Source organism: Otolemur garnettii, unplaced genomic scaffold (assembly GCF_000181295.1).
Source record: "Otolemur garnettii isolate 467f Iridium unplaced genomic scaffold, OtoGar3 scaffold00049, whole genome shotgun sequence".
Classification (NCBI taxonomy): Eukaryota; Metazoa; Chordata; class Mammalia; order Primates; family Galagidae; genus Otolemur; species Otolemur garnettii.
The window spans coordinates 7,479,161-7,551,249 of NW_003852444.1; the positions used below are offsets into that span (position 1 = coordinate 7,479,161).

At 36.9% G+C, this 72,089-nt stretch overlaps 1 protein-coding gene and 1 pseudogene across 4 annotated transcripts in view; one reads left to right on the plus strand and one right to left on the minus strand.

Moving 5' to 3' along the window:
* Positions 1 to 19,110: 19,110 nt before the first annotated feature.
* LOC100959439 lies at positions 19,111 to 24,043 on the plus strand (annotated as a pseudogene).
* A 43,550-nt stretch (positions 24,044 to 67,593) lies between these two features.
* The window catches only part of CHRM2 (cholinergic receptor muscarinic 2), a 123,424-nt gene continuing 118,928 nt past the window's right edge, over positions 67,594 to 72,089 (minus strand). For 3 of the 4 annotated variants that reach the window (XM_012806248.1, XM_012806249.1, XM_003791593.2), the window contains one exon: positions 67,594 to 69,782. In XM_012806248.1, coding sequence (XP_012661702.1) covers positions 68,335 to 69,735 — 1,401 coding nt within the window. In that variant the 5' untranslated portion in view covers positions 69,736 to 69,782 and the 3' untranslated portion in view covers positions 67,594 to 68,334. The remainder of the gene's footprint in view (positions 69,783 to 72,089) is intronic. The other variant, XM_012806250.1, reaches the window with a different exon arrangement.

Sequence of the window (72,089 nt, forward strand, 5' to 3'; positions counted from 1 at the left end):
TTAAATTTCAGTTTAATATGAGGGTACAAATGTCTAGGTTACATAGTTTTGTTTCTAAGGTAAAGTTAAAGCTGTGGTTGAGCCCTTCACCCAGAGGGCGTCCTGAATACTTCCCCACTGTGGTGTAGTTGTTTATATCTTGGCTTCATATCACTAATGAGTACATTGTATACTTTCTTTTCCAAACTTGTCATACTTTACTAAGAAGAGTATTTTTAATTCCATCCTGGTAAATACAAAAGACGTAAACTCTCCATCTTTATATGGCTGAATAGTATAGGGTTCATCTCCAGGTTCTCTGTTCTATTCCATAAACCTTTCTCTTTATTTTTGTGCCAGTACCACACGGTTCTGATTACTGTCAAATGGTAGTTTAACCTGAAGTCTGGTGATGTGATGCCTTCAGATGTGTTGTGTTTTTTTCTGGTATCATGTGAAAGTAATTTTTTAAAATTTCTTCAAAGTATGAAATTTGTACTTTGATGAAAAAATGAATTTCAATTTATACATAAAAACATAATGGTTTATGACCAGGTGAAGCTTATCTCGGTTATTTAGGTTTGATTAAATATACAAAAATCAGGCGTCAGAAATCCCCATATTAAATCTACGCCTAATATTGTACTAATTGGAGAAATGCCACTTTCTTTTTAAGATTGGGAACAAGACAAAATTTCAATTCTTACTTTTTTTCTGTTCCTTATTATAGTAGAGCAAAGTAAATTGTATCTAGCCAGTAAAATTAGGCAATAAAAGGAAATAAAAGGCATCTGCATTGGAAAGTTGAAAAGGTAAAACACCTCTATTCATTGGTGACATAATTTTTTATGGAGAAATCTGATAGAATATGAAAAAATATGTGCTATGAAGTTCAGCAAGGATGCAAGATATAAAATTAATATATGAAAATCAATAGTATTTATATATACTACTAACTAAATTTGAGGATTTAATTAAAAAACAACCTTCAAAATAATAGAAAATGTAATATACTTAGTGATCAAACAAAAAATATGAAAGATGTTTGCACAGAACACTACAATGCACTGCCAAGAAATTAGAAATGATTTATAAAAAGGAGAGGTAGCTCATGTTCATGAATGAGAAGACTTGGTTATTATTAACTTATAAATTATTTTTATATAGATATATAGATTCAACTCAACATTAAGCTAAATTCCAGAAGACTGTTCTTTTTGCTAGAAATTCAGGCAGAAACGAACAACTTAGAAGACCAGAAATATTTTTGTAAAAATTAAAAATTGAAATCCAATTAAAGGACGAATGTCTGCTTTCAAGACTTATTATAAAGCTATAGCCAACAGCATCATTTGTTATTGGTGCAAAAATAGAACAATAGAAACAGAAAACCAAATAGGCAGCCAAGAAATAAATCCACGCATCATGGACAACTGATTCACAACAAAGGTGTCAAGATAATCCGGTAAAAAAAGAATATTATTTCTACAAATATTATTAGGATAACTAGATATACTTTTTAAAAATAATTTCTATTCATACTTCTTACCATATGTCCATCCAAATTGAGTCGTCGATCTAATTGTAAAATTTGAAAACAACAAAATATATAAAGAAAGTATAAGACAAAAACCTTATTGGATTAGAAAACATTTTGCTAGATATAACTCTCAAAACACACCATATAAAAGAATAAAGGACAAATTCACAAAAATTAAACTCTATGTCTCTTCAAAGGACACTATCACGAGAATATAAATACATTCAAGACTGGGAGAAAATGTTTGCTATCATAGAATTGATAATGGGTTTATATTTAAGATATAGAAAGGCTTCTCAAAAGTCAAAACTAGACTTCCACTTTGGGGAAGATGGAATAAACATACTTTTTTCCTATTCCTTCCACTAGGCACAACTAAAACTCTAAAGACTATGTAAAAAACAAACATCACAAGACCCTAAAATCTGGAGAGAAATAGGCAGACCAGCTATGGAATTTGGAACCTGAGGAATGACTGTGAGTTCCCTGGGCTTTTCGTTCATATAATCCAGATTGATAGTAAAAAACAACCTCTCTCTGCTTCTTCACTACGTTTGGAGAGACCATGTGGGGACCCTGAAACTCTGCCAGTACCTGTACCCAGTAGTAGCAAGGCACCTCAACCTCCTCCTTCTCATCAGTGTTGTGTCAGAGCAGAGTAAATAGTTATGACCCACTTAGTGGCAACAAGGCCACATCCCCCAAGAGCTGTCAGCAGAGACCGCTGGAGAGGTGGGAATCTCCACCTATCTGGTGGTGATGAAGTATCTTTCCTTGCAGGAAGGATATCAGAAGAGGCCTAATAGACAGTCAATACTTGAGCTACTTCCCAGCAGTAGCAAGGGTAGCCCTATGGGATTAGTGGAGGCCAGGTGAGAAGAGTAATAAGGGACCCCAGGGATGGTATAGGCAGCTTGGTGTAAGTAGAAATCACGAGTGAAGCCCCAACTCCCACCCCATCCAGCAGTAACCAAGAGCCCCCTTCCCCCTAGGTGTCAAAAGAGTCTGCCTGGGGGGATAGAAGCCCAGTTTTCCTCTTAACCTCTGTTGACACCTAGGGTCAGGACAATTTTGAACTGAATGAGAATAGAACAACATTTAACTAAAACCCAGAGTCTTATAGCATCATACTTGCAAAGTCCAGATACAAATTGAGAATTACTTGTTATACCAGGAACCGGGGAAATTGCAAATGGAATGAGAAGAGATAATCAACAGATACCAACCCTGAAATGACAAAGATGTTAGATTTGCCTAACAACTTTTAAAGCAGCCATCACAAAAGCATTTCAACAAGCAATTGTGAACATACTTAAAACAAACGAAGAAAACAGAGAAAGTCTCAGAAAAAAACAACAAAAAAAGAAACACTAAATGGATATGTTACAACTAAAAATGTCTAAAATTAAAAACTGACCATGTTGGCAAGGAAGAAGTAAACTTGAAACTCCCACATTTTCGGTGTGAGACTATAAAATGATGAAATCACTTTGGAGAATGTTTTACCAGTTTCTAAAAAGTTAAACATACACCAGCCATATAACCCAGCCATTCCCTGCCTAGGTATTTACCAAGACCAATAAAAATTCATATCTATACAAAGATGTCTGTTCCTAGGAGCTTCCTTTGTGTTAGCCAGTATTAGAAATAACACAAATAAATATCCATCAACACGTGAACGAACAAACTGTGGTGTGTCCATACAGTGGAATACTGCTCAGCAACAAAAATAATGCCAAGTCAAGTGGGCAGAGGCTGGTTCCAGCAACTGGGGACTGCAGAGTTCTCCTTGTACCCACACAGGAACCAAAATAGTCGACCAAAGCCTCCCGGGTCTGCCACTGTGTGCTCAGATCCCATCGCAATGTTGGGGAGGGATGCATGGCTTCCAGGCCCCAGGTATAGCTTACAAGAGCCTCCTGTTGGTCTGTTTCCTCCTTATCCTGGGGTCGGGGGTGTAATGAGGGCTGCAGCCACTAAGCGAGTCCTGTGCTGAGGAGGGGAGGCACAGTGCACCTGAGAGCTGGGGATGGCCTTACCTCCAGCCCGGTGCACAGTGACTGCACACATCCCCCAGGACCCGATTGATCTGGAGCTGCAGAGCCCTCTCGGGTCGGCCACAGGGCTGGAGGGTGAGCGTGGCACCGCAGCATCTACCCTGTGAATCTTTTCTGCGCATGCTTTAATATTATCAAACGACATTACTTGGTACCTTTTTATTTTTTTCACACTAAGAGTGCTAAGATGTGTCTCTGCAGTAAGCCACGTTCCATCTGAGCACAGCTTTTCGTGGGGAGGCAGCTGATTCCCACAGACTTTTTTCCTTGGGAGCCGCAGGTTCATGGGCTGCTTTGAATCTGCCTTCCCCCGCCCCCCAAGTCCCCTGATGGTGTCTCCAGGATAAATTCTTCCATTGACAGTGGCTGGACCCTAAGCCTGTCCCTGCTGGCAGCCGGGGAACCTCCCCCGGAGTGTAGAGACTACTTGCCGCTGGCTCAGTGTGGACTTCCTTCCCTGAAGCCGTGGTGTGTTCCGACCAGCGGCACAAACCGGCCGGGGCAGGACCTGCTTCGGGATGGGGCTGGCAGTGGGGCTCGGGCATGGGAGGTCTCGCACGGCTCTGCTGTGGGTCACTGTGTCATGAGCACCTTTGGGACACCCTCTAGAATACAAAATTTAACCAAATAAACTTCAGTATTACATTATTAGGGGGGTTAGCAAAATGATTGAAGAGAAACAAATGAGCCTTCATGGAGCACGGTCTTAATATTTCTTGATCTCGGCTGAGGTCTGCCCCTTCCTTGGTGCCAGTGTTCTGGTTTCCATTTAAATATCTAAGGAAGGATTCTGAGCCCCATTTCTGGTAAACTATTCCGCGAAGCATAGGCGATTCCAGCAATCTGTTTGGCTCCCGTTTGGGGCTGCAAGTACTTACCTGCTTCCCCAGATGGAAGTTGCCTGACATTCCTGCATCCAGCCAGACTTTCTTCTCACATCCTCTTTCCCAAAATAAAAACAGTAGTCCACACACATCTGTTCTGGCGAGAAAATGGCAGCCAATAACTAACAGCCAATCAAGATACGCCCAAATTACATCTTCTCGGGGTTCTTTCCTGTTGTTACTACTCTTCCTAGTTTATAGAGGTTATTGTTTCCTGCTGGTACATTTGGATACAATGTTCTTTTTAATCACCACTTAGTTGTCCACCATATGGATGCAGCCTGGGTGGTCAGCCAGATAAATCTGTTTTACTTTCCAGACAACATTTCTGAGGCTGATCAATAATGTAGCTGCTTTCTAATGGTGCCAGCTTCTCCAGGGTCCGTCTGGGCTTTTAAGATACTACGTTCACTGTTGCTGGAAAGTTTTGGATAAGCAACCTTAGTGTTTGGTTCAGAGACTCTATAGGCTACATCTTGTCAATATTCACAATTATTTTTATCTATCCTCCCGTTTCCAACTAGACAGGTTTTTCTCCAAGCCTGGTGTATAGCTGCCATGGTCAAACATCATGTTACCACCCTCTTTTATTGGATCCATTCTGTTTTGCACACACGTTTCCATCTTTCTGGTTTTGTAAGTGTACCCTGTAGTGTCTTCCTGAGGGGAGAGTCATGGGAGGAGAATATTATAAATATCTACATGTCTAAAAATAACTTTATTCTGTCCACCCACTCTCTGTGACTAGTAGTTTGATTAGGAATAGAAATCTGGAGTGAAAGTAATTTTTCCTCTGATTGTTTAAGATATAGACCTACCACCCTTAAAAGATGTAGTCAACTGGAATTTTTTTAAAAAATATTTTTCATCATCTTTTTCAATCCATTTTTATTTTTTCCAAAACATTATCTGTAGGTAATAGTTTAAAATATGTATTTTTAAAAGACCCATAAGAAAAAAAGTATTCTCTTATTCTATTCCTTTTCTACCCAATTCTTACCCTCCACAGTGAACTACTTTCAATTCTCCTAGGTGTTTCTCTTGGTATTTGTAGAATCCTCTGCTGGGACTGTTGTAGGGTTTCTGAGAAGTCTCAGGATTCCTTGGTGTCCATAAGGATCGGAGAAAGGGTTCAGTGGGGGAGGATTATTGTAGCCATAGTGGCCATCAGACACCGCCAAGGGAGTAAATTTCAACACTTCTCAGCTTCTATTTAAAGAGCAAGCTTCTAGGTCTACATTAGTTGGTAGAGAAATGGAAGAGGAAGAATAAAGTAGACATGCCCATACCGATTGACTGCAATATGCTGGACAGTGACTTCTAGAAACAACAGAAAAGAACATCCTAGAAATACTCAAATTTACATGTGTAGATACCTGTCCTTAGTCAATACAACAGTAACAATAACAAACCTCCCTTCTTTACTTCTCCCATTATTACTTCCAAAGTTATCAATTGGTAAATTGGCATATACAATGTTCTTTTTAATCACCACTTAGTTCTCCACCATATGGATGCAGCCTGGGTGGTCAGGCAGATAAACCCGTTTTCCTTTCCAGACAATGCTTCTGAGGCTGATCAATAATGTAGACGTTTTCTAATGGTGCCAACATAGTTCCTCTGGACTTTACACCACTACCTACATGGTCTTACTCATTTTTATGACTAAATTAGGCTCAATAATTCCCTTTCTTGCCCGAGCATGTCATTATATCATTAGATACGTGTGCGCACACTAACTGATTTTCTTACAAGTATGTGCAAGCCAATTATACTTCTGGAATCCAAGCTATGCAAAGAATCAGATGTTTATGTTGTATGATGTTGCATAGACACTGGTTGCTATTACATTTCCCTGTGCATACTTTTCATTACTCTTGCTTTTTTGTGTGTATAATCTTTTCCTCATTTGTTTTCTGGTCATTTTTACCAAGGTATTGCTTTATCATATGACATTTATACACTTTTTTTTTTTTTTGCTTTTCCTGCTTACATATTATCTCTTAATGTCTTAAAGTGAAAAATGGGAATTTAGAAGTCTTTTTTCTATGTTCTCAATATAGTTAGCCAACCTTTTGGCAAAATGAGTATTTGCTGTTTATATTTAAATATCACATAGCTTTCAGCTTCTCTGGTTAACTATGGCAGTTTCAAGTCTTAGATCTTTTGATTTTACCTTCCCATCTTCCCAAAGAATATAAGTTTGTACAGGGAAGAAGAACCATAACTAGTGAGGTAGAGAAGGCATTTATTATAGGGGTGTGATCTCATGCAGTTGTGAGAGTTGCCAAGATGCCATTGGCTCTCTGCATCTTGTGGCCAGGCTAAATCACTGAAGGTCAGAAGGCTTTGCAGTTTGCAGAAATACTGAATGAGAAGCAGAAGGAAGTCAGGACCAACTAGAACTAAAAGGAAAACATATAACCTGTAAGAACAAACTGGATCTCATAAAGACAGCCTGAAACGTGGCTGTGACTTGAATCACCTTTTGCCTCAATGACCCATCACCTGCAGAATACTTGGCACCCTGTGGCACATGTAGCAGAAGTGACTGACCCAGGACTTAGAAAATTTGAAGGAAGAGACCTGGCAGAAATTGGGAGCTGTGGCCCAGCTGCTAAGAATAGCCGGCAGACCAGTGGCAACATATATCTCTTGGACTTGATGCCCTACAGTGACAAACTCTGGCCCAGGACTACAAAGGGAAGGAAATTCTGGAACACATCCTTCCAGCATAGCTTTCGTGACAGAATAAATCACAGACATTCTGACAAATCAAAAATAAAAATTACCATATTCAAGAAACAAAAATGCACTGTAGCAAGAAGAGTAAATTCAAATACCCTATTTATCCCGAGTTCTCAGAATCTATGTGGACTTCCACTTCCTGTACATCGGACTTCAGCCCATCCTGTTCCATGGCTCCATAGTGACATATGGCTCATGGAAACTACAATAAACAGCTCATGGAAGGAATTATCAGGAAAAATAAAAACTTTAGAAAAATAAAACCACAGATTTTAAAAATTCAATAGAATATTTATAAGTTTTACGTGTGAAACTCTCCAAGAGAATGGAACAAAAAGAGAAAGAGGAGAAAAGGAGGAAACAAGGCATTTACGGGATTAAGCGGAGATATCCAAACAACAGCATTTCTAGGAAGAGAAGAGAGAAAATTGGGCCAAAGAAACTGTGTTCTACAGAGACAAGGAGCCACCGACTACATTCGTAAGGTTTAATGACTCAGTTCCTCCGCAGAGACAGGGAGCTGTGAGTAGAAGAAATCTGAGAAACATGGAAATACAACATCACTCTCATTTACTGCAACCTCATAAAGTGTCAGAGAATCATAACTTTCCAGCTTCTCACTTGGTCCAGAGCATGGATTCCTCTGGTGTGGATACTTCCCCCTAAAAAGACAGATATCATAATAGCAAACAAAATCAATTCAAATGTGAGAGTCATGATTATGCTAAGTAAGAGAGGACTATAGCAATTAAATTCAGGAATTGAGGAAACTATAGGCAGTCAGGGTCCCCCGGGTAAGCCCATTAGAACCTTTATTCTGGATCTCAGTATCTTAGGAACCATTGCCTTCACTAACACGGACATCTCGTAGAATGTCTGCCACTTGCTACCTTTCATGTACTTCATAACAAAAACTCAATTTTGTTTCTAGAGCTCTTGAAGTATATTCCTTTTTAGGAAAATTTCAGATTAATAAGAGGGTACAAATGATTAAGTTTTGGTTTGCCTTTGTTAGGTAAAGTTTAAGTGGTACTTGAGACCTTCAGCCAAGGGGTGTGCTGAAGTATGTTCTTTGTAGGTGGTATTTTTTCAGGCTAAATTCGGAACAGTCTTCTTCCATGGGGCTCCATCACCATGCCCAGTGAACCAGGCCTCTCCTATTCTCAGAGCACATGATTCTCACTTCAGGAATTGAACTTCTTCAGTTGTTAATTAGGCAGTTAGTTGAACATGAGCAGGGCAGGTGGGTGATACATCTAGGCTACTTTGGCAATTTTGGAATATCTTAAGTCAGGAGGGCCTGAATTGTCAGGCTAAGTTGTCACACTAAGTTAACATGTGAATGGGGCTGATTGAGACCTTACAAGTGGATTCCCTTGAAATAAAAACTAGTCAATACCCCAAATACTTTCTAACATGGGCAGACAACTCAGGGTAAAGTGCCCAGTCTGAGAATGTCTACTGGTCTGTCCCCGTGTGGCGAAATCAGCAGTGCAGTCAGCTGAGACCATCAACTAGTAGCTTAGGCTGGAGTAGCTGAGATGTCTGTCTGAGATGAGACTTTCTCGCTCCTCTCTCTCTCCTGCTTGCACCATTATCTGGCTCCTTCAAATGTTCCTTACCCTATTTTTCTATTTACCTTTTACTCAACCTTCCTGGGGGCTGTAATCTCCTCTCTCATGGTTAACCTGGACTGCTGACTGCTGATTGCGGTGCACCCTGGCACTATACGCTGTCATGTAATAGAAAGACTCCAGGACAAAGGACAGGTGCTGCATAGTTTTCAGGCTGCCTCCAGGCACCTGAGCGTGCGCCCTTACAGGCTCCCAGGTGTTATGCACTGAGTTGGGTGTAAGTTTCATGATTTCCCCAGTGCCAGCTCCTTCGCTGACAGTTCTTCCAGGTTGGCATCCACTAGATGCCCAACATTCATTCATTACTAGAGTTTTATGTGAAGTCTTGATACTGAGAGTTATAAGTCAGAATCTAGGTTATATAATTCATAACTTCCATGTCTGAATTCATATAGTGTGCCATAGATGTTAATGGCTGCCAAATGCTAGACCTTGGTCAGCTAAAACAAATATATCCAGGGTTTTAAGGGAAATGAGAAAAATAATGATATTTCATTTTCCATAAATTAAATTCATCAGATTTAAATTTCTGAAATCACATCTTTAACAATGTTGTTATAAATTTTTCATTGATTGTATAAAATGATAGAATTGGTAGTTGTTTTTTTTATTTGAAATTATCTTCTGTGGCCAAATAAAAATTTGACTGCCAAAAGAGAAAAATTAATGAGTCACCCTCTACTATGTATTTTTCTGCAATTATTGAATTGAAAATCCCGGTGATGGTTGATCCAACTTGCCATGCCAGGAAAAGTCATCTCCCCTGGTATAGTACATGGCAAAGCTAATTGTATTTCTTTCTAATACCACATTAATTCATCTTAAATATAAATCAAAATTGGAAATTCAATTGATTGGGAAAGGGTTTTGATGGGATTTCTAATTTTTTAGCTTAAAAACCTATTAAAGTTTCTATCTTACTTCACAGACTGTATTTTGTCTCATGAGTTACATGTGTGGAAGGCAAGGAGAGCCACATAGAAACCCAGCTGTTAACATCTGACTCGGCCTCTTTACCAGCCTTAATTCATGACTATCTTCCCCAGATTCATGAAACAGCAAGAGTGTGGGGTTTCATGTTCTTAAATATGCTAATGTCTGTCTAACTCCAGAGTCTTTACAGGGTCATTTAATTCTTACAAACCATATATTTTTTTTCCAAAATTGTATGTACACATTATGCAGCTCACCTGTTTTGTGGTAGGCAATACCAAAAGTTCTTCTTAGATGAAAAAATGAATTTGTGTCATATGTCAATAGATAAGTGAAACAACAGATTACAGAAAAATATAAAATAGGAAGAAACAAAGTTATAGTGTTATTTTCCTTTATAAATAAGGACACAAGGTATTATTGATTCGACCAAGATAGCTATTGCCATTTTTAGGTTCTTGGAAGGTATCTCAGCAGATGAACTTTTTCTTCCATATTTCGGATTCTGCCTGGAACCCTTATAGCTTGCTGGAATTTGTTTTAAGAATTCCAGTTTTCCAGCAGTGATTTTCCAAGCCTACAGTTTCTACTCACACACATTATAAATACTTTTAATGCCAAGCTCTAGCCCTAAGCTGGATGACAATTTTACATCTCTAATTCTGCGTCAGATGGAGGCATTTCACACGCCTGTGTGGCAGCAGTGGGTGTCCAAGCTGTTTAGCTTGCTGATCCTTCAGCATTTATCGTCTTATGGAAATTTTGAAAAGCATAAAAATGCTAAAAAAGCCAACCTTTAGGCCTAGCCTGGTGATTTCTAACCCCAGATCTGACAATCATTCATGGGAGAGATTGCAGTATGAATTGCTAGAGGCTTTAAAAAGATTCAATATTTGATGAGTCTTTAAACCTTTTTCCTGGTTTCATGATGAGAAAGACAAGAGGGCATGTTTCTGGGAGAAATTTCACAGCACCCCTAAAGTGCCAACACTTTAATTAGGACAATATTTCAAGAGCCGATGGATAAGACTACTAAATAAAGCCAGAGGATAAGCTGGTGGAGGTGAGAAAGTCCTTGAAGGCACTTTAAGCTCTCTGGAGAATAAAGAAATGTGTGATATATATCACAGAAGAGAACATAATTAAATATAATTTATGCCTCCACATCTCAGTATAATCAAACATCATCTTATTTTTCTCACTAATGGACTTATGTTTTGCTTCCAGTGATGGGTTGACAATGCCTTACATCTCTTTACAGTGCACTGTGGAGCTCCTTTCTTTCTCACCTGATGCTTTTCCTACTGTATCTTATGCTGAATTTAGATGTTGTCTCTAGACATGGCGGGAATGGACCGTCTGCCATATCTGAGAGATGTCGTCTCCAGGCATGGCAGGAATGGACAGTCTGCCATATCTGGGAGATGTCGTCTCCAGGCATGGCAGGAATGGACAGTTTGCCATATCTGGGAGATGTTGTCTCTAGACATGGCGGGAATGGACAGTCTGCCATATCTGAGAGATGTCGTCTCCAGGCATGGCAGGAATGGACTGTTTACCGTATCTGGGATAGCCTTCCTCTTTTCTTTCAGCTGCTTCAGCAGGCTACATTTTTCATATTCTTTGGGTCTTGGCCGAAATCTCCTCCACGAAGTGTTTTTATGATTCAAGAATGGTAGAAATGCCATCCTACATCTGAGTGCTGTAACCCCCGTGTTTCTTCATTTCCTGTCACTTGGTTCAATGTTCCCTTCTATTGATTTCTGAGCTTGTATCAGGAAGCTAAAAGCCTGTATATTGTGGTGATTATAGGTTTGGGCTCCACAGTCAAATATACCTGTGTTGGTAGCTATGTAGCTAACTAGCGCTGTGACCCTGGGAAGGTGATTTAATCTCTCTGTGCATTATTATTTTTTTAATCTCTTAAATGGAAATGATAACAGTGACTGCTGTGATGTTAACATGATGTAATGTACATAAAGAACTTAGTGTGATATTTGATTGAGTAAACTGCCCAAAGTGTTTTTGCTACTTTGAATATTATCATTATTTTCCATATTAACAAGGAATTGTATTTTCTATCTAGTGCCATGGTAAAAGCTGAAAATAGTTAGTAATTAAACATTTTTTTTTTTGCTTTTTTGACTGTTCAGTAGGCAAGAAAGTAATTGTATTTATTTTCTTTAAGAAAGTAATTTTAAATTAAAAACAGTCTCCAAAACTTGAAGTGAGAAAACAATCAGAGCTCTTCCCTTCTCCTAGTAAATGGGAAAGTAAAATAGCACCTTCAGTGATGGAAGATGGAAGCTAAACAGATGCATTTTGTTCTAACTCAGCCTTACAAAGACCATCCTCACCAAAAAAATTTGTAACAGAAGACTCTTGCAGCAGAGATTTGTTTTTAGGTCATTACAGTGGCAATATCTGTATTTTGTTTGAATTACTTGTGCATTTTAAAATATCACACATACCCCGTTCAAATATGCAGATTACATTTAAAATATTCATTATTTTAGATTTTTCATTTTCTGCTTTTGTTGCATGAATAAATCATCTCTCCTTACTATGAGAATCTGCTTGTATATGAGAGGCAGGGTCTACAGAGGTTCTGACAGTCACTCCCTTAGAAGCTGTTTATAAATCAGAGATTGCTCTCCCACTTTGGGTCCTCCTGTGGAAGTGTCATACCTGTTTGGGAGGAAAAGTGTTTCTCAGCAACAGAAACATAAAAAGAAAATAACATTTCTGATGGTCTGTCTGTGTTGGTATTTTAGATCCCCTCTTGGTTATCACCTGAAGTCTCAAGCTCCCCTTTTGGTTTTCAAAGTCATAATGATAGGGAAGATTATTGTACCTTGCGTTTACATACTTCTTTGTGATCTGCAAAATGTTTTAATAGCAACCAATTCATTTACCCCTGGTGTTGCCCAGTGAAGCTGAGGGAGATGCAAACTTTGTATGAGCTGCTGACTCTTTGGGAATGACTTTGAATGTATCACAATGTGGTCCAATTAAGCTCTGAAAATGTTGGTAAATTGTTGAGAGGCATATGATGTTCACTGTAACAGAGAGAATTCTACTTTGGAAGACTCACCGAAAAACCTTCCTACTACCACAGTCTGGAGGGTGACTGTGTTTCTCTTGAGCAGTTTAATCATACGGATATTGTATGCTACCCAACTGGTCTGGTGCTCTTTTATATATTTCCTGATAGCATGATTAAATCCAATTTTGTCCAAAAACAATAGGGAGGGCATATGATTACGTTAGCCTCATTCTTGACCACCTTACATGAAGTATGTTTCTGTGCTTTATTTTTCTTCATCTACCTCAACTTTATGGTATCATGCCATATTTATGTGTCACTGTAAACTACTTTGAATTCTTTTTAAGTAAAGCAAGGCATACATTATTAAAGTGTTTTCACATATAATATTCTATTTGTTCTTGTATGAATCCTTTGAAAAAAGCATATCACTAACCCAATTTTAACTATCCATCCATACTTCTCATTATTTTTCCCCAGAACAGTTAGATATTTTCTGTAAAGTTTGAGGCTGACAAAGAGCTATGATTGAGATTCTGGGCTCTGCAACCCTGGATCCTGCTTTGTATAATAGATCCCAAATGTGGGCTTATGCAAGCAGGCAGCCTGGAATCTGTGCCAGGACTGTGTCTCTCCAGCACTGATTAATTTCTGTGCCTAAAAGCCATGTGCTCATTGTGGATGATAAGCTTGTTGCACAAACACGAGCTCACCACACTGAGTAAGTCTGGCATTCGTTCCACGGAAACCCCAGTGAAAAGGATATTTGCCAAAGGGAAAGGAAAAATTCCTGCCAATTTAGGCATGAATGAAATGTTTTGAGGCATCTGTAGATTTTTACAGGCTAACATGAAAAATAAAAAACATACGTTTATAAAGCTGATTTGCAACTTACTCAACCAGACTTGTCACGCCGAGGAATCCCAGATTCTAGACTTTGGAAGTTGCCTAGACATATCCTTAACAGCAGATGCCCCTAAATGCAAGTAACTGTAAAATCACTAAAAATCAAAACATGCCATTGTACTAATTCTGCTCAAGATACTTACATACAAAAGAAATAATGGCACTATTTTGTGGTGTACAAAAAAGTGTTTTCTGTGTATGTAATTACAGAAGCCTGAGAATTGCCAAATCAGTCCTTTCTTTCCCCTCCATTAAAAAAAAAAAAATAAACAAAAAATAGCAAAGCAAGAAACTGCAAGAACAAAGTCTGTGAAGGAGCAGGAACGACCACATGAACAAAGCCACTGTAGATCACACGACCTCAGTAATCATTCCGTTTTAGTGTTCCTTTTTGTTTGGGCATAGGAAAAGACCCAGCATTTTTATTTATCAAAAAGAGTTATTTTCATGTTTGTGGAAGAGAAGGTCTCAAGTGACGCCATGTGTAGGTGGTGCACTGGGAAACGGAGTCTAGAGTGGGTAAGAAACCTGGGGATCTTTGACTGGATTCAGCCACCTGGTGCAGGCGTCTCCCTGCTGCGTCTCTGACAGATGGTCCCTGAGCCTGTGCTGGGAAACCCCAGCCCTGGGAAACTTAGCACACGCCCACTACCACTGTCACTGTGCGGGTGGGGTGTGTTCTTCCCTACACGCACTACCACTACCTTCCTTTTTTGTATTCTTGCTCTTTGGAGCATCAGAGGGTAGGCATTCCTTTCTACTATATTACCATTCTTCACATACATGAGACAGCGTTCATGCTTGTCCTACTATGATCCCATGTTAAACTGCAGTGTTTTCCTCATCCATTCCGTATGTGGCATTGCCTTCAGAACCTTCTCTAGACTGGTCACTCTCCTCTGGATAGAATCATGTCCGTGTTTGCCCTAAAATGTAATTCCCCAGGCAGGGATTGCTCCGTTCAGGCTGTAGTGGGACTATAACTCTCTGTTATGAAGTTATACCATGGTCTGGATGAGAGCCCATTCATTTTGAACAACTACAGCACGATCACTTCCTTTTGTGAGAGTTAAGTTACATAAACTCTCTAAAATTTCTAAATTTTTCCATTTAACATGATTTTATCCCAAAGTAGTTAGTTTTTAATAAGTGTTTGATGAAAGAATCACATGCTAAATCTGAATCCAGAATTGTATGTAGACCAACCCTTGCCCTCAATTGCTTGATTTTTGTACTACAGATACATTATCCAAGCTTTCTTGTAGATAGATTTTATTTGGATCATCTTTGCATGACCCAAATAACTGAGTCATGGGGGAATCTTGAACTATACATTACTTTCATGAGGCAGCAATACCTCCACCCCTAATTATATACATTACATGTGCATCCAGGATACTGAGCAGGGATGCTAATATAAAGAATTTTATTTTCATCTTTCTTGTGTTTTTAAAACTTTCCCTAAGAAATCCCTTTGATGCAATCCTTTACAACTACATTTGCAGCTTCTGTAGTCTTTCTTGCTATTTTCAGTTGAAAACACCTTCCTACTTAAATGCCATAACCCCCCCCCTCCCCCAGCTAGTGTCAGCAAGGCCTTATCCTGAGGGCTTTCATGTGAGCAGGATGGTCTTCTCCTACAATCCTTGGGTGGGTTTAGTCTGTCTCCTCCTGTATCAGGACTTAACATCCCGTAGTATGGAGGGCTGTTATTGGGAAGAGTTGAGGAGGGGTGATGCCATGTACATAATTTCCCATAGTTACCAGCCCTCTGCCTAATATGGATCGCCATTCCATCTCAGGAAGCAGGTGTGTCTACACGCTGAATCCTTCATAGAACATTATGCAGTTCCTTCATGCTGTGTGAAAGATCTCTGTCTGGATCAAACTACTTTACCATTTCTTCCTCATAGATCCCAACACTGGCAGAATGTCCCAGACCCTCCTAGCAATTGGCTTGCCCTTAGCTGACAGTCAGTCTTCCCAGCTGTGTTCATGGCATGGCAAATTACTGCTCACTTAAACCATAGAAACCTCATATATCCTTAAAGAACAAGCTAGCAGGCTGCCTCCTAATGCCTCATCTCTCTGCACAATGTGTCTCTTCAGAGATCTTCTAGTCCTGCTTCTAAGGCCATTGAGTGTTGCCTGATAATAGGTCTACGCAGAGAATTAGACACTACATCACCTTAAAGACATACTGAATCTTATAGTCTTGTAGCTTGAAGTCTCAAAGAGTAATATTTTTGAAATCTCTTTTCCTTGGCATTGGAAAGGGGAAAGACTCCTCTGTTTCCCACTAAGAATTGTATCTTCCCACATTTATTGCACATTTCATAAAGACTATGATCTGATGGCTCTCTTCTTTGCATTCACCCTCTTGGCCACATGTAGAGTGAAAGAAGTTGATTGGTGGAAGAAAAGTTCTAATTATTAATTGTGTGTGTGTGTGTGTGTGTGTGTGTGTGTGATGTCTCCACTAATGATGGGAGTTTCTCTTGGGCTTGTAAGGTAGGTGTCTCTTAATTTTCATCTGTTAGTTTTTCTTGAAAATTCCATGTAAATATCAACATGGAAATGAAAATCAACCCAAATTTTCCAGGTTTCCTATTTTAATTTAGATTTCTCATAAGAATACCTTTGCACCGTAGAAAGATACATGTATATATAGATAAGGAAGTTAAATTTAACAAATATTTAACCTGAAATAATCAGTGTATTTTCTTGCTTAGAACAAGATGTTGTTTGGTGAGGTCAGTTACAGAGTTGATTAAGTGTGACTTTACTTGGGGACACAAATTCACACAAATACCAAATAATGTAAAGTATCATCAAATTCATAAAAATCATTCATTTCTTTCTCTTGTTAAAGCATATTTTCTCCAAGAAATGTCTACATTCCGTAAGAAATGAGGATTCTTTACTTTTTAATATCACTGAATATATGGCCTCTTTCTAAGTAACTTGGTATATTCCTCCTCATCCAGCTTCAGTGAGTGAAGAGGAAGGTGGTCCATCTCATTCTGTTCTAAACTGGCAAGCATTTAAAAAGCCAAAAAGTGATGGTTTTAATAAGTTGGATAATAAAGAGTCATTCCTGCTTTTGCTAGCAAGGCCTGGGATGTCATGGATAATCAACTGGGCAATATCTTCCGCCATCATTCTCAGAAATGTGTAATTTGATGGAACTTCTTTTGTAATTCAACTTCCATCATCAAAGTTGACGTGAAGATACTACCATATGACTTATTTGCATTAGAAGCAGAAGAAACTTATATTTATTGATGAAAGTCCAGCCTCTAGAGCCATGAGCATCTCATTTATAACTGAGTTATGAGCAGTCATTTTCACCTTTTTGGCTTCCAGGCTTGATTTCCTGAGAGGAACTGACAGGCCCTGCTCTGCCCTCCCACATTATTCATTTAAGCTATCCTGAAAACTAGGCTGATGATTGAATGAAGTCGATCATTAGAGACTAGAAGCAGGTGTAGGCAGTTTGAAAACTGACTACAGGATTCTTGGTCTTTCTTAGCTCTCCAAAACCAAAGGTTCTCCAAAGTAAAAGAAACACCCACCCCCATATGCCTTATTTTCCCAAATGGAAAAAAAGTATTGGTTCTCTAAAGGGCTTCAAGAGTCTTTATAAAAATATATGAAATACAAGAGTTGTATATTTTCTATAATCCCTTGCTCCATACTTCCAATTAAGATCTTGCCCTGGATGTTTGACTTTTTAATCACTGGCCCAAAGGAAAAGAATGAAATTTAGTGTTTGTGATAGTGAAACTCTCCCTTCTTCTTTTGACACTTTTTACTCTTATTTGCTGTGTTTGTATATAGTATCCATGACTTGATGTCCACTAAAGGGAAATGAATACTCTTTTGGAACTATTTACGAAATTCCTCAACTGCAGAATCTTATCTACTGTGAAAGTAATACTGACATTCATCAAAAAATGTTGAGTAAAGTAAATTTTGTTTTAATGACTCAGCCACCAAAATCTGTAACATTTATAGGCTCAGAGCCACCCTCAGCACTTCATCTCCCAAGAATTCTTTCATTATTAGGAACATACAAACTACACAATGGAGTTCTTCTTCAACTTTCTTCTTCAGATTTCCTGAAAATAATATATTTGCAAAACTCACAATGATGATCATAAAAGTTTTCATCAAGAAAACAAAAAGGAAAGAAAAACTATACTTTAAGTGGGAAAATTCTTACACAAAGATGTGATAAGTGCTTGAGATGATAAATACCCTAATTACCCAGATTTGATTATTATAGCCTACCTGTATCAAACATCATGTGTATCCTAGAAATATATATAAATATTCTGTACCCATACTAATTAAAAATTAAAAACTTAAAAAAAAAAATCTGTTACCTTCCCTCTTACTTGTTTGCATAAAACTGCATATTTCTTAAAGACAGGTAACATTATGTGATGGAGGCTCAGTAATCACTACAAGAAAAAAATTAACATAAAATCTGCTAGACGCAAAGGAAGCTTTGACTTCATCCTTTGGTTGATTTGAAAATAGATTAAAATTACAGTTTTCTGTGGAAATACTAATCAATTACTTTTAAGCCATTTTGCATGCATAATAGTAACTTCTCAATTAGTATGTTTGATACCAGCTACTGCCTTTCAACAAATATTCAAAATGATTATGTACTGGCATTGTCCTAGATAGAAAAGCCTTTGAAGGCAAAGCATTTTTCTACCCCTTCCCGTTGCTATATCCAATACTTCTTATACCAGATGGGATAATAATGGGAAAGTAACCATAATGCCCCATGGATTTGTCTTCTTTTTCACTTGAGAGAGAAGGCATAATTGTATTATCTGGCAGTTCCTGGGGAGTTTATTGAAATCTATAGATTCTGGGATAGTACTAGATTTTAACATCTTCTGTTTATGAACTGGATATTACCATTTTTTTTGAACTCCAGAGCAGAAAGAAGGTAAGACAATAAGGTATGCAAAATGAATATTTTGCCTTGGCACAGAGACAGGCTTTTGTACCCTCAGAACTAATGCAGGAAACCTTTTTGATTTTCAGTCATCAGAGGCCCAGGAGTATGTGATATCTTTGTCATTTTAGTTTCTGCATGATACCTGTGTCCTCAAGTCTTTGTGTGCGAGCCCCTTCCTCCTTCCCAGCCCCTTCCCAGCCCAGGAAAGAAAGCCCTGCAATGAGAAGCCCCCTGGATTGCCACAGGCTCCCAGCACGCGGATCCAATTAGCAGTCAGTCACTTTGGAAGAATAGCCTGGATGTTAGAGAAATGCAGCAGCTTGAGGTCATATGAAATAGGAAACAGATCAGGCCCTTTTCCAGGATCACTACACTGGAAAGTCACCTGGCAGAGACTCCGTAATGGAGACAGTGCCAGAAAATCAGAGGGTTCTGGAGCAATGCTTTATGCTGTGTCCTTTCATCCCCTTTATCCCAACTGGAACTCCACTGTTTTCCCTGAGTCAAATGTATGTCTGTGGGGGAAGAGTGGGAGAAAGGCATTGTATTAGTCAGCTGGAGCTGCCATAACAAAATACCGCAGAGTGGGTGGCCTTGCATCAGAAATTTATTTTCTCACAGTTCTAAAGTCTGGAGATCTGAGATGGGGGTGCAGCATGGTCGGGTTCCAGGGAGGACTTCTTCCTGGCTTGTAGACAGCTGCCTCTTTGCTATGTCCTCACATGGCCTCTGGTGTGTGATGTGTGGGGTGAGGGTGGGGAGGGAGAGACACAGGGATATGGGTAGAGGTACAGAGAGAGAGAGAGAGAAATATTTCTCTTCTTACATGACCACCAGTTCTTATCAACTAGGGCTTCTCACTTTGAACTTCATTTAACCTTAATTATCTACTGAAGACCCAGTCTCTAAATGCAGCCACATTAGGGGTTAGGGCTATAATACATGATGAATTGTAGGGGGACAAAATCCATAGCAGACATAAGGATTATATAATATTAAAGTAGCAGAAAAATAGTAGGCATCCAGTGGAGAATAAGAATAAGAAAATAAAATGAATGAAATAAGACCTACAACAACAGCAGTAAGTGTAGTAAACATAAATGGATTAGCTCAGTAATCAATAGACTGAGAATGTCAAAATTAAAAAAAAAAAGCAAAAAATTTAAACAAAGAATTTTATGATACATGCCAATACTTATAAACACACACACAATATTAGTGATAGAAGGACAAAAGCACATATACCACACAAGTCTAAGCCAGATGAAACCTGAGTAGCAACATTAATTTCTAAAATAATAAAGATCTAAATCAACAAATAACTTGGGTGACAAAAAAGAATGTGATACAAGGATCAATTATAAATTACTGTACTTGTTAATAATACATATTCACTTATCTACCTAACAATATAGGTTAAAAATCTATGATGCAATAATTGAATCAACTATAAATTGAATTTTCATAAAAGTTTGAGAAAGGTTGCTAAATCTATGAAATTTCTCTTCTAACTCCCACTGATATTATAATGTTTTTTTTTCAATATTGTTTTTTAATATTTGAAATCAAGCCATTCTATCATTCCTGAAGTATGCATTATCTGCTGACTGGGACATGTTACAATTGTGATTTTTGCTGGATTCTTTCTGTTGATATTTATATAATGTATGCATATGTTTGCAAATGAGATTTTCTGATGATAACGTTTTTATACCACTTTTATAAAGTTTTAATTAAAAACATGGTACTCTCACAAAATGAATTAATAATAATCATCATGCTTTTCTAGGGCCTATTTTATTAGAACCATCAATTTACCAATGGCCATCTGGGGTTTAGCTGTGAAGCTCTTTATTTGTGATGCTTTCCTAGATAGGCATCTGAATCTCATTTATAAAAAGATATTTTTTTCTTGATACATTTTGAGATAGCTTTAGAAATACATATTGCGCTAAGAAATCATTCTTTTCCTGTAGCTTTCAAATTAGTTGCCAACAAATTGCATATGGTCTTCTTTTACACTTTTAAAATTCCTTCTCTGTTTCATATTGGTCTCCATCTTCATACCACATCTTGAATCTTTTTGCACTTTCTGTCTTTCACACACACTCTCTCCCTCCACCTTCCTCTTCCTCTTCCTCTCCTTTTCTTTCCTCCTTTCTTTTTTGTTGACATATTCTAGGTCTGTGATGGTGATTTAGAAAGACAACTGCCTGTTCTCCTCCCACTATTTATCTATCTGGGCATCACAGTACACAGAAGCATCTGAGACTACACAATTGATCATATTGCTTTCAAAGCTTGTGAACTTTGGCACACACTCCATGTTACTGACATATTTAGTCTGTCTAACCTACTCATTTTAATTTCATCTTATTAATTTTTCAAGAATGAGCATAAAGTATCTTTTGCAAGGAAAATGGTGCACAGATTCCATTATATTATTGAATGGTCACAATTGGCTTTTTATTTCTATTTTTTACTTTCCTGGTGTTTTCTTTTTCTTCTTCTTTTTTTGGTCTATTTTTTTATTTTGGAGTATTACAAGGGTACATAACCGTGTGGTCACATAATGTGCATCTGTACATTTTAAGCTGATATTGTAAATATGCCCTTCACCCAGAATATGGGCATTAGGCATGAACTTGCCCTAGCCCTTCTCCACGCTCCCCTTATTTGATTTACATTGACTTTTACTTCCATATGGGCACAAAAATGCTAATCACTAGTTCCAATTTAGTACTGACTACATGTGGTGTTTGATTTTCCATTCTTGAAATACTTCACTTACAAGAATGTCCATTTTTATTCAGTGGATTCCTTATCCCATCATTATTGGTTGTTAGGGTGCTATATTCAGTAGTTGATAGGCTGTATCCCCCTTCTCACTATCTCATTTCCCCAGGCAGGAGTGTGGGAGGAATACACATCTATGTGCATCTGTTTTGGATGTTCCATGTGTATAACAACCTGACAGTGCAGAGAATTCTTGCTCACCTTGAAAAGTTTATAGACTATCTAATTTTCCTAACTTCTAGTGGTATTATCCTTAGATCTTTCTGGTATTTCTCATCTGGTCCTATTTGTCCAGTTTCCAATATGCATGATAAGCAAAGGGGAATACACAAACATATGGACTATTATTAATAAGATAGGAGACACAGTCACATATATGAAAGTTTTAGATTTAGTTGTACATAAAAATATTATACACAGCACTAGCTTGTAGCACATAAAAAAACTGAAAGAAAATACTTTCCCAGGAAAATATTTACCAAAATTGATTCAAGTAATAGAAGGCTTAAATATATCAATTTCATTAATAGATTGAAATTTTAGTATAATCTCTATGGAAAACTGTATGGTAATTACTCAAAGAACTAAAAGTAGATCTATCATTCCATTCAACAATCTAATTACTGGGGTTTACCCAAAGGAGAAGTTATCTTATAAAGAAGAAAACTGCAACCATGTTTATCACAACATAATTTACAATCACAAAGATATACAAAATGTGCACTATCTGGTGACTGGACAAAGAGTTTATTGGTGCCATGGAATATTACTCAGCCATGAAAAAGAATGAAATATGTCTTTTGTGGCAACTTGGATGGACCTGGGGCCCATTATTTTAAACTAACTAACTTAGGAACAAAGAGTTACACGTACTCATTTATAATTTGGAGATAACAATGGGCATGCATGGTTAAATATAGTGACTTGATGGACAGTGGACACTAAGAAGGGAGAGGCTGGGAAGGGGTTCAAGATGAAAAACTACCTATTGGGTACAATGTTCACTACTCAGCTGACTGGTACATTAAAAGTGTAGGCTTCTCTGCTTCTCAGCAATGTAAGATATCTATTTCTACATTTGTACATTCCCAGATATATTTAAATAAAAATAAATATCCATACAAAATAAACTTATTGCCAGAATTATCTTCCAGAAAGTGGAAATTATTTACATAGAATCATGATGCCACAAAGCTCAGTGCTTATGTGCAATAAAGATCTTTGAAATGCAATATCTTGGGGTTTAGAAACCTGATGTCCCTCTGAATGCATTAACCACAAAAACACTTAAACAAAGAGGTAACCAAAGTTAAGGATCTGTTAGTCCCCAAGTGTAAGTAAAAAAGCAAGAAAATAAGTCAGATGGTCTTTTTTTTTGGAGATTTTTAAAAAAATAGATATGTGTTTATGGTTTGGGAATATTAAGAAATTGTTACTTAAGGACCCAGAAATGCGACCAGGATTTCAAACCTGGAGACCTCATCTTTGCCAAGAATAAAGGTTATCCTCACTGGCCAGCTTGAGAGTAGACAAAGTTCCTGATGGAGCTGTAAAGCCTCCCACAAACAAACTACCCATTGTCTTTTTTGAGACTCAAGAGATTGCTTTTTTAGGACCAAAGGATGTATTTTCTTACTCAGAAAACTATGGCAAACCAAATAAATGAAGAGGTTTTAATGAAGGTTTATGGGTGATAGATAAAAATAGGAAAGTGAAATTTTCAAGTCAACAGGTATCAACTAAAGAATCAAACAGATACGGTTAGATGTACACATTCTACATTGTATATCAAGTCAGCACATTGTACCCCATAAATGCATTAATGTACACAGTTGTGATTTACTAAAGAATAAAAAAAAGAATCAAACACATCATCTGATGTTGAAGAAACAGAAACTAGTGTTTCAAAGGAAGATACTATGAAAAAAAAGTCAGCAATGAGCATGTGACTAAAGCAATTGATACAGCCACCCAAAGCTACCAGAAGAGACAAAAAGGCAGAAAACAAGTGGAAATCGAGGCAGTGGGAGTACTGACAATAGGAATAACATCTGTGAATCTAAACGTGAGCTAAAAAAGAGGAGGACCTGCAGCTACAAAAGTGAAGATTCCAAAACCAAGAGGCAGACCCAAAACGGTGAAGCAGCCCTGTCCTTGAGAGGGACCTGGTTACTGAAGAAGACAAAAGTACGAAAAACAGGCCAGAGGAAAAACAACTGGAAAAGCAGTTGAAAAAGGATGAAGAGGGTCGGGAGAAAGAAGATAAGCCAAGAAAACAGCCAGACCCACCCACCCCAGGAAAAAAAGGTGGGAAGAAGATGGTGGAATCAAAAAGGAAACATTTAATTAAAACAGCACTTCCAGCAACCTCTGATTCTGAAGAAGATGAAGATGGTGAAAAGCAGGGAAAGGGCAGGAGAAACTTTCAGACCACTCACAGAAGGAGCAGGCTGAAAGGCCAACCTGGGAAAGAAGCAGGAGATTCAAAATGCAAGCAACAGAAACTGAGCATCAAACAACATGGAATCTGCAGAAATAAACACCACGGAATACTACACAGCCATTAAGAAGGATGGAGACTTTACGTCCTTCATGTTCACATGGAGGGAGCTGGAGAATGTTCTTCTGAGCAAAGTATCACAAGAATGGAGGAAAAAGTATCCAATGTACACACCCCTATTATGAAACTAATTTATACCTTTTATATGAAAGCTATAACCTAATAACAGCCTAGGAATATGGGGAGAGGGGAGGGAGGGGGAGGGGGAATGAGGAGGGAGGGGGATTGGAGGGATCACTTCTGAGGTTTATCTTACAAGGGTACAAGTGAATCTTTCTAAGAGTAGAATGTGAACTTTTTAGAATAGTAACTAAGCAAATGACATGAAGGCTATGTTAACCAGTTTGATGGAAGTATTTCAGATTGTGTGTGACAACCCCCCACACTGTACCCCAGAAGTACATTAATGTACATAGTTACCATTCAATAAAAAAAAAAAAAAAGATTCCATTCGAGGCTCCCAGCATTCATCCAGTTACTGACAAGGGAATACAAGTGCAACAAACAAGAGATGAAGATTTTGAGACAGACTCAGGCTGAATTACCCTTTTCCCACATCCACCCCCTTGATGGAAGAATGTTCCAGATTCTAAATAGAACAGTGTTTCTCAGCCTTCCTAATGCCGCGATCCTTTAATACAGTTCCTCATGGTGTGGTGACCACCAACCATAAAATTATTTTCATTGTTTACTTACAGTTGGGGGTCAGCACACCATGAGGAACTGTATTAAAGGGTTGTGGCATTAGGAAGGTTGAGAACCACTGAAATAGAACACTTCATTATTAATGGCATTATTGCTCTGCTATGATTGTTAATAAAATTTCCTATAAGCTGCACACTACATATTAAGGTTGGCCATTGTTCCTGGTTTTTTAACCAAACTTCAAATGAAGCTTGTGTCTGAAAGTTATAACAAGCTCAGAAGATGTTGATGGTTGTAACATTATTTCATGTAGAAAATATAAAAATACATTTTGTTTTGAAACTCAGCGTTAAATTGGAATAGAAACTATACTCCTGAGAATGGGGTAGTTGTGCCCTTTCCTTGACATTCCTTTGTTGTTTCTTTAGAATCTTAATTTTCTTTTTTTTTTAATCCAGAAAGAGTCAATAGTAGACTTATTAAGAAAAAAATGAAACTATAACCAAAATTTTAAGACAAAGATTAAAAAAAGAAATCGTTACTATTATCTCTTAAAGCTTTTTCAGTATTTAAAAAATATATCCAAGTGATATTAAATTTAATTGTTTCAATAAATATTAAAGGATAAAGTTTAAGATGATTTTGCATATTCCCCAAAGCAGTGGTTTTACTTGGACATATTACACTATTTTGTTTCAAAATGTTGTTCAGAAAGATAACATAACAGAGGATATGGAGTCGTAGAGCTATAATTTTCCATGTGAAGCTAATGTGCAAAGCAGGATAACTATGTCCTGGCCGCCAATTTGTCTAAGTTCAGTGAGACAGAATATCCATGTATATAACCAATTACACGAACTAAGTTTATTACTTACAGACAGGCAGTAAGTGACTACAGAAACCTAGAATGAATTGCAGTCCCCCAAGGATCAGGAAAGCTGCCCAGTGTGGATGGAGTCCCACTGCTCATGCTCTACTTGATTCTCTGTTCAGGGTTCAGTATTTTATACTGGGTTTTATACGTTGAGGTCACATGACATGCTGGGTAAAGCACTGAAGTAGGTCCTATTGCTAGAAGGGGCTGGAATATAGCCTGGGCTGTCCCAGCCAGCCCTGACTTATCTCAGGGTGTTACATTCCCAGTACATCCTAAGTTTTTCTTGAGAATTACAAACAAGAAGGGGGGGGCAGAGAACCGTATTGGTCCATGTTTACCTGAAGAACTGCTCTGCAGTGAAGTTAAATGGTCGAGAAGGTAAGATATCTTTCAGTTTTCTTTAGTTTTAAATTTCAAAACATGTAAGACGTACAAGTGTTTTTTGCAATTTGGATAAAGTGTACCATGCTGAAGTCAGGGCTTTCAGTGTATCTGCTACCAGAGTTGTGTATATTGTACTTGAAAGGTAGATTTTTATCTTTCACCTCCTTCCCCTCTTAGTTTTCAATTTCCATTACTGCTCTTTATGACAATTTATGTCCTTCATTTATTGACTTTTAAGAGGAAGATAGTCTTATCTTAATGGCTACTTTTGCAAGCTAAACTCTTAGCCAATTGTGAAATGCTGGACATTATCACAACCAGCATACGAAATCATGTCTATCTGGGAGTCCCTGCAGAATTACCTCAGTCTGGAGCCACCTGCGACCTCAGTACCAGTCTAAACCAGATCCACACTCTGATATGGGCAGATCAAATGTAATCCAAGTTTTCCCTGGGAGCAGCCAACTAATGTGCTTGGGGGTGTGTGTGTATCTTTCTTTCTCTGTGTTGTTGGCCTCCTTCATTTTTCTCATGAATCTATGTCTGAGGTATTAATACAGAAAATATAATGGAAAACAAATACCATCTATAATAGTATAAAGTTTACAAAAAGACCCCAAATTAACTCTTCAAAATTGTAAGATTTATTGATAATTCATCCATCAAAACCAGCAGGGGTTACAAAAGATGATTTGTTTGCACATAATAAAATAAATGACCCAACAGGGAAACTCATCATTCTAAAGGTAACATGGAGACTCAGATTTTATGGATTTTCAATTATAATGTACATAGGCTTTGGGGGAGGACATATTTTTCAAAATGATTCCAAATATCATGATGAAATTTAAATGAACAAAAAAAAATCAAGAAAAATTTGAACAGAAGAATGGAGAGGGTCACGCCCTACTTACTGTTAACTTGTATTGCTATCTATCGCTGTAATAAATACACTCACATAGTACAGGCAGGTTAATAGATCAAATACAGAGGAAAAATCAATATGTATTATTTCAGGTCCTTAGAAACACTTTTTATCTGGAAACAGATTTTAAACTCAAGGAAAGTTTTTGGATCATTTGTTAATAATTGTATCTTCTCCATTTTTCCCCTACTTAGTCTGAAAGTCATTTTAGTCATTTGTTACAACACCTGGATTCTTTATTTAACTTGTTTATCTTTTCACTCTTATTTTCCTACTCAATCATTTTTCCTGCTCTACTCTCTAGGTGATCAACTGAATTTTATTTGCCCCACTTTTTACTGGCTGGTACCGTCTGCTATTATACATTTGTTTGTAAGAGTTACTATCTGACATTTTCAATAATCTTTAATGATTGTAAGAGCATTATCTTCTTACTTCAGAGTTTCACAATCTTCGCCTACCTTTCTTCTTTATTTAATGATAGCTTCCTTCCTGAATGTTTCTCCTCTTAGATCTGGCACTAACCACCTTCAGCAAATCACCAAATTTAGCATCATCAATTATTCTTAATGGTAGGACATATAAATTCTAAACCAAAAGACAACAAATATATCTATAGAGTATATCTATATTCAGAGAGCACAATAAATATGAGAATAAGTTAAATGACATCTTTGTGAAACAGTCAAATCTAGAATACAGGGTGCCCTATGGATGAGGCGATTGGTCTAGACTTCTTGAAAAAACTAAACGTCATGAAAAATAAAAGGCAGAGAAACTTCTCTCTGTTAAAAGGCCCAAAAAGACAAAAAAAAAAAAAAATAACATGCAATTCATAACATCTGATTGCATAAGGTAATAAAAATCAACCACAAAATTAAAAATCACTTGCAAGACAAATATGGATGGTAAATGATATTATAGGATTAGTAATTTTATTAGATGCAAAAATGACATTACATAGGAAAAGCCCTTATTCTTAGGACATAAAGGCTGAATTACTTAGGAGTGAAAGGTCATGATTCAGCATCTAAGGGATAGAGAGAGCACACGAGTGTGCTGAAATGTCCCCTGCCCTATTTATTCACCTTTAGAGTGGAAATTCCAAAATAAAAGTTAAGGAAAAGTGTTCTTTTTCTTCATAGTTTATTTCTGCTAAGTTGCCACCTTTTGATGTCTTTGTTTAGAGGATTTCCTCAGCAAGTCATTCTTGGTTGTCAGTTCACACATAAACAAGTGAGAGCCAATGAAAATGCTGATTGTAAACTTTGACTGTGGGTGGAGCTTGTTTACTGTTGTGTAACTGTTGTCTGATCTGTCCGGGATGGTTTACGTTTTTGTGAAGAACCCTCCAGTAAATATCGTCATGTATCTCCTGGTTAGATGCTCTAGGGAATACCTGGAGAATGTAAGTGTGGTAGGAAAAGAACTTCAGGGATTCCACCCTTCGTTGTCATAAACCCACACTGCATTCTGAGTTCTCACCTGGACATGCGCCCCAACGGCATCTATTCTTCCGGTCCTCCTGTGCAGAAACCTTCTGAATTATCCTCTTCAGAGCATGAGACTCACGTAAGGAAGAGACTGTTAAGTAGTTGAACAAGGGAGACATAAATCTATGAGGTTTAACAGACTTTGACACAAGCCTCTTACTATTGTTCCCATCACGTCCCTGCGGTGGCACCTGACACTGTCAACCCAGTCCCGCTGACTATTTCCGGCTCCCCATCTCTGCCTGGGATTCAGCTTTCTTGTAGGTGCTAATGGGTTACCACGTATCCAGCTGCCTTCAGTGTCCAAAAGTTTGGTGCATTTGCCTCTTTTCCAGCCATTTTTGCTATTGTAAATTGCTTCACTTCTTACCAACTTTCTAAGAATATGTAAGGATAAAGAAACACATTGAAGATATGTCGATAAAAAAACCCAGTGCATCTTTTTATTTTTAAAAACCAGTATTCAACAATTCTAGTTTTATAACGTCAGCTTACATATGCACAAAGAGTGTACTGAAAGGACACAGTTGACATACCGATAAATAGGTAGGGTGAATTTTTATACTCTTGTTTGTCTCTATTGCTAAATTTTAAGGCAACAAATACTAATTTTACGAAATGAAAAACATGTGTGAAAACTACGTAAAAAAATAGCCAGTAGCCCACACATTTGGGATGGTTTCTTTGTATGACCAGAATAGCAGAATTAAAAAAATTACTGACAATGTGAAATGGAATTTGTATAATTTCAAATAATGCTCCTGATTTTAACTTGCTGTTTTTCAGAGCAATTCCCTTCCTGTTAGGGGATGAATGGTAGACTACCTGGAGAACCGAATATCCTTCAGAACTCTTCACAGAATGGCTTGTGCTTTTCCTTCTCCATGACAATAATTTCAAGACCTGGTCTTGCTAGGAAGGTGGACTTGCTGTCCTCCCCTGAATGCGTGATAGCTTTTTCTCCTGTGCTAACCACAGTTTCCAAACTATGGCTTCTAAGTTGATGAGACAAAAGCATCAGCCTCCAGCTGTCAATCACAACTAAAACTAATTTTAAATAAGTATCCATCCATAACAAATTTAGGAACACACTCGGAAAGAGGAAAGGAATCATCAGATCTTTGCTTAAATGCTGAGATTAAATAATAAAAAATGCTTTTTAAAATCTATTTTGTTCTCTTTTTTGGTAGTTATTATTATTTATTTATTTAAACTTCAGATTAATATGCGGGTATAATTAGGTTACAATGTTTGCATTTAATGGGTAAGGTCCTTGTTGTAGCTGTGTCCTCACCCAGGAGATGTGCCACATACCCTTACATTGTGCCAGTCAGGTGAGAGCAGTACCCCCCTCGCTAATCCCCCCACAACTTGGTTTGAATTGAGTTTTTCTCTTGCAGGGGTATGTATTAGTTCATCTACTGCCTTCATACTAGTATTTAAATACACTGGATACTTAAACAAGCTGCGTTTAGAGAGCTCCATACCACCCAATTCTGCTCTCTGATTATGTTCCAAAAAGAAGTCAGTCCTAGAGGGCCATGAAGGTCACGTTCACTTACCTCTTTCCTCCTCTTTTTCTGAATAAGCTGAGCAGAAGCAGGCAAGGCAGGGCACATGGTTTCAAAATTTTACTGTCATATTTTATTATTTCAAATCTATTCCAAAATTGGAGAATTATATGAGATTTTGTGAATTTCCAGAAGGAATATATTTGGAGATACTAGGAAATTAAGCCTTTGGATAGCCAAGAAAGAGACTGTATAGACCTTGCTTCTTACTCTATTGCCCTTCACAGTAATTCCAGATGTCTCTCTGTATCTCCACTTTTAGATAATCTGATCTTGGACAGGTGAGGAAATCTCTGATTCACAGTTTTGGAGCTCAGCATCAATTTCCATTTTTTCCGTTGATGCCATCTACTTTCCTGCTGAAGTCTTTCAGTGAGCAGCTGACCTCTTCTTGCACCAATTTTTTTTAGGTTGCTAATGTTTTAGTTTCCCTTCTCTTACATAGTTCCCAATGCAGGCTACCCATTTCCTGTATTCTAGAACTCTTACAGACTTGCGCCCGTTTCATCTACCTGCTATTCTCTTTTATCTGCCTTCTATCAACATAATCCCAGGGTTGCTTTGTACAGAATAACAGCCAAAAGTGATTCTTCATGCTAACTAGTTCCCTTTTTTTACTTAAAATAATTTTAATTGACGAATAAAAAAGGTGTTTGTTTATGTTGTACAATATGATGATTTATGCAGGGGTACTCCAGGCCACATGCTGATTTTGTGAGAACATTTTTTGCTTATGGGTGGTGTAGGATGTCATGAAAAGTACCTTTTTATTGCTAATTAGTTATTATTAATGTTTGTGTATTTAATGTGTGGCTCAAGACAGTTTTTATTCTTCCAATGTACATCAGAGAAAAGAAAATGTTGCACACCCCCAGATACATGTACATTGTGTAATGGCTCAATCAGTCTAATCATTCTATATATTATCCCACATATTCCATGTTTTTTGATTGAGAACATTTAAAATCTACTTTCTTAGCAATTTTCAAGCATATATGTTTACTAATTATAATCATCATGATGTGCAGATCTCGTGAACTTATTCCTCTTGTAAATTAAATTTGTGTCCTTGATTAACATTCCCCCAGTCCCTCTATGGCCTTCCCTCTGGTAATCGCCATCCTACTCTCTGCTTCTGTGCTTGGCTTATTTTATGTACTTCAATGCCCTTGACGTTTATCCATGTTGTCTTAAGTGACAGGATTTCCCTTTCCTTTTAAGGTTAAGGAGTATATGATGGTGTGTGTGTGTGAGTGTGTTTGTTTACACCATAGTTTTGTTATTCACTCATCTGTTGATGGTCACTGAGGTTGCTTCCATATTTGTGCTATTGTGAATAACGCTGAGATGAACATGGGAGTGCAGATACCTCTTCAACATACTAATTTCACTTCCTTAGGATCAATCCCCAGAAGTGAGATTGCTGGATCCTATGATTGTTACTTTTTTAATTTTTTGAAAAACTTTCCTATGGTTTTCTGTATTTTTCTACCAATTTACTTTCTTACTACCAGCATATAAGGGTTTCCTTTTCTCTGCATCATCATCAATGCTTGTTGTCTTTGACTTTTGGATAATACATGTAGCCTAGATGCGGTGGTTTCTCATTGTGGTTTTGATCTGCATCTCCTTGATGATCAGTGACATTGAGGAGCTTTTCATGCACCTGTTGAGCATCTATATGTCTTCTTTTAAGGAATGCCTATTCAGGTTCTTTTTTAAGTTGACTTATTTGGTGTTTTGAGATTTTTTAGTTGCTTTTATGTATTTTGGACATTAATACGTACCACATATATATTTGAAAATATATCCTCTTCTTCTCTATGTTGTCCCTTCACTTCAGCAATTCTTTCCTATGCTTTGCAGAAGCTTTTTAGTTTGATACAATTGCATTTCCCTATTTCTGCTTTTGTTGGCTATGCATTTGGGTCCATATCCAAAAAAATCAGTCCTCATACAAAAATCATAGACCTTTCACTCTGTTTTTTTCCCCCCATGGTTTTATAGTTTCAGGTCAAGCATTTGAATCTTCAAGTGGTGTAAGATGGAGGATCTAATTTATTTTTCTGTGTGTGGAGTTCTCCAAAAATCATTCAATGAAGACGCTGTCCTTTACTGTGTGCTCTTGATATCTTTGCCAAAAATCAATTGATGTTAAATTAGTGGATTTATTTTGGAGATCTCTCTTGGTCCATTAGCTGATATGTCTGTCCTTAGGCCAGCACCATGCTGCTTTATTATAACTTTTAGTAGATCTTAAAATCAGGTAGTATGATATCCCCAATTTTATTCTTTAGTCTCAAGATTGCTTTGGCTATTTGCAGTCTACTTTGATTCTCTACATATACTGTCTTAGATTTTTTTTCTATTTCTTTGAAAAAAAGCATTCGAATTTTGGTGCTAAATGTATTGAACCTGTAGATCTTGGCCAACTACTTTCTAACCACATCCAGAGTCTTAGTTCTCTTTGTGCCTTCCAGGTAAATTCCTGTGTATAAACTCAGAAGGCAGAAAGAAATCATCTTTCTTTAGCACAAATAATATAGAGCAATTCTTCAAATCCCTTAAATTTTTCTTGATTATAGAGACAAGAGTTTTGAATCACTCTTCAACTGTGGTTTTAATAACAGTGTTTAATCTCTTTCAAATTTGAAGCAATATGAAAGCAACTAGTTGGACATGTTGAAGTACTCTGTGAAGAACTTTGAGACTTCCAACTCAATCAAGTTTCCTAATTCGCTTTTCTCTGCAGCTTGTCCTTAAGCATGTCCTGATGGCCATGGTTTGCCTGGAACAAACCAAGTTCACATCAATATTCCCAATATTCTGTTAGTTCAACCATACACCATACCCACTTCTGTTGCTTTGCCCAACTACCTTCATTATCAAAGCCGTCTTCGTTTGGATAATAAATACAACCACTCTTGTCATAGAACCTTATTCCTCATGTAAATGTCCAAGACAATGATCACTGAATTGTGATTCGAATGTATTACTATTCTTGCTATGCGAAAAGAATAGGAAATATTCATTATTAAAACAAATAAGTAGGTAGGATTAACTTGTATAATCTGATCTGGAGGATTTGGGTCAATCAATCATTTTAATTAAGAGGTTGTTACGGATGTATTACTCAAAGATTAATGCCTCTTTCAAAATGCACTTGAAATTCTTCTAATGTTCAAAGTAACTTTTCTGAGTTCCAAATTATGCTATAACTATATAGCATAACTATGGCCATAGTAGTAGTAAAGGGCTTAGACCCACAAGTATCTTGAAATGTATATCATGCTAAATTTTATCTGTTTTGAAACTCTATATGTAGATTCTTCTACAGTTTTCTCTCCGTGAATCCTATAGGTGTGCCTATAATTGCACAGGGATCTGTCATTAACATCTTTGTTGCTTTTGTTGTATGTATGTTAATTTTGCCAAAAAAAGAAATATATCACAGACTATTTTATGTATATTGATTTTCACATGCAAAAAATCTTACATAAATTAGTCCAAACCATGTAATAAAAGTAAAATTCACTTTTAATTGCCAAATAATATTTCTTATATAGTATACTAAAGTATATTCAATCATTCTTCTCTTGAATGGCATTTACTTTGTATCTAATTCTCAAATACCATGAAAAATGCTACTTCAATTATCCTTAAATACATATATTGAAAATAATTACTTTAATGAAATAGATTCACAGGAATAAAGTTGCTAGGTCAAAATTCTCATGTTACATTTTAACAGATGTTTTCAGATAGTTTTCCAAATAGGAAGTAGCACTTCATATTTCTTTAAAGCAATGAATTAAATGACATATTATCACACATGCTTCTTTTTATATGTGCTAAAGCTCCTTATGTATATGTTTTGTTGGTATGGCGAGTGTAAAATAATACATTGCTCATATTTCTTTTTACAGTTTAATTTTATTTGTATATAATAAAACTTTTTGTTTTAAGAGTACAATTTGATGAGACTGGTAAATTGACATAACCATGACATGACCAGATAATAAAGTCTGAGACTGACTATATTTTTTGCTGGGTCTAGTGCAGTGTGATTGTGGGGTTTTTCAATTTAAATATTATTAAGGATTTCAGTGCTGATTATACTGATTTGATCACCATGCAATGTATACCTGTGTTGAAATATCAGATTGTATCCCAGAAACTTGCACAGTATAATGTGTCAATTTATATAATTAGAAACAGCCACAGCAGAGCTGAGCATGTGGTCGTGCGTGATGGAGCACATCAGACATCTGTGGACCCGGCCCTTCTTTCATCAACTCCTGAAACCTGCCTCATTCCTTTTTTAGTTGATCCCTGGTGTTGGGCAACTACTGCTCTAAACACTGTCCTTCTGGTTTTACCTTTTGTAGAATTTCATCAAACTGCATTCACATGGTATATAATCTTTCATGTCTGGCTTTAAGTTTCAGTGGTTTTCACTACCATATACCCATTTTCTGTTATTCATTTCATTTATAATGTTTATTATTTCTTTGCTTTTACTTTCTCTACTAACCTATATTTAGGTTTCTTTTTTTTTTTATAGCTTCTTAAGATAAATGCTTACATCTTTGGTTTTTGTATTTCTTGACTTTTAGCATAAGCATTTATAGCTCTAAAAGTCTCTAAATGCACTAGATTTACCTGTATTTCATGACTTTTGGTCATATAATTATCTTCATTCAGTTCAAAATATTTTCCAATTTCCCTTGTGACTTATTTTTTTTTTGAAAAAAAATTCCTAGGCTTGCCAGGAGCAGTGGCTCACATCTGCAATCCTAACACTGTGAGAGGTTGAGGTGAGAGGATTGCTTGAGCTCAGGAGTTTGAAACTTGTATGAGCAAGAGTGAGATTCTGACCTCACAATGTATAGAAAACCCAGCTGGGCATCTTGGTGCAAGCCTGTAATCCCAGAGACTCTGGAGGCTGAGGCAGCAGGATGGTCACAGCTGGAGTCTGAGGTTGCAGTGAGTTATGATGACCACTGCACTCTGCTCAGGGCACAGGGCGAGACTTTCTCTTGAAACAAAACAAAAAAATTTCTTGGCTATTTAGAAAATCCGCTCCCCCCCCTTTTTTTTTTTTTACAAAAACTATATGTTTTTATATTTCTCAGATTTCTTTGGTCATTGGTTTCTAACTTAATTCTGGTAGTTTCCAGAACATAGTCTATATTAATTTAATCACTTTTAATTTGGGGTAGCATCTTCTCTGGCATAGCATGTGGTCTACACTATTTTATGTGTACTTGAAAAGAAATATGTTTTCTTATTGCATGTTTGATATCAATTAGGATGATTTGATTGATTGTGTTGTTTCACACATCTATATACTTAGCACTTTTCTGGCTAATGAACCTATTTCCTATGAGGGAGGAAATACTGAAATCTCCAATTATACCTACTCATTCCTATTTTTCATTTTTCAATTCTGTTAGTTTTTCATTCATGTATTTTTAAGTTATTGTTTGACATAGACACATATGTATATGAATAATTGTTATATCATCCTGTTACATAAACTCCTGTATCATTATGGAATGTCGTTCTTTGTCACCAGCAATGTGCCTTTTCTCAACCTTTATTTTTCTAAGCACATATTAATGTAGTCCCTGCAGCTCTCTTCTGCTTACTGTTCTTATGTATTATCTTCCCCAGTCTGTTACTTTTAACCTATACGGTCAATCTCAAGTATGTCTCTTGGAGACAGCATCTAGTTTTGTTTTGTTTTTCTTCTTGAATAATTCCTCTTTTGACTAGAATGTTTACTCCCTTTTGGTTAATATTAGTAGTAGTAGTATTGTGGCTCTATTTTTATTTTTGTCTGCAATTTTACTATTTATGTTTGGTTTGATGTCTTTCTTCTTGTTCCTCCCATGCTTCCTTATTACTTTGCTTTGTGTTAAACAAATATGTATTTTAAACCCTTTATTGATGTTTAAGCTACACACATGATATCTTTGGGTTTTTTTTTTTTTTAATGATTCCTCTAATGATTACAATGTTTCTTTAACCTTTCATAATTTGCCTGACGCCATTCTTACTTCTGGTAATATATAGAAAATATATAGTGACAGAGTTCCATTTCCCTTCCTTTGTCACTCTGTTGTCTTACTGCCATATATATTATAGTAAAAGACACTATTAACCCAACATTGCATGGTTTAAAGCTTTGCTTTAAAAGTCAGGTCTTTTAGATAAATTAATAAAGTCATATTCAACCTGCATAATATTTTTTGTCCTTACCGACACGCTCCCCGGTTCTGATGTGCTTCATTTCTTTCTGTGCATCAGAGTTACCCTTTACCGCAATTTCCCCTCGGTATTCCATTAACATTTCTTACAGCCCTCAGTCTCAGGACACAGCTTTGCTAGTAATTGAGCCTCAATTAGGTGTTCGTTCGTATAGAAGTGTCATGAGCTACAAATACAGGACATTAGATGTCGGAGCTACAAAGTCACAGAGAACAAGGGGAGGAAAGATGTCATTTCATAATGTGCCGTAGACAGATTTCACAAAGTTCAGACAAAAAACCCTCATAAAAACAAAACTATATCTATAGAGTTCATATAATGTTTATCTACAGGAACTTGGCTTTCAACAAAAGAAAACAGCCAAATAATTTAGGAAAAATGTACTAATAATGAGAGAATGAATGGAAATATCTTAAAAATGGGGTATTGTTATTCTCAAATACAGGCAAATAGTGCAATAGAGAAAAAACAAGAAAAGCTTTATTTTTGCCTGTAATTTTGAAGAATACTTTAACTGGGTGTAGAATTTTGAGTCTACGTGTATTTCTCTCTTTGAATATGTTATCCCAGTGCCTTCTGGCCTCTGTTGTATCTACTAAGCATTGTTTCATTAAAGGTGATTTTACTTAATTACTGTTTCCTCCTGGTCTTTAAAAAATATATTTTATATTTTGTGAAGCAGCTGTCCTGTGTAGTGTGCAGAGTGTTTTTTTTTTTTTTTTTCTGCAGTTTTTGGCTGGGTCTGGGTTTGAACCCACCACCTCTGGCATATGGGGCCGGCACCCTACTCCTTTGAGCCACAGGTGCCGCCCCTGCATCTGTGTTTGCCTCACTCGTGGTGGGTTTTTTCTCTGGTGTTATTCTGCTAATTACTGTTTTTCAAATTATGTAGAAAGTTTTGAACTGTCATTTCTACAAAATTTTCCCTTATTTTCTTTTGGAATGTCAATTACCTATGTTGGAATACTTACTACTGAGCAAAAAAAGTCTGAGGATATAGTTCCTTTTTCCTAAATGTTTCCCTCTCTTCTCAGAACGGAATCATTACTATTGCTTTACCTTTAACTTCACTGACTTCCTCTCCCAACATCTCAACGCTGCTGATCAGTCCGTTTGGTGTAGTTTTCATTTTGGTTGTTACACTTTCAACGTCTGGAATCTCTATTTGGTTTCTATTATTAATTCCTTTGTATAGGTATTCCTGTTTGATCTCTCATTCTTGTCTTATTTTCCCTAGATTATTTGGCAGCTTTTCTTTTTTTCTGAGTATGAGCCACAACTCTATGTGTTGTGGTTGAAAGTATATTTATTGTATATAAAATATTGTGCTGACTCCAGGTATAGTTCTGTGTGTTGTGGTTGCAAGTATATTTATTATATATAAAATATTGTACTGACTCCAGGTATAGTTTTGGTTTTCTGAGGGCTGTGTGTATGTGTGCGTGCTGTAGCAATGGGCTAACGTGACAGACCCTGATCTGTGAAATTTTAGGGAACCGTATCTCCTCTACTTGTTTTCTGTGACTTTGAGGCTCAGACAGCTGAAGCTAGTCAAGTTTCATCTTTCGCTGCCTGCATAAGGAATAGATTCAAAGACACGCAATGTTTGTAAAGTTCCCCGGCTTTTCAGTCTTATTTCTTTCAGGCTCCATGGGATACGTTGCACGTGCACATAATTTATCAGTCAGCCACAAAAAAGGAGCATCTGTTATCTCAGCTTCCCAAATATCCCCCTTACAGTCACAGCTCCAGGGATCTATCTCGGCTGTGAATTTCATCTGGCAACTTTAGCTCAAGTTAGGGGATAAAGGGAATTCTCCCAAGCAAGGAGGTTATAAAATCACACTCTCTCACCTGAAACACAGCAGTTATTCATTTTTTTTTTTCAGAGTAAACGCTTCTTCTATTGTTACCTGTATTTAAATCGTTCCCCAGTGTCCTTCAATGGTTGATTTAACAATTTTGTTTGTTGTGTGCTTTTTCTCTGCAGGAAAAAAAAATCACATAATTTAATCAAGCTGCTAAAAGTTGTCACTCCTTAATTTCTATTTCCTCAACTACTATGAGTTCCGCCCTCTTTGTACGATGTTGGCCACTTCCTCTGCCTTTCTGTAAATTGTCTTTCCCTTTTTTTCTATGGGGCTTTTTAAAAAAGAAAATTTCCTGGAAATATTTGAAAACATTTTTTTTTCTTTTCCTTTTTTTAATTAAATCATAGCTGTGTACATTAATGCAATTATGGGGTACAATGTGCTGGGTTTATATACTATTTGAACTGTTTTCATCAAAGTGGTCAACATAGCCTTCACAGCATTTTCTTAGTTATTGTGTTAAGACATTTATATTCTACATTTAGTAAATTTCACATATATCCTTGTAAGATGCACCGTAGATGTGGTCCCACAAATTACTCTCCCTCCGCCCATCCTCCCTTCTCCCCTCCTTCTGCCCTTTCCCCTTCTTCTTGGGCTATAATTGGGTTATAGCTTTCATAAGAGAGCTATAAATTGGTTTCATAGTAAGACTGAGTACACTGGGTACTTTTTTTTTCATTCTTGAGATACTTTGCTAAGAAGAATATGTTCCAGCTCCATCCATGTAAACATGTAAGAGGTAAAGTCTCCATCTTTTTTTAAGGTTGCCTAATATTCCATGGTGTACATACACCACAATTTAGCAATCCATCCATGGGTTGATGGGCACTTGGGCTTCTTCCATGACTTAGCAACTATGAATTGGGCTGCAATAAACATTATGGTGCAACTATCTTTGTTATACATTGATTTTTAGTCTTCTAGATATATATCTAGTAGAGGAATTGTAGGATCGCGTGGCAGGTCTATTTTTAGATCTCTAAGTGTTCTCCAAAAGGAACATATTAGTTTGCATTTCCACCAGCAATGTAGAAGTGTTCCCTTGTCTCCACATCCATGCCAAAATCTCTGGTTTGGGGATTTTGTGATGTGGACTAATCTTGCTGGATATTTCAAAGTAGTTTTGATTTGCATTTCTCTGATGATTAAGGATGATGAGCATTTTTTCATATATCTGTAGGCCATGTGCCTATCTTCTTCAGAGAAGTTTCTCTTCAAGTCCCTTGCCCATCCTGAGATGGGATCATTTGTTCTTTTACTGCTAATATATTTGAGTTCTCTGTGGATTCTGGTTATTAAACCTTTGTTGGAGATATAACCTGAAAATATCTTCTCCCATTCTGAGAGTTGTCTGCTTGCCTTACTTACTGTGTTCTTGGCTGTGCAGAAGGTTTTTTAGTTTGATCAGGTCCCAGTAGTGTATTTTTCATGTTGCTTCAGTTGCCCGGGGGGGTCCTCCTCATAAAATATTTGCCGAGGCCAATTTCTTCAAGAGTTTTCCCTGCACTTTCTTCTAGTATTTTTATAGTTTCATGTCTTCAGTTTAAATCTTTAATCCAGTGAGAGTCTATCTTAGTTAATGATGAGAAGTGTGGGTCCAGTTTCAGTCTTCTACAGGTTGCCAGCCAGTTCGCCCAGCACCATTTGTTAAATAGGGAATCTTTTCCCCACTGAGTGTTTTCAATTGGCTTGTCAAAGATCAGATAGCAGTAAGTAGCTGGGTTCATCTCTTGGTTTTCTATTCTGTTCCATACATCCACCTCTCTGTTTTTGTGCCAGTACCATGTTTTGATCACTATGGATTTATAGTATAGTCTGAGGTCTGGTAGTGTGATTCCTCCTGCTTTGTTTTTATTTCTGGGTTAATACTTTGAATTTAACAATTTGTTATTTAACAGTTTTGTATCCAGACATTGGATATTTTTATATTTTATATTAACTTTGTTTTTGTATTGTTTCACCAAAGGGCAAAACCTAAGAAAACATTCACTTGCCTCTATGCCATTGTGCTCTTTTCCTTAGGGTTTCTGGATTTCCAGGATTGCTTAAGAAAGTTCTTCCAACATGGTGATGGTGCTATTAGTGTTCTGAATTTTTTCTAAAAGTTTTATTTAAAAACTTTTAATTTCCCAATGTATTTATTTGGAATTTATTTATTTAAATTTGCATAATATAGTGGTCTGATTAATTTTTTAAATGATTTACCTATTATGTTAGCACCATTTATATAAAATTAACGTTTTACCTACTGAATTGGACTACTACACCTAACACATATTAATCTCTTCTATACATTAAGATGTAAATATAGATCCACTGCTCTGTTGTGCTAAGATATTGTCTATTCCTGTTTTAAATAACTGGTATAGTAAAGTGCCTCCTTACTATTCTTCCTTTTATTGTTTCGATAGTTTCTGTCCTATTTGACAAACAATAAGTTTAGAAACATTTTAACTTATTAGGATCTAATGGATACTACATTACGTACATTTAAAGAAAATTAACATTTTTGGATTTTAAGATTCTTATCCAATAACTAATTATGCATTATCACATAATCCAATTTTAGTTTATGCTTTATATTCATATCTTGGCATGTTGATTCTTTTCTTAATTTGGTTCTTTATCGTGTGTATTCATTTTACTCCTATATGTAGTAAAATATGCAGATTTTTCTGAAGAGGAATAAAATTGATGTTTATCATGGACATTTTAAGTGCTTTGTGTTTTTGTAGAGCAAAGCTGTTGATTTTTTGTGTATTTATCTTACAACTAGACTTTTTAACAGATCATTTAATTCTAATAGACTTTTTATCAGAGATTTTTGATTGCCTAGGATTTCAATCTTATCACTCAGGAGGATTCTTATCAGACAAAGTCTTTTTTGACATTTATTCTCCATTATTCATTTTCTTATATGTTATATTTTATTTGTTAAAACATCAAAAATGGTATTGGATGATGATGATGCCAGTAAGCTTTCACATCTAGTCATTAAGCATATTTGAGATGTGCTTCAAATAAATACTTTTAAAAGTATTACAGCATTGTTTTCTTTGCATCAGATACATAGACTTTATCATATTTAAGTATTTTTCTCCCATTCATTCATTAGATTGTTTATTCAGAATGGCTGTTGAAACTCATTAAATGTCTTTAAAGCATTTAATAATGTAATAATATTTATTTTTCTGTGAAAGTATATTGATATTTTGGATTATGGTGACGGGTTTTTGATGATAAGTCTTTTTTTACAATGCTTGAATAACCTTACTGGGTCATACTCATCACTCTTTTGATGAACAATGGAAGTCTATTTGCTCAAGGCTTTATTTAAGCTTCCTGCATTATCATACATAAGTGAAGAAGACCTAAATAAATGAAGTCATTTCATCTGTACAGACTAAAATACCCTATTTTTAAATTTTAATGTTTTCTTTTTTCTTTTGGATTAATACGAGAGTACATACGATTAGGTTACACTGTTTGCATTTGTAAGGTAACATTTGAGTTGTAGTTGAGCTCTTCACTAGGAGGTGTGCCATGTACCTCTAGGTTGTCTCTGTTAGGTGGGAATTTGTCCCCCTTCCTCTTCCACCTTCCCCTTCTTGAATTTAATTGTGTTTTTTCTCTTGTGTGGACCTACAGTTATTAATCTACTAGTTTCAACTTAGTATTGAGTACCTGAGATGCTTGCTTTTCCATTCTTGAGATATTTTAATAAGGATAATGTTCTCCAAATCCATCCAACTAAATTCAAAAGATGCAATTTCTCCCTTATGGCTGAACAGTATTCCATGGTACACATGTATCACAGAATATTAATTCATTCATGGGTTTACGGGCACTAAGGTTGCTCCACCATCTTTGTGATTGCAAATTGAGCTGCTATAAACATTCTAGTACAAATATCCTATGATAAAGTGATTTTTAACCCACAACACAAGGTCCACAACACAAGGTCCCAAAGCTGCAGATGCTGGTGTGGGTGCAGAGAGAGGGAAATGCACATGCACTGTTGGTGGGATTGCAAACTAATGTAGCCTTTTTTGAAAGAAGTATGGAGAATTCTCAAAGAGCTAAAAGTAGACCTTCCATTTAATCCCACAATCCCTTTAGTGAGTATTTATGTAGAAGAAAATTATTTTTTATTTTTAAATTTTACATGTTGAGTTATCCTAGCTGCAAAATTGGTATCTATGCTCATGGGGTGCGTGTGATGTATTGATATAGGCATATAATGTATAGTCATCAAAACAGGGCAATTGGGGTATCCATCACCTCCAGCATTTATTAATTCTTTGTCTTAGGAATTTTCCCAATTCCACTTTTTAAGTTATTTTAAAATGTATAATAAATTGTTGCACAGGTACCCTAAGGAGCTACTGAATACAAGATCTCATCTATTCTATCTAACTGTATTTTGTACCCATTAACCATCCCCCGTTTATCCTCTCCCTGCTTCTACCCTTTCTAGCCTCTGGTAACCATAATTCTACTATCTCTATGAGTTCAATTTTTTGTTTTGTGTTATCACATATGAATGAGGACATAGGGAATTTGTCTTTCCATGCCTGGATTATTTCATGTAATGTGATATCCTCCAGTTCTATCAATGTTGCTGCTGACAGGGTTTTATTCTTTTGTATGGGTGAATAAGTATATTGTATATGTACCACATATCTTTGGAATAGTGTAAGGATTCTGCTTCCTTTGGGTAGATACTCATTACTGAGTATGAGTAATGAGTATCAGTAATGAGACTGATGAATCAAATAGTAGTTCTATTTTTAGTTCTTTCAGAAATCCCCATACCCTTTTCCACAGAGGTTGAATTAATTTACATTTCCACCAATGATGGATAAGTAAACCCTTTTTTCCATTTCCTTGCCAACATCTGTTATTATTGTTTTTTTTTTTTAAATGAAATTAACAGCTATTCTTACTGGTGAACGATGATATCTCATTGTGGCCTTAATTTGCATTTCTCTGATAATTAGTGAGTGGGGCATTTTTTCATATCTTTGTTAACCATTTATATGTCTTTGTTTGAAAAATATCTATTTGTGCTTTTTGCCCAGTTTTCAATGAGATTTTCTACATAGACATCTTATTATCCATGAAGACAGTTATATTTCCATCTTTTTCAGTGTGACTTCCTTCTTTCTTCCTCTGTGCAGAGTCTGGCACCTCTTACAGGGCTTATAGAAATGATGAGAACAAACTAATTGGGTTGATTCACACCTTAGCGGGAAAAGCATTTAAGACTTCCAGTATTAACTATGATGTTTACCAAGAGATTTTGTACATGCCTTTATAAGTTTGATAAATTTTCCTTCTAGTCCAATATTGCTGGGAATTGTTACTGTGAATAGTGTTAAGTTTTATCTAATATTGTTTTCTGAATGTATTGGGTGCCACGCTCACCAAACCAGGTCTAGGAAGGTCCTTGGGAGCACTGGCTGGCCCATCAGCCCTAACGCTTGTTCCCTGACATCCCATAAATTCTGTGAGTCATTCTGTATTTTTATAATAAATTATCTGCTTTAGAAGATAATTTCTAAATTATTTCTTCTATGAGTATTATTTCTTCTCTGAGTATTATGAAATCTAATCTCACAGACATAGTAACCTATATTTCATGAAAAATCTCAGCTATTTTGTGCTAATTTCCAATATTATCTTCTGAAGTTTTAGCCTCCAGTTATTTTTCTGTTTTTTTATTTGTTTGTTTTTAAGTGCACATTTATATTTGGATTTTTCAGATATTTTTACTCTCCTCTATGCACAATTGTTATCTTTTTCCTTTTGATGCATTAGGTTCTTTTTTGTATGAATTTAGGAATTCCTGTTAATGGCAATATTAAAAAGAAATTTTCTTTTCACCTAAGTTCTAAGCAAACTGAGGAATGAAGAAGAAGAAAAAGGGGAAGTAGATGGCAGCCAACACATTACCTACATTAATGATAGAATTTAAACTGGGTGGGCTGGGGAACCTGCCACCTTAAGGAAACCCGTGGCCTTCCTGGTCCTTAAGGCCTTTGGCTGAATCCAAATTTTATATAACAAATCCTTTTGTTAGAAGCACACAGCACAGAAGGATGATGCTTTTCTTGCTTCATCTGGTGCTCATGAAAGAAAAATCTTGACATCAGATGGCCTCAGGTTCCCCACCCCAACCAGAATAAAAGATTCAAATGGAATATATAATAGTTTCTTATTAGCTGTGGTTATCATATAGTGTGACAGAACACTGAAAATTATTCCTTCGGTCTAACTGAGACTTTGTACTCTTTGGTCACCATCTTTTCTTTCTCCATCCCTGTTCCTTCCTTCGCAAGCTCCTGTCATCGTTCAACTCTCTATTTGTGTGAGATTTGCCTTTCTAGATTCCAAATATGTGGGGTTATACAGTACTTGTCTCTGTTTTCTTTGCTCAGTCTTCGTATCCCTTGCTTCTAGCTTTACGTGAAGACCTGATGTGCTGTCCCCATCCACCCATGTTTAAGAATGAGACAATGAAACACTGGAACATGAGTTCTTGGACAGAGATGCTGCCTTTTCCATTCCATGTCATCATTCCTCTAATCTTTATTTCTTTGACATGTTAGTCAATAAGACTTTGCTGGGCATTAGGCTCATGATTATTACAGTCAGGTAATACTTCAATGGTGTGTAGAGCTGAGATTCAGATAGCAGAGAGATTGCAGTGTGAAGACCATGAACTCTCAAACCTAAAATGAATTATAAATAAGACTTTTTAAAAACCTTTCTCCCACTTTCAGACAGATTTATTCTTATACAATTTCAGGAAAATAATCTAGTGTATTTTGAAAAATACTTAATTTAAAAATTAGCAGGACAATTAGATTTTGCTTTTGAAAGAAATAACTTATTAAATGGCCAGGCTAGAATACAAGGTTTTTAGGCAATTTAGAATGTAGCCATCTTGAAAAAATATTGGATTTTCAGTACATCAGCCAATACATTTTTCTGAAGGTATCATATGAATACTTTCTGCTGTGTATGGGTATGTGTTTAATATAGTTACATTTTTTAAATGGAGGAAATCTAGGCAAGTGATTCTCTAAAGTCTTTCGCAGAATAGTAATCCCAAGAGGTAAACTTTGAATGAAAGATTTCACTAAGCAATTTACTTTGTTTTCCTCTCGGGACTTGCTTTGCGTGCTAACACACTCTAAGAAACAATCAGTAAACAAACCGTATCACTTTTAAATTTCCAAATGGTTTGCTCTAATAATCATTTTCACATTAAAATCCATGAATATGTTTTAGGACCCTAATATTGAACAAAACATGCTTTAGAAATTGAAGGTGTAAGTCATCACTGGTAAAAAGAAATACATGGGGACACATCAGAAAGCACAGTTATTAGATATAGCACATTTTTGCCAAAGAGTAATTTTCAAAATCTATGCTATTTCATGTGGAAATGATTATCAAAGGCTTTAGCCCAAGAGTTTTGTGCTCAGACCCTCAATGACTCAGGCCTTATCATTGAAAGTGATAGGAACTATTTAAGGAATATTTGAGAAACCTCAAAAGACAACATTTTCTTGGCATGAACAAATATCAGCAGATGAACCTTTATTTATTTAGGAGATAAGTAGTTAGCTGTCAAAATATCTGTCTAAAATTTGGCTGTTTTATAAATCATAGACTCTTTTGTTAAAACATGTGCACATAAACGTGACTGAAATGATAAAAGAATAAAATGCTGAGTGCTCCGTCAGAGAGGACAGTTTGAAGGACTTCCTGTCTGAGTGTATTCTAGCAAGTCTAGTCTTACTCCTATAGGAAGGTAGCATCTGGAGTGGGATGGCCATACTTATTTTTAGACAGCAATGTCATATTTTCAAAACAATATCAGAATTATAATGTTCAAAAGCGATGAAAGTTGTAGTGGACAGTTTAGCATGAGGTGCCCACCAGGCTCCCTGGTGCCCTCACAGCATCTGCTTTATTAAGCCATGATTCAACTGCATCATCTGAAGGAACCTCAGACAAGGATTCCCATACCTCCTGGGCGATGACTCTACAAGTCTGAAAGAAAACACTGACTTGATATACTAGGGTCGTGTAAGAACTCTCCTTCTGTTCAAAGCTTTTAGTGTCTGCAAATTTACCTTCTTAGATGATGTGATTCTAAGATGGGTCTTGCAGTTCTCTTTCCTAACATGCACAGCTGTGGTTTCCACTATCATTTTTGCCACAGTATCCTCTGAGAGGCTCTGTGACTTTACAGTAACATAATAGATTTCGTTTGTGATTTACTGGGAAAGAGAAAAGAATAATGGCTATCCTGGACATTACTGGATTACAGTCTTTACCTTCATGAAGTTTTTTTGTGGGTTTCTTGGCCAGAATGAAGTTCAATCTTTCCACTTTTTTTTACTCTCTTATAATTTATGAGCTTCACTGTTTCTTCTACATGAATGTGTATGAAGTGCGTGGTATCCCCATTAGCCTGGGACAATCTTGAGTGTCGAAGCTAATTTTCCATTTCTTTTATGTCTTTTGTAGCATAGAGTAGGAAAATAAGAGCAATGCTGATTAACTGATGTAGCCATTGCAATTAATTCATAAGTAGTTCCTTTAATAGAAAGAGAATCACACAATGGAAATCACAGGAGTGGAATGGTTTAACATCCAAGGAAATCATCTTTTAAATAGAAATGTTGCTGAAAAGGTTCCAGTTGATGAATTTCAAATATCAAATTATATTCCAAGAGTGCTAGGAAATTCAGCTCGGAATTTCAGGCTAGGAAATTCAGGATCCTGGAAAATCCTTAGGATTTGTGTGTGCATGTTTCTTTTCACTTGCCAGATTTTATTTAAGCAAATCCTATCTCTTCACAACAATGTGAAGGAGATAAAGAGAAAAAGAAAGGATTAGAAATGGTTTGTTCTTTCTGGTAGTAGCATAAAGAGATTATGTCCCCATCTTTTACCTTCTCTTCCTCTTCCACTGCTCATAATGACTCAATCAAGTCCTTATGATCTAGATGAAAAGATTATGCATAATGATGATTGTCTTTCCAGCCTAAGATGATAAAACACCCTCATAATACTTTGTATGTGTGTATCTGTGTGTGTAACCTGTTCTTGAAAGTCAGGTCACAGTAAAGACTTTAAAACTAAAGATAAATCCTGAAAGCAATTCCATTAAACAATTAGGAAGTGCTCGGCTATGTCCTCCATGGAGCAGATATATCCAAGGCACCTATCAGACCAAGTGGAATTAAAATCTGAAGTATCTCTTTCTCAAAACAAAACAAAACATCTTCTCACTTTCAGAATTTTCTATGTCCCAGAGTGAAATTCTCTCTCTTTGGCAAATGACTACCCACTGAAGTTCTGTCTCAGTGATTTTGTTTCACTCAGTAAGACTCTAGTCTTGTTGCTTGCAGCCCATTTTTGAATTTTCTGGACAGGCTTAAACATCCACATCTCACAGTCATAAAGACTGTGTAAGTAATTTAAAACATCACACCATCTTGTAGTTATTTGGCTTTCTCTAAACAACTAAAACAAAGACTCCTAAGTAAAGACATTGAGCATAATCTCTCTTCATTACACACCCAGAAAAATGGTGTTTACTTCTGGGCATCTTGTCCTCCTAAGGACTTTTCAGTTTATGTCCCTACACAACCTGTTTTCCAAGTGGTGTCGCTGGGAAGAGGGAAAGTGGGCATGATGGCTCTAGAGCAAAGGCTATTTAATCCCATTTTGTGAGATCTGTACCTTCGAGTTGCTACAGACAATAAAATTCTCCTGTTGTACAATAATCGTGCTGGACCCAACTGTTTCACAGGCCTCTGCTTCCCTTATCTATGGAGCATCTTGTATCACTGTGTAGTAACTTCACGGTCAGTATTGATTTCTTATATTGAATCCTACCCACTGTTGAAATGATAGGTATGTTGCTATAACTGAAGAACCCATGTTCAAACCCATCAAGGCTCTTTAAATGAGATTAAAATGTGGTCCTCTCAATCATAAATGTCAGCACTGGGGTGGGCAACTCATCTGTCAGCTCTTAGCGGCTCTAGGTATATGTTCGATGCTTTTCGTCGACTTTGAAAACCACCAAAAGAGTTAAAGAAGGCACTAAAATATAGAAAGTTTTCTCTGAGAGTTTATGGTTATCATTTTGAAGCCAAGACACAGAAAATCCACTATGTGTCTGATAAAAATCTGGAATCTAAGAAAACCATGGAGGTCGCAATAACCTTTTAAAACCAAGAATGAAAATATATAGAAAAGGAAACCCAGGATTGTGAAAACGCCCAAGGAATGAGAAGCAGCTTAAGAAACAGAATTTATTTCTCCCACTTACACTGGTTCTTGTTTCTACCCTAAAGTGTAGAGTCTAAGGGTTTCTTTTTTTCTTCAAGAAGCAGGATTTAAATGTGAATGCTGGATAAAAAATATACATATAATAATTTTTAAAAGCTTACCACAGGGGCACCTCAGGAGTCATATACATACCCAGAGTGCAGACTGTGGCTTCTTCATACCCTTTTCAAATAAAAGAAACTAGAGCTCTTTTGCAAGATGGTGAGTAAGAATGGCACACTGAAAATACGAGATGTGTCTGGAGCTACTTGTGCCAGAAAGTAAGAACACGCTCAAACAAAACAAAACAAACAAATAAATAAACAAAGGATGGAGGTTCCAAGTCAAACTGACATAGCAAGCAACCTCACAAGCTTCCTTTTGAAAAGCTGGGAAAATTTGAATAATAACATAAATAAATAGTACTAGATTGTGTTACAAAGAGCAAAGCAAATGTCCACGAATGCATATTCATACGAATAATTGAATAAATAAATTTTAATTGAAAAATGACTTTCAGTTAAAAATTTTTTCAGTTAAAAAATCTGGGAAAATTTGAATAATAAGATAAAGAAATAGTACTGGATTATGTTACAAAGAGCAAAGCAAAGGTCCACGAATAATTGAATAAATAAATTTTAACTGAAAAATCTCTTTCAGTTAAAAATTCTAAATAATAGTTAATTTTCCTGCCCTGGAGTATGGACTGGACTTAGGGATTCACTGTTAAAGAACAGAATATGGACACAGTGGGAAAAGGCAACTTTTAGTGGAGAAACCTCCAGACATATTCAACAAGATTCACATCATCAATGCTCAGTCTTGTTGGTGTTATACACCCTCGGATTTGATACCTCACCTCTGTATATTTTTTTTCTCAAACCCATAACCCAAGTTGCTATAGTATGAATGTCTGTGTCTTCCTAAAATCAATGTATTGAAATCCTGAGCCCTAAGGTGACAGGGCAGGAGATGGGCTGTGGGAGGTGATTTGATTATGAGAGTGGAGCCCTCAAGAATGGGATTAGCCTCCTTATAAAAGACACCCAGAAAGCTGCCTACCCCTTCCACCACGTGAGGACCTTACAGAAGGGCCCATCTGTAAGCCAGAAAACGGGCCTTCCCCAGATGCTGAGTCTTGTGGTCCCTCAGTCTTGGCCTTTTCTGTCTCCAGAGCTGTGAGAAATAAATGCCTTTTTTTCTGTATGCATTATACAGTATTTTGTCGTAGTGACCCAAATGGACCAGGATGATTGTCTAATCACAAGAAAACATCAAGCAAGCCCAAACTGAGGAATACGTTACCAGAAAGCCCCCCAAAACTGTATGTGTAATCTCCAAATTTGTCGAAGTCGTGCAAAAAGAGGAAAAGCAAGAACTTTTACAAATCAGAAGACACCGAGCAGACAGGATGGCTAAATGTCACCTAGTGGGGAAGTCAGAGACGTCCAAATTAAGTCTGTAGTTTTAGTTTTGACACAAGTGTCATGGTTAAATATAAGGTTAACCCCAGAGAAAGCTGGATGATGGGTATGGGAACTCTCTGTATTATCTTTGTAAAACTTCTGTTAATCTAAAGTATTTCCAAAGTAAAAACTTAAAAAAAATGAGGATGGGATCCTTATACAAAGATGATGATTTTGATCTCTATATTAGAATAAGTGCTGTCTCTGTAAAATGGGAACATATTTGTTCCATCCAGTAACTTTTAATTCTATTCTCCCCATGTGCTAGAAAGCACATATTCCAAGGACAAGACTGATGTTTGGAGTCTTAGAAAGGATCATGAATATAAACAGGTCTCCAAGGGCTCAACCTGTCACCATATAGCCAATGGTTTCCTATTCTTAGCGCATCAAGCACCTAGGCTGGTTTAAGAAAAATTACAGAGACTAGGCCACACCCATAGAGGTTGTTTCCTTATTCTCAGGTTATACCAAATTATCACTATTGTTTTAAAATCTTCCTAGATGATTCTATTATGTGTCTAGGGTTTTGAGACTCCTATATCTAATCTATTGGTGGATATAAAAATTGGGATTCCAAAAAGATAAATTAAAAAAGTACTAAATATTGTATTAAATCCCCAGAAGAGGCATTAGTTAATTTTCAGACTGGAGAAATGCAAGCATGATTTTTTTTCTACTAATAGACTATTCATATATCATAATTGCAGAATGTATATGGGAAGGGTTAGGAATTGGGTAGAGAATTGTGTTCATAAATGAATGTTAAATTTTCCACATTGAGTGGAATGAAAAGAAAGGGAGAGTCAGAGCAGGGTGGAGGAGAGGCCTGAACGTGAGGATCTGTCACTCATTCTGCCCAAGGCTCTCATTAGCTGGATCCAGTCAGAGCAGCCAGTCTTCCCTTCATGTCTGATATCCCTTTAGATTAGTATTCATGGATTGCATTGTTATTGGTAAGTGACTTTCATAGCATCTTTGCTGCTATGCATACTAATTCAGAGTGGTGGAGGAGTGCAAATGTGAGGAAGAATTTGAACTTGACTTCCTGCCACGTCTAGCTGACTTCTTAGTGCCTCTGAATGTCAAGGACCAGAAAGAGATTAAAAGAAGGGGAGAGAGTGATACAGTGAAAGAATTATTAGAAAGGAAGGGGGGCAGAAGGGAGAGATGGAAGAGGGAGACAAAGAGGCAGAGCAGGAGAGAGAGAGAGATAGAGGGGGAGATCGGAGGAGGAGAGTGAGAGAGAAGAGGGAAGAGAGAAATGGGGAAGTCAAGAATGGGGCTTGGGGCTGGGGTGGGTGGACCAGAAGTCATATCTGTAGCACTCCCTGGTACTAAACACATCTAAATTGGCCTAGCTGAAGCTGTAAAAGTAATTCCCATGTGAATATGCTTTAGAGCCATGAAGTCATGAAGCCCAGGGAAAAGCAGCCCTTGATATCAGCACTGAGAGTCTAGGCCAGGGGTCCTCAAACTTTTTAAACAGGGGCCCAGTTCACTGCCCCTCAGACCGTTGAGGGCTGGACTGCAGCCCCAGGACGATTTGGCTGCTAAGCAGGACAGGCAGCGGCGGCAAAAACACCCGGTGGGCTGGATAAATGTCCTAGGTGGGCCTCATGTGGCCCACGGGCCGTAGTTTGAGGACACCTGGCTCTAGGCAGTTGGACACTCCATCCAGATGGTGTCTCCTGTCCTGGGTCTAGAACCCTTGACCAATCCTCCCTTGGATCTGTGAAAGGAAGAACTCCGTGAAGAAGGCAGTTAGGTGCAGTCCCTGCATTTGGGCTTAAATTCTAGGGCACTGCTTCTGTGGAATAGCTGATGCAGTGAATAACTTTGAGGGAACCCACACATCACAGAAAATAAGTACAGGTCCTGAGGCTGTTTCATAAAACCCATTGCTTCCTCCCAAGAATATAATTACTCCTCAACAGTGACCTTGTTTTCTGCAAGACTCAGGGCGAGTGATAATATATCATTTATTTATTCTAGGATCTTCTGGTCTTTAAAAAAGGTAGAGGATTTTTCATTTTGTAAAGAGAAATAATGTTAGCTAGTCACTCAGCACCGTGTAGAACTGGTATTCTTTCCATCTCTGCTTCTTCCCTTCATTTTTTCCATCTTTCAGTCCTTCCATTCCATGCTCAAGTGCAAGAAAAATACACGAATCATTGATAAAGGAATAATTAGAAATGCCTTTTCCAATCTCTCCTTCTCTCTCTATCTTTCTACTTCCTTCTGTTTCTCTCATTTTCGTATGAATGGAAAAAAAAATAGGAAGGCTGAAAGGAAATGGCTTCTTTGATGCCTCCTAAATCTCGCGTTCATCTGTTTCCCACAAGGCTCCTGTCTGTTCCTTGCAGGTATCTGTGACATTGGAATCCTTATAACACACTCTCCATCACTTAGGCTACCTGGAAGGGGTTTCTTGAAAACAAATACTAATCAATGACTAAGAAAATGTTCTATTCTGCAACCTGATCCTTACTTAATCAGTGAGATATTTCTATGTCAAGAAAAATCCATCCAGGTTTTGAAGGCGAGCATCCTCTTTCATGCAACATCATAAACTGTGTTCATTAAAATGTTTTGTATGACTTAAAATTTTACATATGCAAATATGCCCCTGAGAAAGGACAGAGAAATACTAAATGGAGTGAAAAAAATAAATGCACCCAGGATGTCAGCACCCAGCGCCCATGCACATGCTGAATGTATCTCCAATCCAGTTGTTATTGTTCTTAGTATTTGTTTCCTTTGTTTTAATCCCTACAAGTAATATTTTTTCTTTGCTTAAAAATTAAAACATTACCAAAAATGTTAGTCTCCTATGATAAAAATTCCCAATCCTAATTTTTCCATCATTGAAAAAAGACTAGTTTTAGTTTGTTGTATCACATTCCAGAATATTTCTCACACATTCACATAGATTTAAATGAAACTGTAAAATATCATTTGTCTGTGTGTCTGTATAATTTACACTTATAAATGTTTAATTATTTTGTGCATATTAGTTTAAAACTTGCTTTCCTCTCTGTATGTTTATTTAGTTTATTTCTCTAAAATACTTTGGTAGCCATCTTTTTACTGATAAATTATGCCTTCCCTTTTATTAGATATTTTGTTTTTTAACAGTTTTCACAGGCACAAATGACCCAGCGGTGAAGTTTCTTGTACCTGCCTCTCCATGGGCACGTAAAAGTGTTAGCCTCTGGTACTCAAGGTTAACACAACTTAACTTTTAACAATCTCCCTGACTTTATAATAAACTCTGATAATAGGTAGGACATGTGTGTGTCAGGGAAAGACCAGTTACTCACATTGGGTGAGTTGTGGTTCTTTTTGTTTTTCAGGGAGGTCTGTTTCATACACGTTGTTAGTTTTAAATAGGTAAAGTTGTTTGTAGCATTTCTTAATTATCCTTCCAGCTACCTGCAGGATCTCTAGTGCTGCCTAATTCTCAAATTGTTAATATCTTCATGCTTTTTCTCTTTGTTCATCTTTCTAAGGGCGAATTCAATTTTATTAATATTTTCAAACAACTAGCTCCTTGTTTCACTGGTTGTTTTTTTTTTTTTCTATTTAAGGAAGAACAATGCTCATGTATAGGGTTTTATTGTACATTATCAATTTCTCATAAAGATGAAAATGTACTAACAGCTTAGAAATAACTCATGCTTTTGTTGAAATTGGACAGTGTTCATTGTTCCTTTAGAATATTTGATAATTTTCTATACAAAATATCTTTACTGCTTTAATTCATATTTTGTTAGTGATATGATGAATCTAAACTTCTCTATATTCAAAAGTTATTTATTTATTTATTTATTTAGACAGAATCTCATTCTGCCTCCCTGGGTAGAGTGTTGTGGCATCATAACTTATAACCACCTCAAACTCTTGGGCTCAGGACATCCTCTTGCTTCACCCTTCTCAGTAGCTGGACTACAAGCATGTAGCATAATGCCTAACTAGTTTTTTTTTTCTATTTTAGTAGAGACAGTGTCTCATTCTTGCTCAGGTTGGTCTCGAACTCCTGAGTTCAAGCAATTTACCAGCCTAGGCCTCCCAGAGTGCTAGGACTATAGGTGTGAGCCACTGAGCCCATACTAATGGCCTTTACTTTAAATTTCTACCTTTGGAAGGCTTCCTTTTCATATCTTTTGCCAATCTTTTGTGAGATTCATATTTTTGTTGTTATTCTGACAAGCTATGTGCATATTAAGTATATTAATATTATATTAATATTTTTCATTATATACACTGCAAATAATTTCTATTTAGGTTTTTAGCTTTGTTATAGAGTTTTATAAAAGATTTGAAAGTATTTCTTAGGCAAATATTAAAATATTTTTTCATGATTTCTGCTTTAGATATTAAAACCTCAAGTATTTTGCTTTTTTTTTTTTTTTTTTTTGAGACAGAGTCTTACCCTGCCACCTTAGGTAGAGTGCTATGGCATCATAGCTCACAGCAACTTCAGACTCTTGAGTTTGAACAACCCTCTTGCCTCAGACTCCCAAGCAGGTGAGACTACATGAATATGCTACAATGCTGGCTAGTTTTTCTATTTTTAATAGCGACCGGGCCTTGCTTTTACTCAGGCTGGTCTTGAACTCCTGAGCTCAAGCAATCAACACATCTCAGCCTCCCAGAGTGAGAGGATTGCAGACATGAACCACTGTACCCGGGAAAAGCCTCAAGTTTCTAAAGCATCATTCTCTAACATATAATATGAAAAAGGGAGGCAGTTAAGCATGGATACCCAATTCATAGGCTATCCTGTAATTTGTAGTACTGTAAAAAACTTTATTTTTTTTAGATAAATGAGTATTTTATGTGTTTTTTGCTTCTAAACTTTGAGCATTTCCAACTGAATAGAATGACAAAATATAAAACAGACACATTATGTTTGCATTTGAAAAAAATTAAAATTCACACTATCTTTTCTGACAGAGGCCAGATGCCCCAGAAGTAAGAGGTAAGGGGAACCCAGCACACCAGAGTGCTTAAACTTTTTGCAGATTATTCGGCATCTAAATTGTCTAAGAAACTTCCCCAAATTTGGGAAATATTTCAAAATATCCTAAGACACTGAGATTATTAATCATGCCTTTAGACAAAGAGAATAAATATGTTCCTAGCTAGTGTAAAAACCAGTTCTGCTGCTCATATGATGCAATAATTCTGAATTCTCATAATTTGAATTGCTTAGTGATTTCATGAATGGTTTTCATTGTTTTGTTCAACATTATAATTATAAAAGCAGATAATATGATTTTTCAGAAAACCAATAGATATTTTATGACAATTTACGTGACCACTAATATTTTCATTAATTGTATTCACTGCCATTTATTATTTATGTAGAGTTAATGTCTTGTTTAGTTAGTTTTTAGAAAGACAGGTTAATATTCCATGATTTAAGATTAGAAAAGTAAGTAAATATTCCAAGATAGTCCCATGAATAATCATTATGACCCTTTAAGATTGCCTTCTTGTATATATTCTCTGAAAATTGTTCTTAGTAAACAACATCAGAAACAACTATGCACTATGAGGTGGTGTTTAGGAAATAGATAAACATGAGAATAGTCTGAGATCCCACATCTAGTGGAGGGAAGAGCCATTAGCATCCATGGCCCAAAAGGCCAAGGGGAGGGGAAGTTGCTGAACCCAGACTACATACCCCTTGTTGGACTTCCTGTACAGGGACACAGCCTCCAAGATGTAGTGGACCAAAAAGAAGGGAGTCCCTTAGGGCAACGACTCCAGTATCTCATTCCTTTTATTTTTTTCTGATATTTTGCAAGTTCCCATGGATGACATCATCTAAACTAGAGACCAAAGGAACATTTAAATGCTAAATGCCGTGCATGCAGGTCAGCTTCTGGGAATCCACAGGGCAGGATGGAGAAGGCAGTGGAGTGGGAGGGGCCAGAGAAAGATACCCAGCATGCTCTGCTACATGGTGTCAGGGTTCCATGGCAGCAGGCTCCCTAATAACCAAGGATAATGTTTTTTTTTTTTTTCTTACTGTGCTTCCTGTACCAGGCCAACCTCTTGCCTGACCAGTTCATCCTTCATTGCTCCCTTCAGCTGTCTGCTGGAGCTCTCGGTCATCCATTAACGGGAAATCTCATACTTCACTAAGTCCTTAGCTCTAATCCATTTCTTCAATCTAAGTTCTTGCAGGTTTGATTTTATTTTGAATCAAAAAATTGTTTCTGACTCTTGAGGCAGTTCATGTAAGAAATATGATTAGAGCTCTTGGGAGTGAATGAAATTGAAAACTATTCTTTTCTATAGAAAGTCTCATCTTTTATATTTAATAATTTAATTTGAAAAACCCAACCAGCTTCATTAGGATTTATTCTAAATTACTTCTAAGGATATCTTTGCTTTATTCAACGTACTCCCTCCACCAGTTGCAATAAATAGATGGAAAGAGTTTAATTTTAGCACATTGGATCTTAGTTAGATAAAATCCATATCTGAGCTTGGTGATTTATAAACTATTTTGAGAAGCAAATATAATAGTCATCTAAATGGGTGCACTATTTTGAAGTAAATAAAAAAATAATCATTGGATCAGACAGCAGCTGCAACCCGCCCCATGAGAGAAATGTGGCCCACTGATTTGCACTGATATGGCCCTCAGTGGCATTTGTTTACCTTGTGACAATATCCTAAAATTCCTGATTAGTATTGAAAACTAACCTCTAAAGGATTTGTCATGCAATCTCAAACTTATTAGGAATGAGAAATATTATATCCTCTACTATAAGCAAATATGAACTCTATCTTTGCTCTCCAAATTTTCTAGGGCCTGAGTGTGATTTATTTTTTATTTTTTATTTTATTTTTTGGGATAGAGTCTCAAGCTGTTGCCCTCAGTAGAGTGCTGTGGCATTACAGCTCACAGCAACCTCCAACTCTTGGGCTTAAGAAATTCTCTTGCCTCAGTCTCCCAAGTTGCTGGAACTATAGGTGCCTGACACAAAACCCGGCTATTTTTCGATTGTAGTTGTCATTGTTGTTTGGCAGGCCCAGGCTAGATTCAAATCTGCCATTTCTGGTGTATGGGGCTAGCACCCTAGCCACTGAGCTACAGGTGTCAAGCCCTGAGAATGTGATTTTTTAATTATGAAAAAATAAGCTAGATTGGTTGTTGTGTGCCTGTAGTCCCTGCTACTCAGGAGGCTGAGCTGGGAGAATCACTTGAGCCCACAAGTTTGAGTTCTGCCAGGACAACAGAGTGAGACTCTATATCTAAAAATTATATATATATATATGTGTGTGTGTGTGTGTGTGTGTGTGTGTGCGATCAAGTGCATATGCAAAGGTCCTTTGGCAGGAGGGGCATAATGAGGACGGGTGCTGCTCATGGCAATGTGACTGGAGAAATGAAACCACATGCAAGCATGGTGAGAGGTGAGGATGGAGAAAGGGTGGGGCTCAGCCAAGAAGGGCTCCTGCCTGGACAAAGGACTCTAGGCTTTGTCAAAGAAGGGAATCATCAACAGATTTGAAGCAGGGCAGTGGCGTGTTCGAATCTGGTCTCTGACTACAGTGGGTGTGTCAGAGCTGAGGTGACGCAGAGCTTGCCCATGTAGTGCTACTATTGAACATGGGAGAAATTGACAGGTAGATTTGACAGATTTGATAATTATGAGGTAAACTCAGCAGGACTTGAGTGTAATTCGAAGTGAAAGCTAAGTTGAGTGCAGCTGAGTAGGTGATGGGTTAGGGAACAGTGGCTTAGAGGTATGTTTGTGGGTGAAATCAGGAATACAATTACCTAGTACTGCTGTATAAACCTAACCCTCAGCCATGATGGTTTGAGGCAATATGTGAGATATCCAACAGGGGGCTGAGGTAGTCAGACAACAGTGTCTACAGCTCTGGTGGTAGGTAGAGAAGGCTGGGATAGAAGTAGCAGCTATATCCTGTCATAGCGATTATAGTGGTAAAAGCTGAGGTTGAGGATGAGATCAGATCAGGAAAGAATGATGAGATGAGAGAGAGACCATCAAGTATGAAGCATCATGGGACATGAACTACCCCTTGCTGGAAGGTTGAAGCTAAGACATTATCCCATTGAAAGCACTATAGATAGTTCCTGCCCTTGAAGGTGAGAATAAGCAGTAAATGAGGTTTTGACCAACTTCAACACTCAAGGAATGTAAGTTTACCATAAATGCAGTACACAGATATATCTGAATGAATCCTTTCTAGGGCTGACTTAGTGCTATCTTGCTGACAAGATCACAGCTCTAAGCTAAGTCACCATGGTACTTCTTGGCCTATGTGTCCTTGAGAACACTTAGGGTTAGTTTGCATAGGTTTTGGCTGGCTTCCCTTGTTTGGGAGGAGGAAAGGGATTCCAGACCTACATCTCTAGGTCAATCATTTCAGAAAAGCACGCAAAACAGGAGCAGGTAGGCCCTACATCCCCAGCCTACCTAGTACTGTTCTATAAATCTAAGCAAATCTGGATTCCTTCAATACAGCACTTAAGGATTTTAGAATGTAGAAGAGAGGACGGAAAGAGAACTCTGGAACAGATTTTAGCTGGTAGATAGAGACTTAACGAGGGAAAAACTTGAACCAGTTGGCACTCTGTTTTGCCCAGAGGCTGACTTCCAAGGTGGTCACAACTACATCCTAAACGTGAAGAATCATTTAGAATACAGCAAACTATCTCCTTGCTCCCTTTGCTGTCTCTCCTCACTGATTTAATGCCTCACTTAGGAATGTAGCTTGTTAGAAATGCATCAAGCACACAGCATAGAATTGTTATTCTCCAGCCCTTTCTGGTGCTTGGCACCTCTGGCTCCTCAGCACTGAGTCTGGAATTTGGAATGTCTTTGTATACATGCATCGTCAACCTTTAAGCCAACACTTCTTTGGTATGTTGAATATTTTCCATTGGTACATACCTCATTTCTTGTATTTGTGAATAATTTTCCATTAAATTCCCAGTATCACAGCTTTAAATATGTCCCTTTTTCTTAAAATGTACAATGCATTTCAAATTACACAGACTTATATAAATAGGTGTAATTTGTAGAAAAACTGTGTATTTATATCCCATGAAATTTATATATAAATTTGGTTTATCTTTAACGACTCTCTCAAAGTATATCCTTATACAATTCATAGGGTATGAAATATATCTTTTTTAAGAATAGTACATCCCAGTGTGCACATTTCCATAATATCACAAGCTGATATGGAATTCACATACATTTAAATAACTGTTTTTTCACTATGAGATTCTTAAAAGACTATATATTTCTCTTTAGTGTTGTATTTCATGCTCTTATAAGAGCAAAGGGATGGAAATAAATAATAGCAATGCCAAGTTTCTTTATCATGAGAGGTTTTCAAGAACCACTATAACCCATGTAACTTTATAATCTTAATTTGTCAGTAACGTAAATATTTCACTTGTTCAGGGCTGATGAATAGTATTTGTTAAAATTTGCTTTCTAATATGTATGTGTGCACTAAACATACACTTTAGCTCCCTTCTTCATCGTGTCTGAAACTTGTAACAGTTGTATTCTTTCTCAGTCCCCCTAAGCTAGTGCCACTGTGACATTTCTCACACACTTTATGCTCATCAAAGGGCTTGGCAGGCTTTAACTTTTTATTTAGGAGGAATTATTAATCTAAACCAGTTGCTGGGTGATGATACATGTTCATGTCCCCACAGGGTCTGGCTGAAACATCACGCTGATATGTTCACACCCCTTCACGGCGTGCTGCGGGCCAGTGTCCTCCACACTGCACACAGCTGTGGGAGACTCGTAAGACCACAGAGGAGACTGGCACATGCAGTTCAGAAATGATTACTCATGTACACAGGATTGCGATGTCATTTAAAGTTGTGTTTTTGACCTTTTCAGTATTTTACTGTGGTTTTGTTTTGATATTAGGCACATGTGTCACCAGCAACAGTTTTTTGTACAGTTATGTGCCATTTCATGGTGTGTCAGTCACTGATCTCCTCACATTTGAAGGAGATCAGTCCCATAAGATTACAATACCACACTTTTACTATCCCTTTTCTATGCTTAGATTGGGTTAGGTACACGAATACTTACCATGCAATTCGATTGCCTACAGTGTTCAGTACCGTAACCTGCTGCACAGATTTGTGGCCTGGGAGCAATCGGCTGTATCTTATAGCCTAGGTGTGGTAGGCCAGCCCATCCAGGTTTGTGTACGTGTGCTCTGTGATGCTTGCACAAGGACTAAATCAGTCAATGACATGCTTCTCACCATGTATCCATATTGTTAGGCGATGCATGACTATAATTTGTTTTTTACAAAAAAAGATTATTTTTGCTTTCTGAAATAGCAATGTCAGCTACAACAAAAATTAAAAACCAGCCCAAGGAAAACAGCTATATTCATGCTTGCCTCTCAAAACATTTTTAAAAATTATCTTTAAAAGAATGCTTACAAAGATGAGCAAAAATATCAAAAAGAGAGGAAGTTAGGGGATAAAAGAAAGAAAAAAAATACAACCAATTTGGAAACAGAAAAGAAGCTTAATTAAACTTTATTGTTATTAGTTTGAACGAGTTTAGGGATTATTTTTCCCTGAAACATCATATTTTTATTGCTCCTGTTTCATTCTTAATTTTATTCCTTACAGTCATCTTTTTCTGCTTAATTACAAACTTGCTCATGTTATATTTTTATGTAGGTTGCTACCCTATAGGGTTGAAAAAATATTTTTTCATTCATTTGCTGACCTTTAAATTACCCTCTTTACTTTTTTATTAATAATTCAAAATAGCAAGTTCCCAAGAAAAGCAAAAATAGTCTGTTCCTCTTAAGTTTCCTGCAACATTAAAGATGCATACCTGGCTTCCCTTTTTCTTAATTAAGTCAGGATACTAGGCATTTGGGCCATTTGATCATCTGTTTCATATTCAAAGTAAATATCACTCCTGAATTCTTTATTATCTATAGGTATGAGGAGCTATAAACCTACAAAGAATGTCTGGAAGGGACTTTGAAAGAAATGTGCTGAGAAATCCCCACTGTTTCCCTCTTCTCAGCACTGTAGACAGTCACTTTACTATGTGGTTGCACAGTGTTCATGGGTACCCATCGTGAGGGCATGCAGTTACAGATGTGTCTTCTATGTGTTCTGATGTACTTCTTTGATCTAGCCATGTTTTCTTACAGTGACCCCGTGTAGTCACTGATATGTGGTGAAGAGATGGTCTTCAGATGACTAATACCCTGTTGGTGGCAGACACAGGGCTAAATCTCACATTATTTTTAATAGCTATAGAAAATTTTCTACATAGAGCAAAGAGGAGAGAGTATAAATTCTTCTTTAACACTCTCCAGTTTAACATCTTCACTAGCATAACTCCAATGCTTGTGGAAGTAGTAGAAAAGTTATGCTTCTTGGCCCTGTTAAGATATACAAGGACAGACATATGCATGTTGGTGTGTGTTTGTGCATAGCTGCATGTGTATAAGTGTGTTTTTGTCCTAAGCAAGTGTGGTTGTGTATGTGCCTGTGTATGAGTGTGTATGTTAAGGAGAAGTTGATGAATTGCTGTTTAAATATAATTTTTTAAAACTTTAAGGTAATGTTAAACAACATAATAATGCAATGATTCATTCTTAATACTCATCTGAAAAGAATGTGTTTGCATACATGATCTGTGCAAAAATGTATGATGTAGGTGATCATAAAAAATGCATGGTTAAATATTTTAGGGAGAGATATCATAGATAGAATTCATACATCTTGTCTTTAAATTTTGATGCATGTTATGGCTTGAGCAATGCTTGTCCCCATGAAGACTCCTGTTGAGATGGTGTCCAGAGGCAATGGGACCTCTCAGAGACATTTAGATCATGGATAATCCACCCTCTTGAAGAGTTTAATTCTATCTTGCAGGAGTGAGTGAATTATTGGAGACTGTGTTAGTTACTTGAACGGAGAGTTGCAAGCCTGGTTATGAAGCCAGGTCCCCCCTCAGGTTTTGTCCCTTCTGTGTGTGCTTCCATCTGCCATGTTACACTGGCTGTGGAGTGAGGCTCTCATCAGACTCAGCAGCCTGGTCTTGAGTTTTCCACCCTCCAGTGCCATCACCCAAATAAACTTCAGTTTCAGGTAGTTGTCATACCGATAGAAAACAGACTAAAAATTATACTAATGGTTCCTCAAGGAAATGTATTTATATGATTATCTTTAATCTCTGGTGTCATCGGAGTAGCACTAAAATTTTTCTAAGAGAGAAAACATGAGGAGGATATTTGTTAAGTATATATGAAATTTTATATCTAATAAAAACTTTTCTTTCCTGTAGGTAGTGTTTTAAATAAAAAATTTTAACTATCAAGAGAAGATATCTTGCAAATTACCATGATGCTTTGGCAAAAGTTTCATCAGACCATAAAAGTTGCTCTCACAGTGTGGTCTGCATCAGGATCATATGGGAACTTGTTAGAAACACAAATTCTCAGATTCCACCTCAGACCTCCTAAATCAGAAAGCCTGGAGGGAGGGCTCAATAATCTGTGCTTCGGGAAGCCCTGTAGGGGATTCTATTGCAGACTGATCCACTGGCATAAGGTGTAATATTACAACCCCAGTAAAGATACTCGCACTCACAAATGTAAGTACCTGCTTTGTGTACAGAGAAGTAAGGAGAGCAAGACTTACAATGTTGAAAATTAAGGATACAGTGAATTACAACATTTGGGTTTTTCTTCTTGTAGTTATAGAAATTGTCACACTATAGACTGGGTATTCCTTATCCCTGAAATGTTTGGGATCAGAGGTGTCTCAGCTTTTAGATTTTTTTGGATTTGGAAATATTTTCAGTATACTTCCAGTTGCACATCCCTAATCCCAAAATCCAAAATCCAAAATGTTCCAATGAGCATTTCCTTTGAGCATCATGTTGGCACTCTTACGGTTTGGGATGTATATTAGCCACCTCTGTAGTCCATTGTAATTTTTTTCCTGGAAATAGGCACATAGTTTATTCACTAATATCATGTCATGTTTTATAGTAATAACTTGCAAAGGCTAGCCTTTTCAGTAAAGGTATAGTTTAAAGTTTCAGATAAATTCCTGCATATCTGATGCAAGTATTGAAGATGAATACCTATTCTTTTCCTTGGCAATTTCTCATGACTATCTGAGTGGGTATTTAGGAAGGCAAATAACAGATTTTCTAGAACATTACCTATTTAATAAACACTTCAGTTCCACAACTTACAACCTTGTGGTTCCTCTATTTTTCATTGAAAAAGACTGCGACATGCTCTGAGGTAAAAAATGCTTCCCTGCTGATTGCATGATACTTTTCTTGTTTCAGTGTCTAATAGGGAAATATCAATGATCAGAGCCAGCAACCATCTAGTCAGGAGTAGCATTGGACACTTCATCAATACATAATTCAATTTAGATTATTAAAAAGGAAAAGACAGCATTTCACCAAAACAATATGAACCTAAAGAGAGAATTGATAAAACTATCAATTTTTTTTTAGAAATCACATTGGTATAGATAAAAGATACCAATTTACATGGATGAATTGTGTTGTGATGAGTATAATTTAGGAAGTGTCTTAAAATTCAAAGAAAAATAGACTTAGTTGAAAAATCTCTCTACCTTTGCGTGTCCTAGCATTCGAAGATTATAGTAGTAATATTTCAAAGGCTCAGTACCTGTACTTTTCTTGTTAAAATTAAAGTACCTCCTGGGATTGCATGTCTGGCATCAACTAATATTGTAACAATATCAGCTAACTATGGACTCCTGATAATGGGTCAAAGAAAATGTTCTCTAGGATGTGAGTAATTCAGTGGACAAGGGGGAAAAAAAGAGGACTGATATGGAAAAAATACGGGACACTTAGAAACAAACCCTCTATCTTGGAATTTCATTGGGCAACTTCTACTACTATACTACATTTAATATACGGGATATTGTACTGGAAACAAATCGAAAAGAGTGGTTTATAAAATATGGTGCTTGTGCATTTTCACCTTGTCAGAATGAAAAACATTCTGAAGGCCATCTCTTTCTCCCAAGATGGTTATTTCTTCTTCCACTAAAATCAGTAAATCAGTTCATTTGGTGGAGAGTAAAACCATATGAGAATGGGTTGGTTGCAACCCCATCAGGCAATCAGACAAGAGATCAACACAGCTGTTGAAACAGTACTAGTTGGGAAGTTTCTCCTCAGCTGGCTGTCAGGAGCACAGGCGGATGAAACATTGTTGTCACATGGAGCGATATCAGCAAAGATTTATTAATTTAATCCTCTGAGAGATAGTTAAAATCAGCTCCATGCTCTGCAAGGTTATAAAACAGGTTAATATTACTATGGGTAGGATTTTGGCTCTCTAATTTCACCATTTTTGAGAGTTGAGCACGTGAAATCAAGTCTTGTTACTCAGAAGCAACACATACCATGTTACATAGTAAAATTTTGTGTATAATATATTTATTTGCATACAGAAATATGTATTTATATTGTACATTTTATTATTACATTTATAGAATATATATATATTAAGCATATAGCATATTTCAGGAAGATACATTAAATATGCACACAGCTCATGCTACAATGTGCGTCCTTTAAAGAGAAGCATATTTAAGAGGCTTGGTATTGTATATACATGCTGAAAATACACTTTGCACAATTTCATTCGGCTTTGGGGTGCTTTCCTAAACTATTTGGAACACCAGCGCTATGGTTGTTGAAAGGGATAGTACTGAACTGGGGGAAGCAACTATCAATGAACTAAGAGGAGAAAAACAAAATAGACTGCATTACTGAGTAATTGTTGCCATAATTTTGAACTCCCATCCTCCCCAATGTCACATATTCAGGATCAAAAAAATTGTGAATGGACACAGAGCAGAAGAATGTGGGGCCTCCAGCTTCCATATTTCAAACCAGAAAGCTCATCTCTTGTGACTTAATATATTAGTAATTTTTGTCCTTGTGCTTAGGAGCTGGCTTTAAAGTAAAGATGAACTGATAAAAAAAGATATAATTTCCTCTTTTTGATAAATGAACTGGCTTTTTTCACAGTCTTAATTTCTTCTTTTCCCAAGACCACTCTGAGATATTTACATTATTGCTATGAGGAGAGAAGAAATAAACTCTTGATAGATATTCACCTTTACAGTGAAAGCCCAGAAGATGAATCATATTGTTTCTGTAAGAGGTTTTTAATATTTCTGAAAGTAACAATTGCAGCTCCAATAGAAACAGACCATATCAACCAGAGCCATTCTGATGGCCAACTCACAACTTCAAGTGGCTCAACGCTATGGCAACCATGACTGAACATTAAGATGCTGGAACTAACATGCCATGTGCATAGAGGAGTGATTTTGGATAAATAGGTGCAGCCTATGTTCCCAATCTATGAATTACAAATATACCAGACTCAAGGGATGAGAGTTCCAGATACATGATTGGTGAGTATTATGTTTTTTCAAATAGGTGAGCAATTTGAATTGGTATTCTAAAAAAAGATGCAAGATTATTTTCCCAGTCTTAGGGAGTGAACTCTAGAAATCCATTAAAATAGACAAGAGTTTCTGAAGCTTGGCACTATAGACATTTTGAGCCAAATAATTTGATTGGGAGGGGATGTCCTATGCACCGTCAGGAGTTTAGCAGCATCCGTGGCCTCTGGCCTCTGGATATCGATAGCTTTCCTCCCACTGTGACAATAAAAAATGTCACATTGATCAATGCCCCAGGACAGAAAATTATCTCTGACAGAATGTCACTTAAATAGGTAAGAAATATGTAATACAAATCCTTAATACAAATGCAGTCATCTCCCATTTTCAGTATTCCTTCCATTTTTCTGATGTGTTTGACAAAGTTCCCATGGCGCGTCAGTCTTCCAATTCCTTTCATTACCTTGCAGTTTCTTTCTCAATAAGGCTGTGGTGGCAAAGATCAAAAACACAAGGAAGAAAAGGAAGAACACATGGGCAATAGAGAATAAAAAAGACAGTTTGATTCATGGGGAGCTGGATTGTCAGAGAAAAAAAAAAAGACAAAAGACCCTGAATTCAAAATCCTTGAATCCAATGGTTCATCCTAACTGTAGCCAAATTTACTTCATCATAATATAAGTTAAAAATGAAATATTTAGCCAATTATGTTGTTTTCTGAAAACCAAGGAGCCCATTGGTTTGATGTATCTTCCAATCAATTTACTCAATGATTTGAAGAAAAATGTAAATGTAAATACAGAGTTGAAACGTAAACGTTTACATTAACTTAATTGTGGAGTAAAATCATCTATATAAACTAATGTTGTATGGTTATATGTGGAAGATTTGGGGAGGACAAAAAGTGATTGAAGTTGTTTAAAAAATAATTATCTGTATAAAGGATAAGTACAACTATCATTGGTGATTTGCGTCTTATTAACTTTTTTGTTGTTTTTTCCATTGTGCTTTTTTTTTTCAATTCTTCACATCATGAAGGTGTCATCAACGAGCCAAGTCATACAAGGTAACTCTGACAAGTGCCAGGGTCTGATGCTGACAAACTCATCCTGTATCTCACATCAGTATTCCTGGACAAATGGCAGAAAGCCCATCAATCTAAAATGCAAAATACAAAACTTAAAAAGGCATTTATAAATTTGATTTCTACTGATTGGGCCATCTTTAAAAATCTGATTGGAAGACTACAGAATACAGTATAAGAAAAGAATAAAAGGAATAAAAACAACTAGCTACATAAGAATAAGCATAATCCTATATTTTTTGGCCTACCCAATAAAAAGTCTCTATATGGATGAGATTCTGTATAATGCCACCATTTAGATGATAACTACTGACATGACTTTTTTATAGTCTACTACTGGATGGTGAGAAATACCAAAGGAACATCCACCCAAATCCTTCTGTGAGCTCATTTGGCCTCTGTTCAGTTATCCACTGTTTTTCTGTCACAAAGATTATTATAATTCTATTGATAGGAGAATTTTGAGTTTAAATAATGTTAGGGAGATTTGGAAATTTGAGGAATATGGAACATATGGTTTCAGTAAATGATTCTGAATTTTTTTTCATTTTTCTCTTCATTGGATCATAGGCTAGTATTAGACAACCTCACCTGAATATATTATAAATATCTTCCTTCAGCAGGTATCGGATAGAAGGTCTTATACTCATGGGTCTGACCCAGAAGTTCCTGGTGCTATGTGGGGATGTTAATCTTGTTTAGGATTCCAAATGAATGATGCCACATTCCCTTCCTGCTGACTAAGTCAGGAAGAATTTCATGTTTTAAAAGTTCGCAGTTTATACTTGGTTCAGGCAGATTCAAGGTGAAACAGAATCCAAACTTCTAGTGTTTTCATCTCAAAATTCATCTGGTCTTAGTAAACTTTCCCAACTACCTTGACCATTAAGTAACTCAATGAAACCTCAATCTTACAATGACTTTGGTTTCTCAAGCATATTTATGTTTTAGGTACAGTATTCTATTAAAATAAAAAAAAACCTACTTTAGGAAAAAAAAACAGATTGGTCGGAACATTTCACATACAGGATAATAAATAAATTGAATCCCCAAAGGCTTTTATACCCCCAAGAATGCAACTACACAGTGGTGGTGGCTGAAGCGCCCATTTTTGTGGCATCTCTGGCTGCATTTAGCAAAAGTCCGACAGGATTGCCCATAAACAATGCAGAACAGAGAATTACAAAAAATAACACCATAAATTGAAAAAAAAAATGCTGTGAGACCTAGTTGGATTTTTTGTTTGTTTGCTTTTTCTTCATGGTGGGTAAAGGAAAGGTGAAAAAAGTAGCATTTATTACATTGAAATCCTCCAAATAAGACCATAACAAAAAGATAAATCATGTTTAACACTCTGGAGATCATTTCTGTATCTATTTTTTTTTTTATGTGCAACTTTTCTTTCTTCACTTCCTCCTTGGATAGAGTTTCTTGTTTTTGTGTTTAAGTCTCCATGGAAGCATGTTACTGTACATTTCATCCTCAGATGGACACATGAGATAACAACAAAAAGGAACGAGGTTATTCTTCTTGTGCAGACTGATAAAATGGTAGACGCAGAAGCCCTTCTTCAAGAGAGTATGAGAAAGCGTAGATCATTCCTTGAATCACAATTCCAACACATCTCTTTCATTGTCCCACTGCTCCTAAACAGACAGTTGTACAAGGTGCTAGTTTCTCAAACTGGAGCATAGGCTTGGTAAGAGTGCGGCTATTGGGCTCCTGAATTGCAAGTTCCATAGTTAGGCTATAAAGTGCAAGGGCAGAGATTTTAAAACTAGGAGCTCTTTTTACCCCTTGTATCCTTTCCTACCTTCCTCTTTATCAAAGATGTTTTACCTTGTGGCGCCTATGTTCTTGTAATGACACATGAGAAGGTGTTTAAAGGTCTTCTTGAAGGTGGCATTACAAAGTGCGTAGCAGGCAGGGTTGATGGTGCTGTTGATGTAACACAGCCAGTAACCGATGGTCCACACTGTGTTGGGAATGCAGGGTGCACAGAAGGTGTTAATGAGCACCATGACGTTGTACGGGGCCCAGGTGATGATGAAAGCCAAGAGAATAGCCAAGATCGTCCTCGTGACTTTCTTCTCTCTGGAAGGAGGAGGCTTCTTCTTTGCAGGCTGCTTGGTCATCTTCACAATCTTACGGGCTACAATGTTCTGCTTTTCATCCCCATTCTGGCCTGAAGACCCAACTAGCTCCACGGTGGTATTAGTCGGGGTACATGAGTCACCTTTTTGGGTCTTGGTGACAATTTTGATGCATGTTTGCTTAGAGTTCTCATCTTTGGAATGGCCCAGGGAAGTAGAAACCGTGTTTTCATCCTGAGTTATTTCATCATCTCTCATGTTAGAGGCGACGGCACTGACGGAGGTGGAGTCGTTGGAGCTCTCCTTCTCCTCCCCCTGGATGCAGTTCTCAGTCCCGGCCTCTCTGGGGGCTTTGCCGTTCTGGATCTTGTTGTGCTCCAGACCGTCGTCGCTGCTGGGCATGTTGTTGTTGTTTGGCTTCACTATCCTTCCTTGCACCAGACTTGGAGAAACTGGGTCTTGGTTGGCCACTGGCTCTTTCTTGTCTTTCTTTATTCTGCTCTTGCTGGCTCGGGATATGTGCCAATACAGCACGGTCATGATGACCACTGGCAAATAGAAGGCCGCGATGGCAGTGCCAAAGGTGACAGCAGCATTGGAAAAAAACTGAATGTAGCATTCTCCATCCTTCACAGTTCTCACCCCAACGATGAACTGCCAGAAGAGAATGGCTGGTGCCCAGAGGATGAAGGAGAGGACCCAGGCGGCTGCAATCATCATACCTGCCATTTTCGTGGTCCGCTTGACTGGGTAGGTCAGAGGTTTTGTGACACAGAAGTACCTGTCAAAGCTGATGATGAGCAGATTCATAACTGAGGCGTTGCTGACTACATAGTCCAGGGCTAGCCAAAGGTCACACACCACAGGTCCCAAAGGCCAGTAGCCAATCACAGTGTATAGGGTGTACAGATTCATGGAGAAAACACCTATGATGAGGTCAGCACAGGCCAAGCTGAACAAAAAGTAATTGTTGACGGTCTGGAGGTGGCGGTTGACTTTAATGGAAACCATGACAAGAATGTTCCCAATGATGGTCACCAAACTGAGGGATCCGGCCACAAGGACAATAAATACCACTTCAAAGGTCTTATAAGGACTGCTAAGAGCCAGGCCATTATTCGAGGAATTTGTTGAGTTATTCATTTTGTGTTCTTGTATCAGTAGCCAAGTAGCCAAATAAACATTTGACCCTGTGGGGAAATAGAACAAAATTAACAAGTATTAACATTATTTTTAAAACAGATCAGATTTATTCCTTTTAAGTGGCATTATCCCCCCTCAAATCTCCCTTCTCTAGCATGTTTACTATCCCCACCTGCTCCACTTCTCCAACAAAAGACAAAGACTTTAAATGTAGGATTCTAAAAGTGCTTTCAGGCTGGCAGTGAGCCTGAAGTCCAGGAACAGTTTGAATGTGTCCATATCTAGATATGAATATCTATCCATCTCATCAATCAATTAAACTGGGTCTCACCCTGGTAAATTGAACTAAATACACCCAAATTGTACATGAACCCTTCCAAAGCATCAAAAAGTTTATAAAATATACATATATACATATATTATATATATATAAATAAAGTAATGATAGGACAAAATTATGAAATAAAGCATAAAACTTATAATATTGAATGTATTTCTTTTCTTTTCTTTCTTTCTTTTTTTTTTTGACAGTCTTACTCTGTGCCCTGGGTAGATTTCTGGGGTTCATACCTCACAGCAACCTCAAACACTTGGACTCACGCCATCCCCTTGCTTCAGCCTCATGAGTAGCTGGGACTACAGGCACAGGTCACAATGCTCAGTTAGTTTTTCTATTTTTAGTAGAAACTAGGGTCTCACTTTTGCTCAGGCTGGTCTTGAACTCCCGAGCTCAGGCTATCTACCCACTTTATGCCTTTTAAATAGCAAATTTCCTCTTGGTAGATCTAAGCCTTTTTCACACCAGTATTTATTATCATGCTAACAAAATAACTTAATAATGTTTTATTAGATAATGTACTCTCTTCCAATGAGAATTACTTTTCTCAGGCATCTATTTTACACGTGTAATCGGTATAACATAGTAGTTCCAATATTTGATACCTTACAAAAATATTTACTTATTAAATGCATATTGAACATTTTTATATATACAAAATTCCAAAGCATCAAGAGATTTCTGGAATAGACATAAAAATGAATAAACCAATAAAAGGACAAAATTGCAGGAGAAAATACCAATGCTGCTACAAGCAGTATTTGGCAGGGGAACAGTCACACGTAGCTGCGACTGCTTGTCTACATATTTGTTCCTCTGCTCTGCTCCCTACCAAGTTGGGTCCTTGGTTTAGACAACAGAGTGAAGATTGTTGTGTCCAGGACAGTAATAGGGATTTGGGCTGGAGATGGTCACCATAAGGTATGGAAATAGTAAGTGGAATTCTGCACTTGGTAATATGTTATACTTAAAATTCAAAGCATTGTCCTAAAAATATGCAAACAGTTATCACAAGAACATATCACAGTATGAACTAATAAATAGCCTCTCAAATAAGCATTCGTATCAATGCTGTCATTGACTATAATATATTTTTTGGAATTGATACAGAGAGAATGGCAGCTCAACATAAAATGATTTTTTACAAAAACATTTTGATATATATTTAGATACAAGTGGACAATTAACGAAAACAAGTGGGATTTTCTTCACACCCTGCCCAAGACAGCAGGATGGCTGATATGTGATGGGCACTTTCGCAGGCGCATCTAAAATATAATGAGCTAATTCATCCATTTATAAATAATTCCAGTGCTAGAATTTTTTTGCATGTTATTTAATTGTCACAATAACCCTGAAAAGGAAAATTGTCTTTTGCAATTTTACAGATGACAGTGATCAGAGAACTGACAAATGTTAGATTCATGGTTCAAATTAGATCGACCTGATTCCTGGGACCACATTACTTCTACTGTGCCACACCAGGACACAAAACCTTCCTCATTAAAATAGTTTTCTAGAAGAATACTAAAAGTCAAGGAAAGAAATGAATCTATGATTAGTAACAACTGGTATCCAGAGAGAGAGAAGTTATTTGATTGTACAATATAATTTCAGATGAAGAAAGAAGTTTGGAAACCAAGAGGAGTTCGTATAGGGCTGGATTTATAATTGTTCATATTTCTTAAAACTTTTGTTTTAAAATATTAACATTAGTGCATTCCTTCTTATAGATTTTTAATTTGCTCCTAGTCGAACACATTATCGAAAATGGTAAGATGCCTTGTCCATCTTCAGGCTCTGAAACAGCACATTCCCTGAGCAAACAGCAGAGGTAGAATCATCAGCCTTACCAGGATTGTCTGAAATTCCCACAACTGTTAGAGTAGTAATGAGGCTCATGGTAGCCTTTCAACCAAATACATGACGGCTAAGCAACAGAGTATGTGCTGTGATAATTAGAAGATAATTAGAGTTCAAAGTATTATTATTAAAAAAAACATGAAAAACATGAGGA